General features: G+C 40.5%; 1 protein-coding gene and 1 pseudogene across 1 annotated transcript in view; one reads left to right on the plus strand and one right to left on the minus strand.

Moving 5' to 3' along the window:
* Window positions 1-793, plus strand: part of LOC127968351 (uncharacterized) — a 4,276-nt gene extending 3,483 nt beyond the window's left edge. The window contains exon 2 of the mRNA XM_052569519.1: window positions 479-793. The gene's annotated coding sequence lies outside the window, so the exon portion shown is untranslated. The remainder of the gene's footprint in view (window positions 1-478) is intronic.
* A 10,434-nt stretch (window positions 794-11,227) lies between these two features.
* LOC127980916 (complement C3-like) lies at window positions 11,228-59,222 on the minus strand (annotated as a pseudogene).
* Window positions 59,223-72,089: the final 12,867 nt, after the last annotated feature.

The raw sequence follows: 72,089 nt of genomic DNA on the forward strand, positions 1-72,089 counted from the left end.
AATTTTACAGTCTCTGCACTGGCTACCAATTAAGTTCTGTATCAGTTACAAATTATCATTGTTTACCTATAAGTCCCTAAATGGTTTAGCTCCTGCGTAACTAACTAGCCTTCTACCACGTTACAACCCATCACGCTCCCTAAGGTCACAAAACGCTGGACTTTTGGTAGTTCCTAGGATAGCAAAGTCCACTAAAGGAGGTAGAGCTTTCTCACAATTGCCTCCCAAACTCTGGAATAGCCTTCCTGATAATGTTCGGGGTTCAGACATACTCTCTCTGTTTAAATCTAGATTAAAAACGCATCTCTTTCGCCAAGCATACGAATAATGTATCTTTTAAATTGTGAGTGTAGTTGCATCTGATCAAATGTGCATTTTTATTAATTAGCTTGGGTTAAACTAATCTTACTTTGTTGGATCAGCAGCTATGCTAATGATTTCTCTATTTTGTTTCTGTTTTGCCACGGGATGTAAATAGGATTTACACAAGCTCCAGTCTGGATCCAGAACACCTGAGAAGAGATGATGCTGACCCTCACAGGACCTCAGATAATGCTAACCCTGAATCAACAAACAGAACTAGCAATAATTGCTACATGTGTGACTGCATCATATAATAATAATTAATTAATAATATTAATAATGTTCATCGTCTAGCTGACTACGTCTTGAATTAATTTTTTCTAAAAATCCTGTCAAACGTGCACAAACTGACAGTCACCACCATAAGTTACTATTAAATATTGTAGAAACATAATTTTCTGTAAAGTTGCTTTGTAACGATTTGTATTGTAAAAAGCACTGTACAAATAAACTTGAAATGAATTGAATTGAATAGTCAAATGTGTGGATTACATATAAATGAATATTTTTATGAGATTCATCAATAAACTTTGTTTGGTTCTTCTAGTTTGTCTTACTTTACACGTTTACCGTTAGTTTTCTAGTAACCTCATTTTCAATGAAATGAATTGACCTATCATGCATGGAGCTCTCTGGCTTCCATTCAGTTTAAAGTGGCAGGTGGATATTAGGTGTGGCGATTAAATGCTAATATCAGACATTCGATCCTTGCAGGGTGTCTAGGTGTTTCACCTACTCAGGAAAGAGGGGAAGGAGAAGGATAGGTCAAAGAAGAACAAAACTAAACAAAGCTGCTGTGGGTTTTCCTAGCATTGGCTTCCAACTACAATTGGGCTAGTATGTCATGTTCAGTTAGTGTGTCATGTACCTTAACTTCGTGTCACGTGTTCTACCTATTGTGAGAATGGCTGCACATTTCTTCATAGTGGGTATATGTAACTTTGTTATGCTAAAAGTTGGACATTCTACCTGTGAGAAGAATACTTTAGTTGAATGTGTTATCAGTAGATGTGGTTACCTCTGGGTGTAGGTAATGTTGGTGTTGATGGTGTAGTGCATTCATGGTCAGATCTGTTTCAGTCTGTGTTGTCTCCCCCCCTCGTCTAGTGCGTCACTGAAGACTGGCTCTCTGCATCCTAGGCTTGGATGAGGGCGTGTCCATGGTCTAATGAGGGGTCAGTCCAGCAAGGCAGAAAGTTCTTTAGCAGACAGTCGGAGGCAGTTTGGCATGGATGGGTGAAGCTGGGTTGCAAAACTTCTTGTGATGCCTTCTGGCTGTAGCAGACTTTCTGAACTTCTGTGCTCTGGTGGTTGCTGTTGCACATACAGGGAATGTGGTTCTTGGAGTTGGAGTTCATTTGACAGTTTTTCAGTGAGCGCTGGGTTACTGAGGTGAGGTTCTTTAGTACATCAGATTTATCATCAACGTTGGCCGTGAAAGACTTGTTCGTTCCGGGTGGTTGTTAGACCAAGATGGTGGCGCGAACACATCGCGAGGCTCAGCGTCTCTCCAGTTTTTGCAATTTTGCAGTTTTACTCCTGCTCATCTCGGGTCTGTTCGTACTGAACAGCTTTGCTTTAACATCATACACCTGACAGGAGCTTTTGGATATCGGTAAGGACTTTACCAGCAGTTTTATCACCAATTTTCGACTCATCCCTGAGATCGCTAGAACACCCGAGGCTTCGCACTCTACCCGGCCGGGCGGAAGTGCTCGCAGGCGGCGTCGAGATCGTCAACAAAGGCGGGGGAAGTGCGGAGGTCTAAGAGCTAAGCTAAAGCTAACACCGCTCCGGCTCTCTTTACCCAGCATTTTCCTCGCTAATGTGCGGTCACTGGTGAACAAAATGGATGAGTTACGACTCTGCATCACCCACAGTAAGAGACTTCTGGACTGCAATGTCACCTCCTCTGTACTGGATCACATCAACTCCACCATTGACAGTGTAACAACAGAAAAACAGATAACAACATACCCTAATCAGAAGTCATGGATGAAGAAGGAGGTGCGACTTCTGCTGAAAGCCCGCAACACCGCCTTCAGGTCAGACGACGCTCAGGCCTACAGTAAATCCAGGGCTAACCTGAAAATGGGCATCAAAAAGGCGAAGTACTGCTACAAGTTGCAGGTAGAAGAACACTTTTCCAACTCTGACCCCCGACGCATGTGGCAGGGCATCCAGATCATCAGTGACTACAAGTCAAGCAACTCCACACCAAAAGTCACGGACGCCTCCTTCCTTAACAAGCTAAATGACTTTTATGCTCGCTTCAACAGCGACAGCAAGGAGACGGCCACCAAAATCTCTGCCTCTTCAGACCACCACCTCTCAAACTCACGTCCACAGATGTCCACACTGCACTGAGCCGGATCAACGCACGCAAGGCTGCTGGCCCTGATGGCATTCTTGGACGTGTCCCTCGTCCAAGCAACTGTGCCTACATGTTTTAAGTCCACATCCATTGTGCCAGTACCAAAACACTCCTCCCCAACGTGCCTCAATGACTATCGCCCCGTAGCACTCACACCCATCATTATGAAGTGCTTCGAGCGACTGGTCCTAGCACACCTCAAAGACTGCCTCCCACCCACACTGGACCCACACCAATTTGCCTACTGCAGAAATAGGAGCACATAGGATGCAGTATGCACAGTGCTGCACTCTGCACTCACACACCTTGACCATAACAACATGTATGTTAAGATGTTGTTTGTTGACTTCAGTTCAGCATTTAACACCATCATTCCCTCAAAGCGGACCACAAAACTTGGAGACCTGGACATTAACACCTCCATCACACTTAACACTGGCGTACCACAGGGCTGTGTGCTGAGCCCATTCCTCTACTCCCTTTACACCCACGACTGCAAGCCTGTCCATGGATCCAACTCCATCATTAAGTTTGCAGATGACACCACGGTGATTGGCCTCATCAGTGACAACGATGAGTCTGCCTACAGGGAAGAGGTACAGCACCTGGCCACATGGTGCGCTGACAATAACCTGCTCCTTAACACCAATAAGACCAAGGAGCTCATTGTGGACTTCAGGAAGAAGAAAGGAAGCACGCATGACCCCATCCATATTATCGGGATGGTTGTTGAACGTGTCTCCAGCCTCAAGTTCCTTGGAACCACCATCTCGGAGGAACTGTCCTGGGCCACAAACACCTCCAGCCTGGTCAAGAAGGCTCACCAGCACATTTTCTTCCTCAGGACACTGAAGAAGAACCAGCTGTCTTCAACCATCCTGGTGAACTTTTACTGGTGTTCGATTGAGAGCATCCTGACCAGTTGCATCACAGTCTGGTATGGGAACTGCTCAGTGGCTGACCGCAAGGCACTGCAGAGGGTGGTGAAAACTTCCCAACGAATCACAGGGACACCACTTCCTGCTCTTGAGGACATCCAGAGGAAACGCTGTCTATGTCGAGCTCGCAGCATTCTCAAGGACTCCTCTCACCCTGACCACGAACTGTTTAACCTCCTCCCCTCCGGGAGGCGTTTCAGGAGCCTCCGGACAAGGAACACAAGATTCAGGAACAGCTTTTTCCCTAAAGCTGTCTCCTAGCTGAACTCTGCCCTCTGACACCCCTCAACACCCCCCACACCACACATAGACTCCTCCCCCTCTTCAATGCGATGTATTTATTTACTCACAACAAGCAAAAAGTAACTTGTTATTACTTGCACTACTGCCTGTTCATCCTGTATAATCCATTTGCACATTGAAATATTTTTTTCTATGCACTTTACTGTCCATTGCAATACTGTAAATTATGTTCATAGTTCTGGCTATAATGTACATACACTTTTACATAGTCCATCTGTATAGTATGTTCATAGTACACCTATCTGTATATCGTGCTTATAGTATTTAATATCTGTAAATTATGTCCATAATACTTACAGTATTGTTCAAAATAATAGCAGTACAATGTGACTTACCAGAATAATCAAGGTTTTTAGTATATTTTTTATTGCTACGTGGCAAACAAGTTACCAGTAGGTTCAGTAGATTGTCAGAAAACAAACAAGACCCAGCATTCATGATATGCACGCTCTTAAGGCTGTGCAATTGGGCAATTAGTTGAAAGGGGTGTGTTCAAAAAAATAGCAGTGTCTACCTTTGACTGTACAAACTCAAAACTATTTTGTACAAACATTTTTTTTTTCTGGGATTTAGCAATCCTGTGAATCACTAAACTAATATTTAGTTGTATGACCACAGTTTTTTAAAACTGCTTGACATCTGTGTGGCATGGAGTCAACCAACTTGTGGCACCTCTCAGCTGTTATTCCACTCCATGATTCTTTAACAACATTCCACAATTCATTCACATTTCTTGGTTTTGCTTCAGAAACAGCATTTTTGATATCACCCCACAAGTTCTCAATTGGATTAAGGTCTGGAGATTGGGCTGGCCACTCCATAACATTAATTTTGTTGGTTTGGAACCAAGACTTTGCCCGTTTACTAGTGTGTTTTGGGTCATTGTCTTGTTGAAACAACCATTTCAAGGGCATGTCCTCTTCAGCATAGGGCAACATGACCTCTTCAAGTATTTTAACATATGCAAACTGATCCATGATCCCTGGTATGCGATAAATAGACCCAACACCATAGTAGGAGAAACATGCCCATATCATGATGCTTGCATCTCCATGCTTCACTGTCTTCACTGTGGCTTGAATTCAGAGTTTGGGGGTCGTCTCACAAACTGCCTGTGGCCCTTGGACCCAAAAAGAACAATTTTACTCTCATCAGTCCACAAAATGTTCCTCCATTTCTCTTTAGGCCAGTCAGGCAAATTGTAACCTCTTCTGCACATGCCTTTTTTTTAACAGAGGGACTTTGCGGGGGATTCTTGAAAATAGATTAGCTTCACACAGACGTCTTCTAACTGTCACAGTACTTACAGGTAACTCCAGACTGTCTTTGATCATCCTGGAGGTGATCATTGGCTGAGCCTTTGCCATTCTGGTTATTCTTCTATCCATTTTGATGGTTGTCTTCCGTTTTCTTCCACGTCTCTCTGGTTTTGCTCTCCATTTTAAGGCATTGGAGATCATTTTAGCTGAACAGCCTATCATTTTTGCACCTCTTTATAGGTTTTCCCCTCTCTAATCAACTTTTTAATCAAAGTACGCTGTTCTTCTGAACAATGTCTTGAACGACCCATTTTCCTCAGCTTTCAAATGAATGTTCAACAAGTGTTGGCTTCATCCTTAAATAGGGGCCACCTGATTTACACCTGTTTCTTCACAAAATTGATGACCTCAGTGATTGAATGCCACACTGCAATTTTTTTGGACACACCCCTTTCAACTAATTCAACTAATTGCCCAATTGCACAGCCTTAAGAGCGTGCATATCATGAATGCTGGGTCTCATTTGTTTTCTGAGAATCTACTGAACCTACTGGTAACTTGTTTGCCACGTAGCAATAAAAAAATATACGAAAAACCTTGATTATTCTGGTTAGTCACATTGTACTGCTATTATTTTGAACAATACTGTATATATATATATATATATATATATATATATATATATATATATATATATATGTGCTGTCAAAATTAGCGCGTTAATGCATTCGATTAATTTGAAATATTTAACGCGTAAAAAAAAAAATAACGCAATTAACGCGGTTGCAGTTTTTTTTATTTCCGGTTGTGGCCTATGTGTGTTCAACGTGCAAAGAAATATGGATAAGACCAAGGAAGGACTTTTAGACAGAAAGTTTCAGTATAAAACTCTGCCGGATTACTCTTCAGTCTGCCACAAGAAACATTACTCTTCATTCAGTCTGCCACAAGAAACAGCAACATTAAAATCATGAACTCAAATGTCATTGTTTAAAAACAAAAAAACAAAAACAATGACTGTTGTAACAGTGCGTAAATCAGACCTTTCTATAACGCTAACGTTAATAAGCTTAAACGAAAATAACGAAATAATTGTGTAGCGGAGTATTTTTTGTACACAGTGCCGTGAACTGTCAATCACCCCTGTACGCGTGCATCACTGTCCTCCTCGCAGCTGCAGCAACTTGCGTTCTCTCTCTTCATCAAGCTTTAAAACAAAAAGGGGACAAAAAGATCATATTGTCTTTGTGCATAGGCTATAGATTAATTAGATAAATGAATATCTAAATTTGTGTCTTGCCGTCTACGGTATTTTTTTAGAACTTTTTTTTTTTTAGAAAAAAGATGCTGCAGCCAATGAGCAGCCAGCAGGGGCTGGCTGCAGGACGACTCCACCTCCGCAGACAGTTTTTAATGTTTATCAGACAATAAATACTCAAGATTTTGCTTTAGTATAATTTTCGGGACAATTAGGGCCAGATTCGGGAGTCGGTACAACAGTTTAGATTTCGGGACTGTCCCGAATTTTTCGGGACATCTGGTCACCCTTCCTGAAAGAGCTGCATTAGCCTACTTCATTAGCTTGAGTCTGACCTGCAGTGATAGGATTCAAATTTGGGGAGGTGTCAGTCAGCGAATCATCTGATTCTGGTCTTGTTCTTGCAGTATTCAGAGTCTGAAGCCAAGAAAACATATTAAGTGTTGTTGTTAACTGTATTTGATTTTTAACCGAACCGAGTGTGGTGTACACTCACAACGAGTTTCACACGCCTTCTCCGGCCACGTTGAGTTGTTGACACTTAACAGTGGGAAAAGCGACACATGCGCTATTCACTTGTGTAACTTAAGGGTGAATGGGTAATGTAGTTTCTGCTCTGGGTGGGATGAATTAGGAAGCTTGCATTGTGAAGGGCGCTCTGAAAATCGGCAGTGCAGGTAAAAGATTAAAACCTCTATTAAAACAGATGTCCAAATGAGCGTACCAGTACGCTAAAAGCACGTTCTGGGCGCACGGAGAGGTGGCGGTACGCTCAAGAGCTATATTTGGAAGTGGCGGTACTGAGTACCAGTGGGTACCGGCCCACTTAAAGCACTGGCAATGACTATACTTTGGAATTTTTTTGCAGTCCACTTAGAATTCAACTTGGAAATCATTTTTGTTTTTTATTGGCATTGATTGTTTTGGAATTCAAATGGCACTTACATGCCTGTGTTTTTATTTCTGTAATAAATATGGCTTTCAAGCCAACAGTTAATTTGGAGGATATTGATGGTTTATTGCAGGTATGTTGTTTACATGAGAAAATCTGTGTTACAAGTTAAACAAAAATTCCAATAAACAATCATATTTTGAATTTAAATAGTTTCTTTGTCTTGAGTTTACATTAATTATTTACATTTTACATTTACATATCCAAAAAGTTTCAGTCTTTGAATTGCGATTAATCGCGATTAATTTTAAAAAATTGTGTGATTAATTAGTTAATTTTTTTAATCGATTGACAGCACTAATATATATATATATATATATATATATATATATATATATATATATATATATATATATATATATATACACACACATACATATACATACATACATACATACATACACACACACACACACTAGCCATAAATACATGTGTATCCCCTTATAATAGATCGTTTCAGGCGGAGTGAGGTACTGCATTTTGGCGACTGACCAATATTAAAACAGAGTTATGCATTTTAGAACAGACATTAGATGAACATGGCAATAAAAACAAATGAGACGACTTTTGGTCAAGTCTTCAAACCACATGTAGACCTAGTCTTAGCTGAATTTACTACAAAGATTCCATCAGAACAGTGTGCATGAACAAAACAATGTTTTGTTAATGTAAGGTAGCATTAGGGAACAAACAATGCAGAACCATCAAATAAAAATGTACACAAATATGCCAGGTGGACAGTAAATGCAATATGAAAACATTCGAGTACTGTATGCTTCCACAAACGCTCACATCATGTTCATTAATAACTCCTAAAGATATCCAGAGCAGCAGACAGACCCACAACCTCAGTCACAACAGGGTCATCTGTTCTGCACTCAAGGCAACAAGATGAAGTTGCCATCCATTCACCTATGCATGTCTTACACCCCACCAGGCTCCTGCAGCATGCCGAAAACATGGGGTTTTCCATTGTACCTGGAAAATCATTTGAAATATCACAGGACATTATACATGCAATACCGTAATCGAATTACTCCTCCAATTTGTTTCAATCACGTCCTTGTCTCACTATGGCAAGCCATTGTAACATTTAATCCTTAAAACCTATTAGTCTCTATATTCATGCTACTAGTACTTTTTTTTTAAGATACTAGTATCTTTTCCATTAAGTACTAATACTTATTCATTAGATACTAGTGCTCATTTAGGTACTAGTACGTATTTGTTAGATACTAGTGCTTATTCTTTATACTAGTAACTTTTTTAAAAGATAATATACTGCAAAAACTGTGTTGTTTCCAGTCAAAATTCTAAAAATTCTTACATCAAGAAGAATTTACTAGAAAAGTAAAATGACATAAGAAATTCTGTTTTGTTTTCAGATAAAGTAATTTAAGTAATTTTTGCTTAAAACAAATCTGAATTCAAATGGAAAACAAAATTATTTTTCTTAGCCCATTGGCAGATAATTTTGCTTGTTTTAGGCAAATATTACTTAAATTACTTTATCTGAAAACAAAACAGAATTTCTTATGTAATTTTTCTTCTCTAGTAAATGCTTCTTGATGTTTAGATATTTGGACTGGAAAAAAAAACAAAAATATTTTTTGCAGTGTAGTAGCTATTCATTAGATTCTAGTGCCTATTATATCAGTTCTAGTACACATTATATACTAGTACTTATTAGTTTCTAGTACTTATTCATTAGATACCAGTATTTATTTAAATAGTGTCTACAGGGTTCTCAAGTCTCACGCATTGGCCATGAGACATGCGTAACTCAACCAGTTCACACGCCACATTGTGTATTTCTCACGCTAAAAAGGTAATGCCAACCAAGTTGCACTGCAAGCTTGCTTGATATAGAGAGAGAGAGAGATATAGATATATCGTTGTATAAGAGGCGCAGGCACACAAAGTGACGTACTAGGCGAAGTAGATGCGAACACACAGAAGTTGATGGAAAATTCTCGGCCACCGTACGTTCGTTACTAGGTAGCCAACAACATCGTGCGAACACACGTCGTGAATGATGGAGAAGGTAAGTTGGAAGAAAGCTCAGCTAACATTTTTAGGCTAGAACACTTAATATATAACCCATCGTATACATTATTGATATTTGTTTAATTTTTGTATATTTGTAATTTTGAAATATAACATTAAAGAGTATATTTGATGTGATTAATTGCTCGGTCATTTATCAGATTTACCATTGTTAATTATGAACAATGGGTAAAATTGGGGGGCAGGGTCCATTTGTGCCCCTCCCCTAACTGCATGTGATCTCACTCCAAGCTTTTGATAAAACTTGAGAACCTTGAACTAGTAACTATTCTTTTGTTACTATTAACAAACTTTTTTTGCCATTGACTTTTATGGGAATCTGTCATTCAGATATCAACTATTCAGTTTTGACTAGTTTGTATTCCAGTTGTGACTAGTACATATATTAGATACTAGTAGTTATTCATTAGGTACTTATTTTTTAGTTACTAATACCCATTACTAGATACTAGTATTTATTGAATAAATACTAACATCTAAAAAAGTACTAAGTCATTAGATACTAGTACTTATACATTAGATACTAGTATCTATTACTAGAGAGCTCTTATTCAGTTGTTACTAGTAAGAGAGCTCTTATTCAGTTGTTACTAGTAAGAACACAATTGCAGAGTTCTTTAATTCAATTAGAGCTCTGCAATTATACATATTTCACATTTTTTGCTAGTAAAAATTCAATTAAAGAGCTCTGTAACTCCATTCTTACTAATAATAATTTAATTAGAGAGCTCTCATTTGAATTCTTACTAGTAACAATTCAATTGTAGAGCTCCATAATTAAAAATGAATGTAAGTCAATGGAGACATATGACTAGTAAAAATTAATTTGTAGAGCTCTCTAATTGGAATTATTACCAGGAATGGTTGAATTAGAGAGCTATCTAATTGCTACTAGTAAGAATTGATTTGTAGAGCTCTCAAATGTTATTCTTACTAGTAAAAATGCAATTATGACGAGTAACGCTGTGTACAATTTAAGCTAAATAGCTTGCCATACAGAACGGCTACTGGAGAGTTAAAAATCTTACTAGTAAAATAAAAAAAGTCTTTCTAGTAACATTTGGATTAAATACTAGTAACATTCTGAATAAAACAATATCTAATAGGTACCATCTATTGGATAAATACTAGTACCTATTATCTAAAAAAGTACTAGTCACAATTGGAATACATACTATACAGAACTGAATAGTTGAAATTTGAATATCAGATGCCCATAGTCAATGGAAAAAAAAATTTGTTACTACTAACTATTCTTTTAAGTGCTAGTATCTAATGAATAAGTACTAATAATCTATTAAGATTAATAATAATCTAAAACTTTGTAATTTTAAGTTTTCAGTCGATATATAATTTCTGATGATTTCTAAAATGTGATAGAGAAAAAGGCAACAAAGTCATCTTTTTTTTTTTTTAAACAAAGGTCAAAACTTGAATTACGACAATACACAAAACAGGATTTGGACAGTTCTGACAGTTCCAGATATTAAATACGCTTAATATCCAGTTGTAAGCAGTTCACACTACACGATCGGTCACATGAGTGAACTGTGATTCCCCTCTGAAAACTGGGCTAAAATAGTGTAGTGTGAGCACATTAGTTTCGCTTCAAGGTGTCGGCCAGAACATGTCAAAAGTAACTCTTTGAGAGTGAACTTATCAAAAATGTTAACTTTTTTTGTAAAAATATGAAACCTTCAGAAATACTCAAAGTCAAACTTTACCTTTGCAAACCAAACAGGCGAAAGTCTCCTTCAATTCACAGTTCTGTACTGCCGTCAGGTCCCTTGATGTGGCTGCAATCTCTTTGATGTGTCTGGTCACATCTTCTAGGCCTCGAGAGGCTTCCAGCAGCTCCTCTAACTGATCCCTAACATCAAACAGGACAGAAGATTCCTCATTCCTGCGACTAGAAAAAACAAAGGCAGTAAATAGTGTAGCCACACTGGGTTGTACATAATAATTAACTCAAATGATATATAGGGAATTTGAATAATTAATCAGGAATATGACTAATATATATCTCATATGACAGTTACATAAATATTATTGATTATGAAAAATAGCTCAATTGCATTTATCAATAACTCATTACAGGGCACGGTAATTTACTCATTAATATGTCAATATTCCATTCTTCATATCAAATAATTATTGTGATATCTCTTACTGTAAATTACTGCAAATCAAACAGTGGTTTGTCCAGCAAACGGCCGTAAGATTAACTTATCAATTTTCAATAAAGTTATCACTTCTTACAATTCAAGGAAAAATATTATCTGGCCATGAAAACATTAGCCTATCATTGTGATAAATTTAGTCTCAAAGTAAAGCTTGTAGCTAAAAATCTGACACTTCATTGACTCGTAATGTGAGTGGTTTGAAGGCAATCATGAATATATGGGTTTTTAATAATTGAACTAATAATACATCAAACTACAAATCACACAGTAAATATGTAAATATGCGTACGACAATACAGACTCTGAGGGAGAGAGAGAGAGAGAGAGAGAGAGAGAGAGAAAGAGAGAGCGATAGCGTGGTTGTAGTATGATATGAGTTAGGCAAACTCACAGTCAGTACACTTGAAAGACACCAACGATTCAAATCATAGGCAAACTTTAAGCAGCATTTAAATCTCAGCAGTGATATTCTAGCAAGTTCGTAATTCAAGATTAATACATTTTACATTAATTCGCTTTAGACAAATGGCATGAATCTCTCGAATTTTGCCTCCAATAAAATGACCCTTTAACAGAGGGTTACAAATTAGTGCAATAAACATACCATTTTGTTTTTGCAAATGACTAGACAACACACTGATAATGTAACATATACAGTATTTTCATTACCAGTAGTCCTCTCTGATTCCAACACCTGACTTCCATGTGCATCAGCAAGGACATAAATCTCGTTGTTTCCCATGGCCAACTTCACCTTATCCAGGATTGAAGGGACGGTTGCTTCAGACTACAGAAATCTCACCACAACAACTTTGGTAGAGAAGAGTTTTCCATCTCTTGGATCAGAGATGTGAATTGATCTGAAATTAACAGTCATGTAAAGCATTACTGTACTGAAGACTACAGTATACAATTTGAATTAGAGCCATTTGTGTTATGTAAAAGCTATTTGCCTCTCTTGCAAATGCACAGTAATTAAATGTAATGTGGTACCTTTGGAATGATCTCGGTGTGCTCGCACGTGGTGGCAGGTTTGAAGAGGGCACACTAGTTGGTTGAAGAAATCCAAATGAATGCCGGTGGTCTGCAACGGTTGGCGCTCGACCAAGATGGCTTTGAGCACTTCCGCCAAGATGGCTTTGAGCGCCTCCACGGTGAACCTCATAATGTTCCCGCTCATTTAAGTCAATGTACTCGATGGCGCCGCGTATGGCTGCTTCAGTGCTTGGCTCTCCAGTGTTTTTCCTGTTTTTGTTCGTTTTTCCTGTTTTTTGTTTAACAAACACGATCAGTTTCATCAGGGATGAACCGCTGAACATTCGGCAGAACACACCACAAGATCTTTTACCGGATTTAAATTATTCAGACGTTTTACTGAACGTTGTTATCGGAGGAGTGGCGGCGTTGATCAAACGCTTCAGGACGCGCAGACGGGGGAAGCGAGCGGGAGCGCTCGTCAGACTCAGGAATCGCGGATTTTGAACGTCGTTGCCTAGCATCCATCTGGCAAATCTCTGCTCTCTACCCAACAAAACAGACAAACTCCTTCTGCTCTCTCGGACAAATAAGGATTTCTGCTGCTCTGTGTTCCACGGAAACCTGGCTGAATGACGCCATACCGGACAGCGCGTTCCATCTGCCGGGCTTTCAGCTGTTTAGAGCGGATCGCGAATCAGAATCAACGGGGAAATCACGCGGCGGCGGGACATGCTTTTACATCAATGAGCGGTGGTCTAGAGATGTAACTGTGTTAAAGAAGATGTGCTGTCCTGATCTAGAAATGCAGTTTGTCAACTGCAAGCCATTCTATTCGCCGCGGGAGTTTCACTCGTTCATTCTGGTTAGTGTTTACATCCATCCGCAAGCGCACGTGAGCTCAGCTTTACAGAAACTCGCTGATCAGATCACAGAGACAGAACAACAACACCCGGACTCTGTTTTAATCATTCTTGGGGACTTTAATAAAGCCAATCTCTCCCGTGAACTGCCAAAATACAGACAGCATGTTACATGTCCCACCAGAGACAGTAATATATTGGATGACTGCTACACCACAATAAAGGATGCATATCACTCTGTTCCACGAGCAGCTTTGGGACGGTCTGATCACTGTCTGATTCATCTTATACCATCCTACAAGCAGAAACTTAAATCTGCTAAACCTGTAGTAAGGACTGTGAAGAGATGGACCAGCGAAACAGAGCAGGATTTACAATCTTGTTTTGACCTCACTGATTGGAGTGTTTTTGAAGCTGCTACCACCGATCTGGACGAACTCACAGAGACTGTAACATCCTATATTAGTTTCTGTGAGGATGTATGCATTCCTACCAGGACTTATTTAACATTCAACAATGATAAGCCATGGTTTACAGTAAAACTCAGACATCTTCGTCAGGCCAAAGAGGATGCCTACAGAAATGGGGACAGGGTCTTGTACAATCAGGCCAGGAACACACTGAACAAACAGATCAGAGCGGCTAAAAAGACCTACGCTAAAAAGTTGGAGACCAGTTTTCTTCCAACGACTCAACTTCAGTTTGGAGAGGACTGAGGGCCAACACAAACTACAAGACACCATCCCCTTGCACTGAGGCTAATCAACGGCTTGCTAACGACCTGAATGAGTTTTATTGTAGATTTGAAACCCCCAACACCCCTTCTGACCATCTCCCTACACAACCATTAACACCTCCTGCAATCCCCCGTTCCGCACCTCCTGCTCTTCAAATCTGTGAAGATGATGTGCGCCAGGTCTTCAAGAAGAACAAAAGAAGAAAAGCACCAGGCCCAGATGGCGTTACACCAACCTGTCTGAAAATCTGTGCTGACCAGCTGGCCCCCATCTTTTCACAGATCTTCAACAAATCCCTGGAGTTGTGTGAAGTACCTTCCTGCTTCAAACGCTCCACCATAATACCCATTCCAAAGAAACCCAAGATAACAGGACTTAACGACTATAGGCCTGTGGCTCCAACGTCTGTCGTCATGAAGTCGTTTGAAAAACTGGTTCTGGGTTATCTGAAGGACATCACTGGACCCTTACTGGACCCCCTGCAGTTTGCTTACCGAGCAAACAGGTCCGTGGATGATGCAATCAACATAGGATTGCACTTCATCCTGCAACATCTGGACAAAACAGGGACTTATGTGAGGATCCTGTTTGTGGACTTTAGTTCGGCTTTCAACACCATCACCAGCTTTCTGACAGATAGGCAACAATTAGTAAGACTGGGGAAATTCACATCAAACAGCTGCTCCACCAACACTGGCGCCCCTCAGGGATGTGTTCTCTCCCCTCTGCTCTTCTCCCTGTACACCAACGACTGCACCTCTAAAGATCCCTCTGTCAAGCTCCTGAAGTTTGCCGATGACACTACAGTCATCGGCCTCATCCAGGACGGTGATGAGTCTGCTTACAGACAAGAGGTTGAGCAGCTGGCTGTCTGGTGCAGTCTTAACAACCTGGAGCTGAACACGCTCAAAACAGTGGAGATGATCGTGGACTTCAGGAGAAACCCCCCTGCACTTTCCCCACTCACCATCATGAAGAGCACTGTGACTGCAGTGGAGTCATTCAGGTTCCTGGGCACCACTATCTCTCAGGACCTGAAGTGGGACAATCACTTTGACTCCATTGTGAAAAAGGCCCAACAAAGGTTGTACTTCCTTCGCCAGCTGAGGAAGTTTAACTTGCCACAGGAGCTGTTGAAACAGTTCTACTCGGCCGTCATTGAGTCTGTACTGTGTACTTCTATAACTGTCTGGTTTGGTTCAGCAACAAAATCAGACATCAGAAGACTACAGAGAACTGTTCGGACTGCTGAAAGGATTATTGGTGCTCCCCTGCCCACCCTTCAAGAACTTTATGTTGACTCAATAACCACAACTGTATTTAGCAATAACACTCTTTACTGCTCAAACACATTCAACTCCATTAGCTCCGTATACAAGACTGAACTGCACTACAAAAAACCCGCGCTAACCCCCAAAATGGTGCTCTTCACACATGCGCAGAATATAAAACATAACTTAACAATCTCCCCTTTTTTTTTCTTTTATGCAAAACTAGTTAACAGAGATTTAGTTTGAATGACTAAACATTGACAAAACATAAGAAAATCATTGTTAGATGATTTTAGTCTTTAAGTTGGCAAACGCCTGTGCTCAGAGCTTTCAAAAGGCCAAGTGCTGATGCTCCTTTTTTTGTTAAGCAGTTAGCTAGCTGCTCTTTGGTGGCTGACCACAAGATCTGCTGAACAGTTCCAGAGTGTATGAGCTCCTTCATACTGCTGATTTCTAGGCGCAGTCTCTTTTCGGTGACAGATTTTGTAGATTTGAGAGCATCGAGAAGGGAATGATTGTCTGTTATACACACAATGGGTAAGTTTTTGCATGAGCAGTCACCAGTGGTAATCTCTGAGTAGAGTGTAGCAAGGAAAACAGCACTGTCAATCCCATCTGCAAGTGCCAAAGTCTCTCCTGCTAAGGTACTCCGTACAACCCTCCTGATGCGTTTTGACTGCCAGGATATAGGTGAGAATTTTCCATTTTCTCCCATAAGAATGATGAAATGTCCACCCTGTGTCCCGCCATCTGAAAGGTTTCCCATCGAGGAATCACTGTACACCACTAACTTAATAGAACTGTCTTTCCCTAGGTACTGGAACCTCAAGGTGACCTCTTCTGATTTTAGTTTTCTGATGAGTTTATTTGCACAATGCAGGGTCTGAACAGTAGCATGTTTTGTGTTAGATGCCAAAATGGATATGTCACACATTATGTCCGGTCTGCTTTGCCTGGCAACCCACAATATTTGTCCAATCTTTGATTTCAGCATGTCCATCTCAATGTCTGTCAGTGAAGCTTCACGTTGTGTTGCTCTGGTAGAGTCCAATGGAATGGGTTGCAGATTTTTTATGTACGTTCCTTGTTGTACATGTATTTCATTCTCCAGAGAGTGTACTTCTATTCCAATATAGTTGAAACTGTCATGCTCTTCCCGTCCAACTTGAAAGGCATCTTTCAACTGAGGAATGATATCTGTGGAGAATGCATCTGTACCACCCCAAATAAAGTCATCCACGTGAGATGCAAGAATTCCCATCACTTTGCAGGAATCATCCAGCCAGTAAAATACAGCTGGATCTACCTTTGACACTGTAGCACCCAGTTGTTGCATTGTGTCTTTCACCCTATTATACCAGAATAAAGAAGCATCTGTTAAGCCATAAACACATTTTTTTAACTTCCATATAATTTCTTTGCTCTGCGCTTCTTTTGGTGGCCGAATGTAAATGTCCCTGGTTAACTCTTTACCTTGTAAAAAGGCTGCTTTAATGTCCATGGAGTTTAGATGCCATTTTTTCTGACATATGACTGCCATGATCATTTTTAGAGACTCTGAACTACAAGTAGGTGAGTCTTTGGGAAGGTCTTGAGTGTTTGTTTCTTCAAAGCCTCTCGCAACAAGTCTAGCTTTAGGCAGAACTCCAGCAGTTGTTTCTTTTAGTGTGCACACCCATCTCGTGGAGATGCACTTCTGCCCTTCATCTTTCACTTCTTCAAAGACGTCATTTCTCTTCCAGGTGTTGAGTTCTGTATTTTTTGCAGCAATGAAGAGATCATCATGTACTATCATTATATCATCCTCATTGTAGTCAGTGCTCAGCTTAGAATGTTCAAATGGAATCACCTGAACACTGTCCATCTGTCCAAGATCAACTGATCCTGTTGTCCCAGCAATTTCCTCAGGCTCACTGTACTGCAAATTATACCAGTTCTTGTGCTTTCCAGTAGCCTTTCCTGCTCGGCTGAGGATTTTCCCAGTGTGGGTTTGTCCACTTTGATTGTCGATGTATTTCACCGTTTGGCCAATTTTTAGTCTTAGGCCTTCACAGCTCATGGATGAGTGTGTTTGTGTTATCTGGGATTGATCCAGATTATCTCCTCCTGGCAGCATTGATGTATGAGGTTCACTGTTATCTTCAGCATTAGTAGGTCCATCATTTTCTGGTGTCACTTCCTCATTTTCACTTTCAGTGTCACTGAGATCTGCTGCTGGCGTTACTGTAGGATTTTCATATGTTTTCATTTGTTCTCTTTCTGTCTTCTCCAGTTTTGTTTGCGGATCATCCACCTTTCTTAGTCTAGACTGATGCACCCTAACATAGGTTCCGCCGTGCCTGACAAATACCACCACACCATCTTGGCCTATTACCACACCTGGACCTTTCCACTCATTACAATCTACTCGCTTATAATACACTTTGTCCCCCGTTTCATATTTGTCATGAATGGGCCGCAGTTGCTTACGAAGCGCTCTTCTGATTCTCTCTGAGCATTCAGCTTCTGTGAATGCTTTTCTCATTGCATGTAGTGTTGTGATTTGTTTAGCTATCCAAGTACTCTTACTTGTTTCCATAGCAGGGGGCTTATCAGTGAGGACTGAAGGTAGATTTGGGTTCTGCCCAAACACCAACTGGTAGGGACTATAACCATGGACATTGTGCAGAGAGTTTTTTGCCATTAATGCCCAATCTAGAGCTGTCTTCCAGTCACAGTTGTTGTCCCTCTTCACTTTCAGCAAAATTTCAGTGAGGGTCTGATTGTGCCTTTCTAATAGGCCATTGCTCCATGGACTGTATGCTGCAGTTGTTTTAACTTCAATGTTAAACTTTTCAGCCATGTCCTTCATTTCATCATTGTTAAATTCACCTCCGTTATCACTAAACAGTCTGCATGGAGGACCATGAACACTTATCCAGCAGTGAATAAAGTGCTTCACTATCTCTTTTGGATTCTTTGTGGTTACAATACTCCCTGTACTGAAGCGTGTGAAGTGGTCAATAGCGTGCAAATACCATACTCCTGGCTCAAGCTCATGTAAGTCCACAGCCACAGTCTCATTATAGGCTGATGCCATAGGCAAACCCACTACAGGCTTATGTTTTGGCTTTCTGTATCTGATACATGTATCACAGTTTTTAACAATGTTCTTGAGGATTGTGTTGCTTTCATCATCATGATTACCTGAGCAGGCCAATAATTTTTGCAGTCTATCAGCTGAAGCATGTCCAAATTGTCTGTGTAGTTTCAACAGTACTCTCTCCTTTTCTTTTGTTGTCATGTTTTCTGTCACAGCAAGAATTTCATTTTCATTTTGTGTTTTGCTCTCACTTGTCTCCTTTTCACCCAGATGACTGTCATCTCTTAAGTTCACACAATAATGTCCTGAAGATGTCAGTTCAAGCTTAACAGGTTGTTTAAACATGGTTGCTTTGTCATTTGCAATGTCAAGAACTGCACTTGCTCTTTTCAATGAAGCCTTGCTTAAGAGCATTGGTATATCTGCAGGAACAACTTCTGTCTCTATTTTGCACTTGGTATGTCCTATTTTAACTGGAATGGTGACTTTCCTTGTGGAGTGAATAACTTTGCCATCACCAAATCTGAAAGGTCTTGAACTTTGTTTGTCATCTATTTTCAGTAACTCACTCTGTGGCAGCCCACTTGTATAATCATCAAGCCATTTTTCTCCACACACTGTTCTTGTACAAGCTGTGTCAATCACAGCTGATCCTAAAGCCTCCACCATGAAGATTTCTGTGTTAGACAAGGATTCATTTGAAAACAAAGTGATGTTGCATTCTTCAACATTATCTTTAAGTCCTTCATCTTTTGTCAATCTTACATGTTCTTTTTTGTTTGGACAGTCCTTTGCCCAGTGATAAGTGCTTTGGCAAATTGCACATTTTGTTCTTCTCCCATATTTATCAATGGGGTTTGTGCCTTGAGCCACGGTTTGGGGTTGTTGTGTGGTGTTTGACTTATTTCCCCGTTTACCTGAGTATCTCGTGTAATAGGCAGTGTCACTATCTGCGCTCTGCAGTGCACTGTCGCCCTCTAGTGGTGAAGCAACGTTATCTCCAAAAATTCTTTTCAAGGCTGATTTCATATCAACGAAAGAAACGCTGGGGCAAGCTGTAAGCGCTAACTGTTTATCTTTAACGGTAAGTCCGGCAGTATCTAGTAGCTTGAAGGCTAGTACGGCATCTGGGAGCTCCATTTTGAACTTACGTAGCCTGTTGTATCGATGTTCGAACTCGACGATGTATTCCACCATAGAAACGCCGCTTTCTCTTGTGATCCGGTCGAACTCCGTGTACGCCTCATATTGTCGATCTTTTTCTTCTTTTAAAAACACAGAGTCCAATTTCGTTATAAGTGTTTGCATTCCAGTGTCTGCATTTAAATCCTCAGCGGAAATTTCCAGTGCACTCTCCCTTGCTCTGCCCGTTAGTGACAGGGTAACTGCCAAAGCTTGTTTCTTTTTGTCCAAGTCGGTGACACGTCTCCAAATTTCAACCTCATTTTTCCAACTTTCGTACGCCGTCTTCTCGTCAAACGGCGGGGGATTTTTGTAATTTCCAGCAGCAGCCATCCTCTGCTACCAATGTTGACTCAATAACCACAACTGTATTTAGCAATAACACTCTTTACTGCTCAAACACATTCAACTCCATTAGCTCCGTATACAAGACTGAACTGCACTACAAAAAACCCGCGCTAACCCCCAAAATGGTGCTCTTCGCACATGCGCAGAATATAAAACATAACTTAACACTTTATACATCAAGAGTGAGGAAAAGGGCTCATAAAATCACTCTGGATATCTCACATCCAAGTCACCCCATTTTTGAACTTTTGCCATCTGGCCGGCGTCTCAGAGCCGCAAATACCAGAACAGCAAAGCACAAAAACAGTTTCTTCCCCCAGGCAATCTACCTCATGAACAGTTACATGTTCCCCACTTATGCTTATGCAAACAAAAGTGCAATATCCTTATATTTATTTGTTACCCCTCCATCCTAGTACATCCCTGCATCTTATTCAATCCTATTCCATTATCATTTATAGCACAATTGTTTATACACGTATTTATTTGCCTAATTTTTTTTTTTTTTTGTCTGTGTGTTGTTGTCTCTGTGTACTGGAAGCTTATGTCACTAAAACGAATTCCTTTTATGCGCAAACATACTTGGCAATAAAGCTCTTTCTGATTCTGATTCTGAAACTGCTGAAGTGACCATCTTCCAAAGGGAAAATAACTACGTTGGTAGCATCGGTCAAATAAATACTGCCCACATCGATCTGAAATAAAGAGGTTTGAAGCATAAAGGCCCATTTACTGTCATCAAACCAACCAAACCCTGTACACGGCCATGCAATATCACTAAATATACTCTACAAGAAAACCAAACATTTTTCAATTAGCAAGAATCAAGCTAATATATTCATTTGTCGACCGATGTAGTAGCTAACCTTAAGCAGCCATTTGTTAAAATTGAGCAATTTAACAAGGCTAATTGACCAATCAACAGTTTATGGACATACCTGAAAAATCTGAGATATTCTCTCTGCTCGCATGTCGGCCAGTTTTAGAGAGACCCATCTGTTGCCCCTGAAAACAATATAAGTGTTTATTTTTTCAATGACCCAGGTGCGGAAGATTAATCAATTTTCTTTTCAGGGAAAGTAAAACAGGCTAACCTCTATCGCCGCCTGTCTGTGGTTTCCGGTAATGCATCTCTGTTCAGAATATACTACCGCAGGGGTTTTCAAAGTGAAAGACCATGAGCCTCCCTTCAGAGAACATCAGGTCAATGGGGCCTCCCCGTTTGAATAAAAGACATGATATTAATATAATAAAAAATTATAATAACAAGAACAACATCAAGAACACTGTGTAAAAAATAAATAGTTGCAACCATAAAGGGTTGGAAAAGTGTATTTTGAATACAAGTCTCTCTCGTTTTAATAAAAATCAATAATATGGTTGATAGTTAATTTGTATGTAGGTCAGTGCATACAAAAAAAAGAAGAAAAAAAAAGTAACTTATATCCATCACAAAACCTTCACAAAACTGAACGGAGAACATGTTAATGTTATTCTCTACTTTAATGGGAGCAGTGAGTCTGCGTCTTCGCTGCACACAGACGGAGGATGCGGGGCTTTAGTGATGAACAAGCGCAGGTCGCCCTCCACCTGCAACTTCAAGACCTGATTAACCATTAGGGCTGGTCACTTGCCCAGGGGCACAGGACATCTAAGGGTCCCCTGGGCACCGTCAAATACTATCTTAGATCACGTTATAAACGCAGTCCTCATTTTCCTAATTATATGCAGAAGTGATATGCCATATGAATCCGAAATCACACAAACCTGTGCTGTGTGATGTGAGAAGCCAGAATCGCGACACACCCCTTCCAACTTCCAGAGCTCTTCCCGTCCATCCAATGAGAGATTTTTTGACCCAAACAGGTGTTACTTTATGTAAATTTATTTATACATTTTAAATGGTTTCTAAACAAATGTCCTTGGTAACTTTGGCCCAAAGTAATCTTTGATAAACAGCTGTGCATGTTGCATCTGCTTATTTATTATAGTCAAAATAATCCAGCAATTATGTTTTGGATATCAATAATGAGGCATAGCTACAGGTCATAAATAAAAAATGACATTACAAAAATTGAATCATTCGTAAGAATTTAAGTTAATAAAAACATCAAAAAACAAAGAATACATGTATTATTTATTTTTTTATGAAGAGTAGGCTATTAATGGAACAGTCATTTTTGACTGGGAACAAAAAATTGTTTAACATGACATTGAACACAACAGGGTTAAACGATGACAAGGGTCTTCCCCTCTCCTACAAAAACAGAGTGCCTTTTGTGAACATGTTTACATTTAGGCTATTTCAATAGATTTTTTCAGTCAGTAAACAAATACCATGCATATAGACTATTAATTGTAGATGCAAACAAATACAGTGTGGGCAAACTCTTAATTTGAAAAATAATGAATGCATTTCCTGCCAATCAGATTTAGCACCACCCACAGGGGAAAATCGAAATATCAAGTGGTATTTCTGATTTCCGTGCAAGAACGGGTAAACCAAAAATCAAGTCATAATTTCGTTTATAACGGAAAAAGGAGTTGTTTTCTCATTTTTTAGTTTTTCTAAAAAACTAAAAAAAACGAAAATGAGCTGTTTTCTCGTTTTTCCGTTTTTAAATGTGAAAGCAAAAACAAATGAACGAACGATACCCGGACCAGTGGTCATCTGATTGAGAACTGCAAGTAAACACAATTGTTCTTGGTCCATGGTCCGTGTATCTTTTGGTCATTCGATTTTCTATTTAAAAATGAATAAAGATAAATGAGAAACAGTTTGATTTTCGTTTTTTCGTATTGTTTAAGAAACGGAAAATGAAAATTTAGCTGGATTTTTCGTATTTTTGTTTGTGGGCAAAAAATGAGATTATGCTTTAATATTTGTTTGAATGTGTGGGCGGCGCTGAAACGCCCCTTTCATCCCTTCTGTACTGCACCGACAAGTGGCAACCGCGAGCTCAGTTCATTTTCACCAGGAGAGAAGCGGCAGACAGCAGAGTTTATTAATCCTGCCAATTCTTTGGTAGTGGTGCTTGCAAGATAAAATAATAATAATAATAAATTAATTAATTAATAATAAAAAATATATATATATTATATTTTTCCGGCTGCTGCATGTTATTGACAAAGCAGACTTGACAACTTTATTCATAAAACACCATTTGAATTTTACTTTAGCCTGTGATCTACAACGACATGGAATAAAATATAGGCCTACTACTAATTTTTTGCCTACTTATTCTAGGCCATTCATTAAAAAAAATAAATATAGACCGTCCATGGTCCGTGTATCTTTTGGTCATTCGATTTTCTATTTAAAAATAAATAAAGATAAATGAGAAACAGTTTGATTTTCGTTTTTTCGTTTTGTTTAAGAAACGGAAAACAAAAATTTAGCTGGATTTTTCGTATTTTTGTTTGTGGGTAAAAAATCAGATTATGCTTTAATATTTGTTTGAATGTGTGGGCGGCGCTGAAACGCCCCTTTCATCCCTTCTGTACTGCACTGACAAGCGGCAACCGCGAGCTCAGTTCATTTTCACCAGGAGAGAAGCGGCAGACGTCAGAGTTTATTAATCCTGCCAATTCTTTGCTAGTGGTGCTTGCAAGATAAAATAATAATAATAATAATAATTAATTAAATTAATAATAAAATAAAAAAAATTATATTATATTTTTCCGGCTGCTGCAGTTATTGACAAAGCAGACTTGACAACTTTATTTATAAAACACCATTTGCATTTTACTTTAGCCTGTGATCTACAACGACATGGAATAAAATATAGGCCTACTACAAATTTTTTGCCTACTTATTTTATTCTAGGCCATTCATAAAAAAAAAATTAAATGGGAAAAATCCAACCCCACATTTATAATAAAATTTATATTAATATAAGTTAAGTTTTCCCTATAATTAGTCTACTTTAAATGTTTTAATTATAGGCTATAGGCTACTTAGAATTATGAACTGAATTCACGAATTCTGTAGATGACTGTATGAATATAGTGACGGTGTGACATCGTTACAGATAATGAGTTCAGACGGGAAACACTGCACCTCTCGTTGGTTTCATTTGAATTACATAGGCCTAAATATAAAATTATTATTATTATTATTCTATTTAAATGGTTTATTTTAAAAGTAGACGTGTCCAGCAAGACATGGTTCGTCTGATGCATAAGCCTGGTTCATTTCTGACGTTTCAGAAAGAAGTTAATGTAGACCGAGATGACATAAAGCAAATCCTGTTGAGTTTTCATGTTATTTAGGGTGTCTTACGACCCAAACTGATGGAGCTGAAGCTCTTCCCTTTTGTTATCGGGATGGAAGCTGTGGATCGGGATCCGCCGATCGGAGAAGTGCAGCAGACTACACTCTACAAGATAAAGTTTCAGTTGCTGTTGTTTGTATAGCAAATGAAAACATGTTAAGCTGTGAGGTTTTTCTTAAATAGGCATAGAATAAAATTAGTAGGCAAAAAATCTGCACATATTTGTCATTGTAGATCTTACAGTAAAATTAAAATGTCATTGAATAAATTAATTTCTGTTTGGTCAAAAAAAAAAAAAAAATATATATATATATATATATATATAAAAAGCTTGCAAGCACCACTAGCAAAGAATTGGCAGGATTAATAAACTCTGCCGTCTGCCGCTTCTCTCCTGGTGAAAATGAACTGAGCTCGCGGTTGCCGCTTGTCAGTGCAGTACAGAAGGGATGAAAGGGGCGTTTCAGCGCCGCCCACACATTCAAACAAATATTAAAGCATAATCTGATTTTTTACCCACAAACAAAAATATGAAAAATCCAGCTAAATTTTCGTTTTACGTTTCTTAAACAAAACGAAAAAATGAAAATCAAATCGTTTCTCATTTATCTTTATTTATTTTTAAATAGAAAATCGAATGACCAAAAGATACACGGACCGTCCATGTACGTTTTGATCATTTTATTTCTTATTTGCAATGATATAACAAGAAATGGAAAAATGGCTCGTTTATTCGTTTATCCGTTTAGTTTAACAAATGGAAAATTAGATTTTGGCTGGATTTCTCATTTTCTTTTGAGGTTTACAAATCTGTTTATGGCTTTAATATTTAATTCGCACTTGTGGGCGGGGCTGAAATGCTGCTTTCATCTGATTGGTAGAAACGCTCCGCCTTCAGCTGGGTCTTTTTATTCTTTCAGGCAGAATAAGAGTCTTATAAAAGTGATGTCTGAAATCACCACTCACTGTTAATTATCATCATATTTGAATCAGATGTTGCTGGACACATAATTTGTACTGCTGTGACGTGCAAGTGACCTCTTTAAATTATTTATAGGTTATAATAGTATTGTAAGAATATTGTCCCACTGATGAATATGTTGTGTTCTTGTATTACTGATTCACCAGAAGAGGGCACTATGGGTTACTAGTTGGTACCTATAAAAGCTTAAGAAGAACAACTCAATGTGAGCAACCATGTGGCATGCAGGCTGTGTTTGTTGTTGGCCTTTAATGTGAATAAATCTTTGACTATATAACTTCTAGAATCTGACTCTTCATGCTCACCTGGATTTGAAACAATACAAAATTGGGGATGAGAATTTTACCATTATGAATGAAAAATGGCTGCAGTTGCTTCATTTCCTACGCCATTTCTGCATCTGGAGATGAATGGCCACGAAAGAAAGCTCTACTTCTTCATTGTTTGGGCACAGAAGGTCAGAGATTATTTTATACTTTGCCAAATCAAGGAAAGATGATGAAGGAAGCTATTGAGGTTTTACAAGCATACTTTGTTCCTCGACGGAATGTAATTGCCGAATGACATGCATTTAAAAAACAAGCTCAAGTATCTGGTGAAAGAGTCCTACAATATGTAACTATAGTGACATAAATACCAATCATTTTGTCACTTGAGGTGTTGTAGGATAGTTTCTGACGCATGAGATCCAAAAAAAAAACATTGTCCTCCAAAGTCAGCTTTATCTGATTTATTCATCACAGCTTGTACTGGTCATTTTAACTCACAGTTTTGCTGCACAATGCACTTATGATAACACTGAATGCTGCCACATAATCACCTCCAAACAGTCAAAAAATGTTGTGCTTCCCTCTGATTACACACCTTGCCTCTCTTACTCTTTACCTACCTATATATTCATCCAGGCCCACACTCCACCCAGTGGTAAAAAACTGAATTACAATAAACCTTAATGGCTCTTACAGTAACCTCACTACGAGATTTAGCAGCCACATGTGACTTTGGATCAAATCTTGATTAAATGTTACGTGATCAATTAGTAGAAAATGTGGCCAGCCATCGTATTGGAGAAAAACTGTTGTTGGACACCGATTTGACTCCTAGAAATTCATCACTATTGCAACGCAAATTGAAGCTGCTGGGGAACAAGCTAAAACTATATCAGATCGGAAGTTGGTGTCTGTGCAAGCATTACAAGATAAGTCTATGGCAGTCGTTGGTCAAAATAAAATGAAATACTCTGCATCTACAAAGCCTTCGGTTTCCTTTAAGACTTCCTCTAAAGCTTCTAAGATGTCTTCATCAGTATGGATGTTATTGTTGTGGATCAATCAAACATCTTGCGAATGATTCTAGATACCCTGCTGTTTCAGGAAAATGCCAAAATTGTCAAAAGATTGGACATTAGGGCATTAATAGACAGCAGTAGATCACTGACAAGCTACGCAATATCGCGTTCAATTTATCTGGGATTACGAACGCGATATTGTGTAGCTTGTCAGTGATCTACGGCTCTGTCTATTTATGCCTTAATTAAATGCTGCTCCACTTAAAAGCAGGTGATGGCGATTTAGCGGTAATCAAGGAACCAGATTTACTGACTAGATGTGCATGATCATATCGTTAGATATATCTCCCAGCCCTATCAGACATTTTTCAAGAGTATGTCTTTCGCAACAAACTCACTCAGTGCATGAAATTGAATTGCCTGAACTTCAAATTAGTACATGCAAAATGTGCTGATAAGATTAAGTGTACTGCTACAATCACTTCTGTCTGCTTCTGTGGAGTTGATGGTGGATTCTGTGTCCTCTGTTTCAATTTTGCCAAAATCTGTGTACAAGACATACTTTAAGAAATATGCCTTGATGCCTCCTTCTGTTAAATTGGTGATTTATTCCTGTGATCCAATACCAGTTCTTGGATGCTTACCTGTTACTGTTACCAAGAGTGATGTAAACTGTGAGACCGGCACTGCTCATCTTGGAATGGATTTAATAAATGGTCTGCATCTTCGCTTTGGAGGATAAAATCTGCTAAATCTCCAGCACACGATCTTGATGATATCATTGTCTGGGGTCAGGCACAAAGTCAACATGATTGCATGCTAACAACAGAGAGCAGGACTTCAAATGAATACTCCGAAATGCCAATTCAGTAAGACAAAGTATATGCTTTTTGGGTCATACAGTGTCTGCACAAGGTGTTCATCCAAACGATGGTCTTAATGCAATGCTTCATGCACCAGTTCCTACAGATGCACATGAGCTTCGTTCTTTCTTGGATTAATCTAATGGTACAGCAAGTTTATTACATATTTTGCCACTGTAGTAGAGCCATTGCGTGCTTGTATTAGGAAAGGAGTTGACTTCAGTTGGTCAGAAGAAGCTAGAGAACGAGTCAGTCTGTTGTTCGTTATCTGGCTCGGCTCATCTTCAGTTCTCTCTTCACAGCAGTTCAGTCAGTGTACTGTCTGAGTAAATGAATTACTCCGGGATATTGGTTTATTTTGACTTGCTTATTGGAGATGTGGTTATTGTCTTTACCAGACAGGTTTTGATAGGTGGATACTATAATAAAACAGGCTGTATGGTTTGTGTCAAGCTATTCTTTAATCTGGCAGTTTGATGAATAGAAAAAGATAAAATGTAGTAGAAATAAACACGTTAAAGAATCCGTAGAAGCGTAGGACTCTTATGTTATAATGTTCGGTTGACCAATCAGCGGAGAGGGGCATTTCATTCCCGCCCACGTGTAGAGATCAAATATTCAAGTTGTTTATTTGTTTTCTGTCCCTGAACATAAAAATGAAAAAATGAAGCTGATTTCTAGATTTTTCATTTTGTTTAGACGAATGGTTTAATTTTTCATATTTCAATATTAAAAATAAAAAATAATTATACAAAGGTACAGTACACAGACCATGAAAGCGATTCGATCAATCAGATTAAAGCAGCGTTTCAGCTTCGCCCACAAGAGAGTGAAATATTGAAGCCATAAACTGATTTGTAAACGTCAAACGAAAAAATTTGAATTCCAGCCAAAATAACTTTTTTCGTTTGTTAAACTAAACGGAAAAATCAATAAACAAGCCATTTTCTATTTCTCGTTATTACATTCTAAATAAGAAATTAAATTATCAAAAAGTACACGGACCCAAATTGTAGTCAATCACGTTTTACTGATACATCTGGCTTTAAATTTAGTGCTGTCAGCTTTTGATGACATTGTGAAACTGCATGATTTGTAAATTATGATTGGTGGGCCACATATAATAGCCTACATTTTAATATACAAGCTGTGACACTTTGGACACTCCTGCCAGTTGCTATTTACAGTTTACCTTTATAGTTATATGTACTAATTACTCTAAGTGACAACAGCAGCATTTTAGATATGTGCTATTTACACTAAGTGAAAATTGTCACGTTATATTGACGTTATGTAAAAGCAGCAGATCTCTGCAATAAGTGTAAATAAATAGTAGCTAATTAGATGCTTTTTATACTTATAAATAGTGGCAAATACTATTTGCACCTCAGTATTGTTGTACATTAACAGGATGCAATACTAGTATTGATTTTAATAACAATGATTTTATTTATTGAAATAATTAAATAGATGCAGCTTTATTGGGACAACTAAGCCCTCTATAGCCCTCCCCTTATTAATACATTACTATTAAACATTCGTTAAGCAATTGATTTCCAAGAGAAGTGAGTTTGGCAAAAGACAGGCTCGAACCCAAACAATCGTAAAATACTTTCTATGCATCACTCTCTAATCTCCGCCACTGAATAACACTATCCATTGGGATGAAATTAACATGAAACGAGTGTTTATTCTCAAGATTTTTTCTCGAAATTCAATGAGTTTATTCGCAACATTTTATTTAGACTTTTTTGTCGAAATGTAATTTTTATTTTCTCAATTTAATTGTTTCTCATTTAATGAGTTTAAACGCAACATTTTAAATTTAATTTTTTTCTCGAAATTTAAAGTTTACATATAACAACTTGAATCTCAAGATGTTTTTTTTTGTTATTATTATTGCGTGTCCCTAATCCTCTTCCATACATTCATAACAAACCAGCAAAATATTTTCATCCATTCATAAAAAGTAAAGAAAATTAAAACATAATACATAAATTAAAACATAAAAAATAAATTATAGTAAATAAAATGAAATAAAACACCATTTAAACTATAAATGAAGATTATTTGATAAGTTGTGAATGGCTTTATTTACAAATGGTGAATATTTTTTTTTTTATAATTGTAATACCTTCTGCACAGTAGCACAAATCTCCTTTACACAGTCTGTATATCGCAGCATCTGTTCTTTCAGGGTGGTAGAACTTTATACAACGTGCATCTGAAACACACATGCATGCATTTTATGTGTACAGCTCACCTGGTGAGTAATATTCATATATTGTGACTGCAGCAGGCTGTAGCAGACCCACATTATACAGCTGGTGCAATCTGAAGGAAATTACTTCTTTCTCTTTTTGAGAAACCTAATAATACAGAAACCAATACAAAATTACATTTTCCATTTCATATTTTACACTGGAAACTGTCTATGTTAATATTTGCACAAGCCACAGATAATAATAAATAGTATTTATATATAGGTATATACTACATATATAGCCTACTTTATATTGTGCTCATATTATGTGAAATATGACTATATTGTCCACAATGTACGTAAAGGTGAACATGCAGTGACATGAAACTTTGTGGATGTGCAGATACTGGATATTAATGAAGCACTCTGTCAACCAATCAGAATGAAGAACTCAACAATATTTCATAGAAATATAAAACAATAGCACATGTTTCCTGATTAAAAGAAAACAAGATTGAATCTGTTTATGAAATCATCAGACAACAACCAGCTGTCACTTGTATTCATGATCATGATGCTAACACACTGCCAATGTGAGAAAACCTCATTCGGGCAAAAAAAAAAAAAAAAAAAATTCTCATATATCTAAATGAGCACATAATGATGAATTACAAATAAAATGGTTTCTTGACATAATAATAGACTTATTAGGATTGTTTTTCAAATACATGAGATTCATAGTGAGCTTGCAACTTGCAATGGCTTCTCGTTTTGGTAAAGAAAAAAAAACAGCACATAATGAAGTGTTATGGAGGTTTAATTTAGCTCTGGATGTATGTAAAGTGCCACAGAAAGAGCATGAACTCAATCTTACCTTCAGCATCTCTCTCCATTTTAACAGTCAGATCAAAGAAAGTACAGTCAGATTTCTTCTCGGCAGGTCTGGCGTAGTACAGCGTCAGAACCTGAAAACAGCAGCTTGTCTCAGATTAGATGTTAACATGCTTTAATCTTGCTGTTGACTGTATAAACCTTCATGAACACTCACTGAGAGAGTGGCTGTTCCAGTTCCTTTAGCAGTTACATTGAACTCCTTGTTTATCTCCACCTGTTGAGTGAATGCAGACGTACTCGAGTCATCAGATTAATCAAGTCCATGATGTAACCGAGATACTTGAAGATTTCACTAACCAAACGCTATTGACGTAGAGAAAACTAATTACGACTCTCATAATTCTTAATTTAATATCACACCACAAAAACTTTCAACTGACAGTGAATCTAGTTGATGAGTTACTCCTCACCTTATCTAATCGTGTGAAATGTGCATTCTCTCTTTTGACAATCCATCTGACAGGTCTGTGTCTTCCTGCCATGGACAGCTCCACTTCCATATTGAAGTTTTGTGGGTCCTTCACCTGCGTGCGATACTCTGCCACGGCCTGGAACACCATGATGGTCGCCTAGAAAAGACAGAAAAGCATTCAATTCCTGTCCTGCACTTGTTCTGCTGTCTATCAGTCAAATGGTGAGGTGTTATTGTACCTGTGTGGTGCCAGATCCTCCATAGTGAGCCTGCTGTCTGTTCAGCCAGTGCACTGCTTCTCCTGCTTCTCTGTCCTTCACAAGCGCCAGCACAGCGTAAGCCGTGGCCTCTAGTGAGTGATGAAGCTGTCCCGGGACAGTCCAGGACCGACCGGCTGTGTCAAACACAACACAGCAATAGAAACAGGATCAAACATTACACCACTAAACATCTCTGATTCTTCCATTATTTATTCTTGGGTCAGAGTGAGTACTGCTGAACGTTGTACCTTCATGTTGTGAGGAGTGTTTCATCAAGATGTCTTTATTGAGTTTGTTCTCATTGGCCATGGCATACGACATCATCGCTACAGCGTAAGGGTTGGTCAGTAGTGGAAGTCAACCTTCCAAGAAAGAAACAGCCTTCCTGATACTTTGCAGCAGACCCTATAAATGTGTGAAAGGTAAAAATAAGCTCTTCGATCTGCATCCTTCAAAATTCACCATAATCAACTGTTAAAGGAACAGTTGACTCAAAAATTACAATTCTGTCATCATTTGCTCACTCTCAAGTCGTTCCAAAGGAAGATATTTAGAAGAAAGCTGGTAACCAAACAGTTGCTGATCCCATTTGACTCCCATAGTATGGAAAATATATTATGGAAGTCAGTAGAGACAAAAACCTGTTTCATTACCTTCATTCCTTTTTTTTACATGTTTGGAACAACATGAGAATGAGTAGATGACAGACTTCATGTCTGAATGGACTATCATGTTAACTCCGGAAGCTTCATCTGTGTTGTCCACTAATCTGTATAATGACTGGATCACTCACTGCGCTGCTGTTAGGCGATAAAGATATCGTAAGTGTTTGAGCGGCCATGTTACTATTCTCCACCGACAGAGAGCATTGGACAGCCAAAACTATGAGCTAAAATCACCTGATGTTGCAATGTTTTTAGGATGTCTATGTGAATTAATTGTTACTTCAGATGTAATCTGTAATGTTAATGGTCTTTTCAGATAGGATAAGCGATATATTGGAGTTGGCTTACTTTACGAATAAAAACAATATTAGAGAAATCTTTCAGATAAAGATTTCAGAATGAGCTCTTTCTTACTGTAATACATATATGGAAGATCTCATCTGGAATATGAATCTGGTGGAGAGGTGGCAATATTTTTCATGATTTCATGAGCAATTCTCTAATATAGCTCAGTGGTGTTGTCACATGTACAAATCTCAATTCTTTAGAAAACTTTGTCATGAGGGCCCATAAATGATCCAGTCAGAGAGCATGTGGCCAATGAAGCACCAAACCTGCACGTGGTGAAACTAATTCACTTACAGCAACTGATCCAGCACAGATCTCTCTGGCCTCTTGCATAGCAATAACAACAAAAGCTGTCAGAGAGGCATCAGCGTCTTTGCTTTGTATGTCACCCTGGAATAAAGCACAAATAAACAGAATATCACAAAAACAGTCAGTGTGTGTGTGTGTGTGTGTGAGAGAGAGAGAGAGAGAGAGAGAGAGAGAGAGAGAGTGTGTGTGTGTGTGTGTGTGTGTGTGTGTGTGTGTGTGAGAGAGAGAGAGAGAGAGAGTGTGTGTGTGTGTGTGTGTGTGTGAGAGAGAGAGAGAGAGAGAGACAGAGAGAGTTTAGGATTCGTACAAAATCAAACTCAAGCAGATTAAAGGAACATGCACTTTACAACTGTGGTAAATTACATGGTTATATACTTCCTCACATTAAATCAGATGATATTGTGCTTTAAAGCATGTAATATTGCATAATTTAAATTATAAAATAATAAAAAAAGACATTTACAACACTGCATTTGTATTTTTTGGTCAAATTAGATGCTGCACAATTGTTTTTTTTTTTTTTTTTTATATATATATCACTGAGAGCGTTACGTGCGTTTTGAGATTGTTTACAGTCTATCAGATAAAACTATTCCTTCACACAGAGACACACAGAGCTTGTAGATTTGCCTGTAAGCGACAGCAAAGATACATATACACAGACAGCTCACTCATGTTATAAATGGGAGAAACTGCAACACAACATCTTCAGATTACATGCAGTGACCAAACTCAGTGTACGGAAAATGTGACTGAAGCTAAAAAGTGGACTATCCAGTAAGATGAATTATTATGAAACCACAGTGAAATAAATCACTGGCTCAGGTTCATTCCATCTTTCTTTTGTGAACACAGATGGATACGTTTAACAACATTCAGCTTACCACCATCTCTCCCTGAATGACAGCTGAATCCTCTTTAAAGGGGGGGTGAAATGCTATTTCATGCACACTGAGTTTTTTACACCGTTAAAGAGTTGGATTCCCATGCTGAATATGGACAAAGTTTCAAAAATGAAGTTGTACGTTTGAAGGAGTATTTCTGTTCCAAAAATACTCCTTCCGGTTTGTCACAAGTTTCGGAAAGTTTTTTTCGAGTGAGCCTCTGTGTGACGTTAGATGGAGCGGAATTTCCTTATATGGGTCCTGAGGCACTTCTGCCGGAATTATTATGAAACCAATGCATTCGCAATTTCAAGAACCCTATTCAAAATCATTTTCAAGTACTTTTCAAACCCTGAAAATACTATATTAAAATTCAAGCATTTTCAAGGATTTCTAGCACTCATGCGAACCATGTGTTACACATTCAGTAATCATTTGTTCATTAATGTAGAATAAAGTGCAGTGTGCTGGTCTGGTATATAATGTAAATAAGTCTTATTCCATATAGTCAGCATATTGTTATATTTAGTTTATTTGTGCTTTAGATAATGTAATGCTTTACTACTAGGAGTGGTAACCACAGTGAAATAAATCACTGGCTCACTTTCATTCCATCTTTCTTCCATCTTTCTCTCCCTGAATGACAGCTGAACCCTCTTTAAAGGAGCCGTCTTGTGTTTGTTTGTGAAGAATCAGCCACTTGAGGGCGCTGCAGAGCATATCTTCCTCTATAAAAGCAGAGTCATAGGCCATGCTGAAGACTTTGACCACATATGCTGTCAACCTTTAACAGACAAGCAGAAGAACAGAAATTAATTACATTTAAAACAGATTATTATTATTATTATTATTATTACTATATAAAAAATTACATTTACGTAATGTAAAATGTAATACAGGGGAAAATAGGCATGAAACATAAAAACAAATAATATCATCAAAATGACTTTACCATGTGCTGCTCGGTCTGTTTGTCCATGCAGCGTAGGATCCATCTGATTTAACGGTAACCCAGCTGCCGCTGATAACCTTTATACAAAAAGGATTTAAAAAAAACGAGAATATTTATGTGTTCATTATCTGCACATTTTTTTCTGCTTTTGGTCTGAACTTTTCAAGGGTGCATCTTTGAGAGTACTTTACAATTTAATTACAATTTACAGCTTCTTCATTAATATGTTTTATTTTCTTTATAATTATTTATTCTTTATTTATTTATACAGTGCTTTATACAATACAGAATGTCTTAAAGCAGCTTAACAGGAATAAACAGGAAAAATAATATTATTTGATTCAATAATGCAAACAGAGATCAATAATATTGTCATTGTTCAGCTGAGGTCAGTTTAGAGTTGATTTGGTTCCGTTCAATATCAATAATCAGTAATATTGCTGAATATTTAGTAATCAGGATTTATATATCTATTGTGTCCTGCTGACCTGTGTTGATATAGTTAACAGCTTCATTGCGGCGCTCGATGCCAACCGTCTCCCACTGACTGGTGCTGTTCAGATAATGAGTGGCAATGACAGGTAGAGTCATATACATCATGTTCTGCTCTCCATTACCACTGGGCTGGACAATAAACCGCCCCATGAAGTCTCCACTGATGGCCTGCTCGACTATCTGAGCGATCTCTTTAGATGGAGGAATGTAAGAGGAAACACAGGTTGAGAAATTCAGTTTATTATATCTGTATGTAACACTCTCAACACTACACATGACTCGTACCTTAATAACTTAAAGCATAGAAAGAAATTGGAAATGTTAATCTGGATCATGGTTTCACAGATCACAGTGCATCTTGGGTTTATTTATTTGACTTGTAATGTGATTTGAAACTTAAACAACATAAGTGAATAAAAAAATAGAAACTTGAAAGAAACAAGAGCATCATCAGTGCATTTTAACCAGTTGTTTCAAAGTAAAGATAAAGTTCCGTTAATGAACTCTAGATGGTGCAGGTGTTGTTATATTTTATTCAAAATGTGATATATGGTTGTTAGAATAATAATAATCAATAGAATCAGAATGAGCTTTATTGCCAGGTATGTTTACACATACGAGGAATTTGTTTTCATGACAGAAGCTCCGCAGTACAACAGAATGACAGCGACAGAACATAAAACACATAATAAAAGAATAAAAAATACAAATAAGTAGATAGTGAATGACAATATACAAATGACAATTGTAGGCAGGTATATTACAAAATGCAGTTATGTATGTACATGTAAATTATGTGCAAAATTTAAGTGTATGTGTGTTAGATAAATAAAGTGTATGTGTATATAAATATAAAGTGTAGTGTGTTCGCCGTTATTATCAGCTGTTCATAAGATGGATTGCCTGAGGGAAGAAACTGGTCCTGTGTCTGGTCGTTCTAGTGCTCAGTGCTCTGTAGCGTCGACCAGATGGCAACAGTTCAAAGAGGGAGTGTGCTGGATGTGAGGGGTCCAGAGTGATTTTGACAGCCCTTTTTCTCACTCTGGATAAGTACAGTTCTTGAATAGAAGGGAGGGTTGTACCGATGATTCGCTCAGCAGTCCGGACTACCCTCTGTAGTCTTCTGAGGTCAGATTTAGAAGCTGAGCTGAACCAGACAGTTACTGAAGTGCAGAGGATGGATTCAATGATGGTGGAGTAGAACTGTTTCAGCAGCTCCTGTGGCAGGTTAAACTTCCTCAGCTGGCGAAGGAAGTACAACCTCTGCTGGGCCTTTTTTACGATGGAGTCAATGTGAATGTCCCACTTCAGGTCCTGAGAGATAGTGGTGCCCAGGAACCTGAATGACTCCACTGCAGTCACAGGGCTGTTCATGATGGTGAGTGGCGGGAGTGCAGGGGGGTTTCTCCTGAAGTCCATGATCATCTCCACTGTTTTGAGGGTGTTAAGCTCCAGGTTGTTGAGACTGCACCAGACAGCCAGCTCTTTTACCTCCTGTCTGTAAGCAGACTCGTCACCGTCCTGAATGAGGCCGATGAGTGTGGTGTCGTCTGCAAACTTCAGGAGCTTGACAGAGGAGTGCTTAGATGTGCAATCATTAGTGTACAGGGAGAAGAGCAGTGGGGAGAGAACACAGCCCTGGGGAGCTCCGGTGCTGATTGTACGGGTGCTGGATGTGTATTTTCCGAACCTCACTAGCTGCTGCCTGTCTGTCAGGAAGCTGTTGATCCACTGGCAGATGGAGGTGGGCACGGAGACTAATCAATATGGTGATTATTCAATATTGGATGTCTCCGTACAGCAAACAAAGTTAAAGATGATTTGGGCTGCTGCTCAGCATTAAAATACTCGGCAGGTGCTTGCTGTAGCAGTTGCGGCGCACTTTAGAAAGCATCTGAAATCAACAACTAATATAAATGCATGCTAGTAATGGGAAACAAAGCTTTGCAAAATGATTCACTGTTTCAAAGCATTCAAAATGCAACTCACTTCTAATGCCTACTGGTCAAAACTGTGTAAATGTAACAAAAGCTCATGTCGAAACATGCATAAAACAGCTTTTACAAACCCAAAAGTGTTTTATTGAAAATATAATCTATCAAATGCAAATAAGTCATTATCTAATACCATTAAATATCAAGTGTCTGTATAATATGTATTCTTTAATCAATTTTCAGTGGCTTGTTTTATTTGTTCTATGGATGGCTCAGCTAAGCAGGCCAATAACAATAAATAATACTACTTAATCATACAAATGCTTCATTAAAACATCTACAAATGTATAAAACTGAGCTAAGACCAGTTAAAAAACATAGATGCTGGTTCGCTGCTGGGGGGACAATCTCTGCACTCATCAGACTTTGCTACAGCCTGGAATTGAACTGCTGGTTTTGTCTGGTCAAAGGAGAACTGCCTTTAACTCTCATTTTGCATTATTGACACACTGTTTTCTAGGGGTGACCCCGAATAGTCAACGAATCGATGCTTTGATTAGAGGAGTCTGATTCAACTACTAATCTAACAGCTGAATATTCGCAGGGTGTTATTGATTATGCCATTCTGACTATATGAGCTCAAATGTCTGATTTCACATAAAACTATATTCGGTTTTATATACAGCCTATTATGATAAAGCTGTAAGAATCTGAAAAGAAAGAAGCTTCAAATTAATATTTTAAAATGCGTGAATAAATCCAACCAGATTTATAGATTTATGTTTCACTTTCTATGATCCATGACCGACAGACGATCTTGGCAGCAGGGATTTAAAACTTTACCAAGGCTCAAACTGACACAGACAGAGACTGGATTTTTTCGAACAGGTAGGGTACAAGTGATTTCAAATATTCAGCCGGTGTATATATATCGTGGATATATTATTTACCTGATATACGATGCGTTTGGTGTTGAGTCAAGCGCTTCATTGTAGTACTACAGTGATATCTCTTCAGTGCACAGTGTGAGCAGGTCAAGCTACAATGCAGAATATTAATAACTATGACTAAAACTATTATATACATACTATTATAATGAGAAGACCATTGCACTAAAACACTGTGAATTTTTTTAGTTTAGCTGCCATGTTTTTGCACATTGTTTCATGAAGAACGCCTCCACAAAAGGAGTTCGCATTCAGAGCCACGCAGATATGTTCATGTGCATTCAGGGCCTTTTTGCAAATAGCCTTTGAGTCTTAATATTAACGTAATGTTGTATAAATAACGAAGCGTGTCCTGAAAAGTCCTGAGACTGCGCTGTTTTATGGTAAGACTATCTACGTTATTTGCATTTAAACTCAGATGGAGTCAAACGATTAAGACTTTTTATTTTTACACCCAGCAGACTCGAGTAGAAGCCATAAGGATGACGTGACTACCTGGGGTATGTCTCAAATCGATGCTTGGGACCAGAGTTCTTGGATGAGCAAGCATGATGAGGTTTCAACCACCAACGTGGGTCAAACACCATATCCGCTCAGCGTCGTCGGAAGAAGTAGAAATGGAAGAAGTGCCGGCGCCTCAGCCGGTTGATGAACCATTCGATGATCTGCCTCTGACTCATAGGCCCATTAATTCGATAGAATCATTTGGTCAAGAGTTTCGCGACGCACAGGTTGACATAACAACAAATACGTCGTACTCCATGATGTACTAGATGATATTAACAACAAATTAATTGCGTTGCGCAGTGAGTCTCGTGACAGACAAATCGAAACCCATAGCAGATTAGACACGTTGCACGGCGAGCTCCGTGCCTATCACCTCAAGACACGCAGTCGATTCGATGCGCAGGATCGCTTTATTCAGGATCTGGCCAATGCAATATTCCATCGCGTTGATGCTATGAGATCAACGATTGATCAGCAGTTTGATGAAATGATCGTATGGTGAGCTAATACCAACAGGAATTGGTGCTCATTTTGCATCAACTCATTCTCACCATCATAGATGAGACCATGGAGTCAAATTGAATATAGATTAATTCCGAGTAATTCTTATATTTCATCTATACTTTGTTTACATATGATCTGATATTTCAAGTAATTCTTATATCGCACATTTTTTATACTATATGAAATGTATAATAGTTCATGTATGCTTTTTTTATACTATATGAAATCTGTAATAGTTCATGTATGCTTGTTTTAACTATGATTTTGTAATAATACGTGTTTTGGTCTGAAATCTAAAAATGGACGGGTCAGACGACGCAGACTTATGTCAATCAGACCAATCCTCCACAGAACTGACGCCGGACGAGATCGAAATGCTAAGTATAATGCCAGACTCTTTAGAACAGTATTTGTTTAATCTATAATCCCCTGCTATTTTGGATCTTTTTGAATTAGCCGTAAATCCAAATATGAATTTGTTTGATCCTCTGCTAAGCCTAGACAATGATCCCGTTGTACAACACGGCAGTGTTTTAAACACCCCCATCGGCAGCGTGTACCGAAGCTGATCCTGACAACACAGAGCACCCTGCCGTTAATGATACTTTGCAACCGTCCGCATCAGGTAATGTCGACCCTACTACACAGACTCGGTTAAGCCGTACAGACGTTGACAGGTTGATTCGCGAGGGTGGGGACGTTAACGGATATCATGTTTTACCACGACCTTGTTTCAATAGCGTGGCATTGAGTAGGACTACGAATCTGAGAGAGATTAACTCTACAGATTTGGCCTCTTACCACATCCGCTTACACGACATGCTTACTGGAATTGTGAATTTCGCTAGGGAATTTGACCAAAATTCTCCGGTTATCAATATTAGATTGATGGCTCCCAGTTTACAGACGCCCGTTAGTGGGGTTTTAACCCACGTTGATAATTACGATGTGGTTGGGTTTATGGATCAAATTGAAAAAGTTTAACAGAGCAATGACCGGTTACTATCTGACCAAACCGTAGAATTTGAAGCTTCCGTAGCCATGAACAGACAAGGCGGGGGTCGTCGGAAACTCACGGACTTGGCTGTTGATGAGGAAAAAGACGAGTTTATTTTGCCCAACCAATATTTCAAATAATTTGTGCTTCTCCATCTGTCTCGCCCGTTTTCTTAACCCCCAACACCCCGAGAGTGAGTTAGAAAAACTGGCTATCATCATCCTAAACAGCCTCGGCTTCTCAATCCAATACCGAATCGGTCTCGGCCGACATAGCCTCGTTTGAATGAGCGCTAGGCATTAAAATCGTCGTATTTCACAGATCTAACACCATGGTCTTAGAAACCTACAAAAATTCAGAAGAACCCCATCCAAAAACGGTCTTCCTGTATCTCCACGACGACCACTACTACATGATAACGAGTTTGAAGGCATTCTTCGGTTCAACATTTGTGTGTCCATTTTGCTACAAATTTTACACCAGCCGCAGAGACCATCGATGTAAGCACATCTGCAACATCTGTTTCGATACGAAATGTTACAGGTTCAATGCAAGAATCATACGTTAACAACGTTGTGTTATTGTGTGAAGGATGCATGAAGTACAGGACGTCATTCTTACACTGCATCCAACTCGACCCTTTTGGGTTCACGACGATCGCCAGCTGCGCAATGAGGGTCTTCAAAACACATTATCTCGCCAGAAACACGCTCGCTCTGGCGCATAACAAAGAGTACATCCATCAGAATAAGTCCTACTCAAGTGGTTCGAGCCAATGGCTCGGGTATATAAAAAAAAACTCGAAACGTGGACGTTCATCACGGTATCGATCGGTAAGTACTTTTTAGACAGCTACTACGAGCAGGACGGCGTCAGGCACGGCTTAGAATATGGGGGGTGCATCTTCCATGGGCACTGCTGTTGCTTTGAACCCAATCAGATGCATCCCCTGTCCAGAGTTCCCTAAGGGGTTCTCAGGAATCAGTTTGACGATAAGGTTGAAATTTTCCGGAACGCCTACGGTTTGTAAATCGAGGTTCTGTGGGAATGTGAATGGAATCAGATGAAAAAGACATCCCTTCGTGATAGATTTTATGGCCGATTATTCCACCCCAGAGAGATTTAATCCACGCGATGCGGTTTACGGAGGCCGGAACCAACGCCTATAAACTATACCACGAAGTGAGGGGCGATGAGAAAATAAGATATCTGGATTTCACCAGTCTGTACCCTTTCTGTCAGGCCAGGAAAAGCTACCCGATAGAACACCCCGAAATCATTTTCGCAGATTTCGAACCGATTTATAATTATTACGGACTCAAAGCCACCATGTACCCTGCAACTTACTGCACCCCGTCCTCCCTTTCAGATCCCAAGGAAAACTCACGTTTCCACTATGTAGAACCTGTGCTCAAGACCAAAACCAGACCTCGAGCTGTACCCACATGGACCAGGAAAGATCGCTCTCGGGCTGCTGGGTCAGTATCGAGCTTTTAAAAGCCATCAAGAAGGGCTATGTGATAGCCAAGATAGACAAGGGTTGGCATTTTCCACAATGGTCAGACACGTTGTTGTCGGGCTACCCTTCGAACGTCGTCACAGATGCAGAGAAAGAGGCTTACATTTGTGACGATTTTGAAAAATAGGGTATTCAACGCGTATTTTAGCACTCTGTGAAGTGGCTCTAAACATCCTCTATGGCATCATTCCGGTCCACAGGCAACAGTACCAAAAACTGAAAAAGAGAAAAGCAAATATTAAATTTGTAGCCAATTAAAAAATTGGCATAGCGGCCAAGAAACGAGTCTTCAACCAGAAGGCAGGGTTCCTGTTACTGCTCCTAAGCGTCGCCGTACCGTTTCTCATGAGCTTGATAGTGAATCATTAGGATGGAGTGTGCCGAAAAGATGTAGTCCCTCACCATCAACTGGATAAGCTAAAGAGTGAAAATGCTTGTGAGAACATTCAACAGACTGTGGAGAGCGATTTGGACGCCGCCATAAGAAATATTTTACGCCGCACCGATTTGAATCCTTACGAAAAAGTCCAATTTTACAGCCATATCCTGAGCAGGTTTTTGACCATCATTAAACAAGGGGATCGTGAGAGCAGTGTTTTAACGCTTTTGTTACTCGATCTTGGTCCCGGTCATAAAGACAAATTGCCGACTGCCTGGAGGTCCGAGGGTTTAGGAGTGACAATGTTGTCGGGAGCCCAATTGTTTTCAAAGCATGATTGCAACTCTATGCACCGTCTGACCGTTTTAGCCGAGACCCAGTTGTTGTGGAGGCTCGATGGACTGCAGGCGTCAGTCGGAGTATGTAGGGTTGCGTTATCGTCGGGAGGGTCGAGAATGCTGCCAAAAGAGATACCGCAGCTGCATAGGTGGTCTTCAGCCATGGTTTATAAATGGTGCTTGGGAGAGTTGGGTCGTCGTATTTTATGAACGCTGTGGAAAAGGGGTGGGGGCGTTGGAGCACTTCAGCTTTGATTTATATACAACACTTGGCAATGTCCAACCGCCGTGCTTTATGATGGCTGTAGTGAATGGGCGGGGACGACAGAGCGTATGTGCTGCTCCGCGCACATCTCTCGGGGTGGAACAGCTGCACTTTAATTTTGTTGTGTCCGTCATGCATGTTACACCATTTGAACATTTTGTTGATGAAAACTCTATTCAGTTGATCCAGATCGCACCACTTGAACAAAAATTGCATTTCATACTGATTGTGATGCTCGTTAGGCAGGATGTTTCCCAACAGAGTGTTGTTGAGCTTTGTCTTGTCTTTACAGCAGATTATGTAAACAGAATCATTCGGCCTCTTTTGAGTATGGTCACCCACCAAATGGTACTGGACATTCGGAGTCGCCCCGTCACACTCCCCCACGTACAAAGGCTCCTCGCCGCCATCATTCAGATCATTCCAGACACGTTTGTAAAATAGAGACCAGTCTTTTTCAGGAAATATCAGGCACTCGTCTTCCCCAGCCTGAAACTCACCGAGGCCGTCAGTGGTGTAGAGCTTAACAACTCGAGTTGGTTTGTGAAAATTGTATCCGAATACAAGGTTACTATGCATCATAAATTCACCTTTAGTCCATTTCGAAATTTCATGGCGAAAACTTGTCAAACGGATGTGTCCGAAAGGTTTTCTCGGCACTATAGTCAGACTATCCGCCATCCTGTTGCTCAGCACAGCATCTGGTGATTGAGGGGAGGATGAACCATCCATGCTCATGTGCTCATGTTTCCCTTTCTGGTAGTGCATGTAGAACACACTGATCCCATTTATATACTGCTCAGGAACGTAATGGGAGTGGGTGTCAGACAGTTCTCTCTGCATGCAGCCAACTGCACACGCATATACATAACCACACAAACACACACACACACACATAACCATATAACTGGGACAAAGTTCAAACAACCTAACTTGGACAAAGTTCAAACAACCGGCAAAAAACATCTGTCAAAACCACATGATTGATGCGTGGGGAGGGTTTCATATAGCACAAAACTACCCGTCAAAAACTATGATTTAGGACTAACTAGGTCAATAGGGTAAAAACTTCTGTCAAAACCACATGATCGATGCGTTGGGAGGGTTCATATACCGTAAAACTACCCGTCAAAAACTATGATTTAAAACTAACTAGGTCAATAGGGTAAAAGATTCTGTCAAAACAACATGATCGATGCTTGGGAAGGGGTCAATAGGTTAACCCATGAACTCATTCGGAAAGTTCAACCCATTCATCATAAGGTCACCGAAAGTTCAACCTGTCAAAGGTCAAAGTCATAAATCATCTTGACACAAAGTGTATGGTAGGTACTACTGCACTCGAAGGGGGTCTCGCCTTGTAGAACCATTACTGTCATGCACACATGGAAATATGCATGTCTGCTGATGTAGCAGATTATATTTGTAACCAGGGGTAAAAATAAATAAAAAAAAATTGTCATTTCTTTAAATATTATATTTTGTATTATAAGTTAAAATTTTGACATGTTGAGAGTATTTTTGTTGAAAGTTAATGTAATTTTCTTACCTTGTCAGTGACGAATGATGGACCGGGTAAAACGGGAAGAGAAACGGGAAGAGGTGTGAAAGTTAGCAAGTCAGTAGTGTAGATAGTTTGAAGTGCATAATTGTACGTGCAAGTTAGGGCCTTTCCGAATGAAAGCCAGAAACTAATTTATATCATTCAGGTGATGTAACATGGACTTTCAACTAGAAGTCTATATGTATATCATCGAGTGGACAACTCAGGCCTGTGTCTGCTGGATCGCTCTGTCGTTGGCTAAATCAGAGGATGACAAAGGCAGAGTGTTTATGGAGGCTGCACATCCGTGGTTCAAAGAAGATTGAAAGCCAGATAGCGCTCTGAGCTACCAGGAGATATTCAGAGTTCCTCCAGCCACGAGGGATTCAATGCGTCATCACATCATGGGTCAACGTTATCGGGGGGTTTCCTGAGTTGGATTGAACGCATCATTTCGCGCCATCTTGCTCTCATCATCGAACGGTAAACATGGAGAGATGTAAAGCCGACTGAGGTACCATTTTGGCCCCTTTTCATTTATGGGCCCCAACGAATACAAGCTTGCAACGGGGCTAAAGACTTTTTTTTATAGAGATTGGCTTTTATTTTTATTTATTCATTTATTTTTTTCATCTTGTGAGTGTTAATACCTTTCAGTATATTGATTGTGTTTTTTGCGCTATATACAACAGACAATACAGATCATTGATTTAAAAAATTGTCTTGAATGGTTTGTTTAAACCTACTGATGCTTGAACATCTTTTGAGTTACTGTGAAATATGTAGAGTATAGCACATTTAACTAAGTTTATTAAGAAATAGTTTCCCTGCCTATATAATAGGTAGGGAAACCTCAGGGGTCAACGAGAAAAGAGAGTAACACAGTAAGTGAATCGAACTCAGGGAGCTGGGGTTTTTTTTGTAATAAAGGAGTAAAACAGCACTACATATTCTTAGACTCATTTTCATGCACCAAACACGTATATATTATGATGCTAAACTCTCTGAGAATTGTGATGACAGAACTGCAATTATAACAAACCAGCGCCAACATTAAATACTGTGAGAAAATCCTCATACAGGGACTATAAAAGCTGCCATGGACATTATTACTGTAGATATACTGTAGACTTCATCTCTCTCGAAATAAAACATGCATACAACGTTAAAGAAATAATCACTACACATTCATAAAAGCATCTTTTTCCTTACCAGTAATTGAGATGTACGTGTCAGCAGGTGTGTCTGGAAAAAGATCAACAGGTGTGAAAGATTTAAAAACTAAAGGTTTTTCCCCTGATCCATTTAGGAAGAGAAACAGAAGAACATGAAGATGTAGAAAGAGTCACGTGCTGATCACATTTTGGTGAGAAAAGAGTAGCAGTTCATTGTGATATCTGGATTGAGTAAGGCTAATGATATTCATAGAATTTTTTTCAGAATTGGCTAGAAGTGTCTGCAACGTTGTATAATGGCAGTGTAACATAGTGAAGTTATTGTGTGTTTCACAGTAAATCTCACCGTTCTTAACAGGATTGAGCTCCACATTTCCTCTGTGTACTGAAGTCAGCACACCCTCAGACTGAAAGAGAGAGAGCAAGTGTGTATTAACTGTCCGTGATGTTCTAGTTTATCTATTCAAAACATGATCTGTTTATCATATTAACAAATAACCAAATCAAATGAAACAAAAGTGACAATCACTGATTCCCTTCAGACGTACCACCACCTTCAGCATCTTTCTCACTCCATCAGAGTAGATGGCACCATTTGCAGAAGCTTTCACCTCAATCATGTGATTTCCCAGCGTCATGGGAATAATCACATATGAAACGGATGTACTGGAGCCTCTCTCAACAGATACTGTTGTTCTGTATTTGCCTTTCTTACTGGCTGCAAACATCTTCTGTCTCCATCAACTCCACATGCACCTGGATAAAACAGGAGAGTGAGCTCAAACCACCTAAATATCAAGAGCAAACATCACCCAAAATAAATAAATCCATTTCTGTTTCAGCACAGGGCAGTATCCTACACATTTCTTCAGTTTGAGTCAAGAGCAGCTCAAGGATCTAAATGATTTAGATCTAGTAGGAATGTTTACTACAATCCACATGGCTATAATATACTGTACTTTTTTTTCATTTTTATATATATATATTAAATCTGATCTACCTTCTTCAGATTCATTGGGGTGTAGTTGTGAATTATGGCCCTGATTTCCAGTTGTTCGCCGCGCACAGCTGAGTAAGGCATCTTCAGGTCAATGAAAAGGTGTTTAAAAATGACCATCTCGACAGGTTCTGCCACACAGATGCCTTTGAGGAGGATCACAAGACACACAGAAGAATTTAAATCAGCAGCTCCTGGATCAGAGCATGTATTGTGGGTTTGCAGCTTCTCCTTACCAAGTGTTGGTTACAGACTGACAGCCAAGATCTGCCAGGTAGTGATAGAGTCTTTCAGGAAGATCTCCTTTGTGACTGATGCTGTTTCACTCGAATATCCGGAAGAGACAGATAGAAAATCACAGACAAGCTTCATCTCACCAACAAAGACTGATCTGATTCAGTTCAGCACAATACTGCTGTCTAAAGAAAAAACTTATACTTACTTGTAGTTTCCTCTGCTATCGGGTAGATCAATCTCCTCCCAAAGCAAACTCTCAAGGAACTGCTTATGTGACACAATATCTTCAGACTCTTTATAATAGTAGTCATCATCTTCATCATCTATTTTTAGTTTTAACACAAACAAATCATTCATCTCTGTGATTTGAAACCTTTATTACTGTTATTGTATTCCCAGTTCCTTCTTAGTCCCATTGGTTGTCATTGTTGTTTTTCTAATTTTGTTTTTTGCCCTTTTTTTATGTCTTTGTTTCTTAATTCTTGCATGTATGTAACGCTGGGGTGAAGCCACATAAGTGCTGAAGTAACACTGGTCAGCCCTGAATCTAACCTGTCAGAGCATCATTTATGTAATAGTTTGGAAATAAGGAGAACATTGCATTATTTAATTATTCGCTGAGCAACATTATCGCTCCAGTTTTGTGACTTTTCTTGCCGAGTGAATATCTGTCATGTCAGACACAAATAGCAGAGACATCATAGCTGGATCATTACTAGCAAATTCTGATAATCACCAACATGATGGTAACTTGATTTCCTAACAACAGCAGAGATGAAGCATTTAAAAGGTTTGAATCATAATTGCTGTTTCTCACCTGATCGCCGTCTTCTCTTTGAAAGGAAGGGACACTCCAGCACTACAAAAAGATTGCATACAACACTCTGATGTATAAAGGGGGAATTCGCTACATATTAACTAGGTGCAGTGCTGTTTCAGTGCTGATACCAAGTTAGACACTGGAGACATTTAAAGCCAAATACAATATCATTAACTATTTAAACATCTCAAATGTGCAAATCTGCTTTATAGGATTTTTTTTTTTTTTGTAATTCATGATGTTTATGGACAGTACGTGCCCCTCTGGATTATCTTTAGTGGTAACACTTTAAGATAATGGTAACATTAGTAATCATGTACTAAGACTTGAATTAAATCTTATAACATGAGCTCAAGATTGGTGAATACATGAGCGAATCATGAACCAAGCAAGAACTTTCCTTTAACAATACTTACATAGTAGTCAGAGATGAGCTCTTGCCCACTCTCTCCTATGTATTCAACGAGGCATCTCAGAGTCACATCTCTCTTCTTCACCCCAGAGGTACTTGGATCCTATAGTTGGTAAGTGAATAATGAAAAATTAAATCTTGCAGGCGATATAACTACAAATATACAATGCCATTATCAGTGTGGGTATGTACTGCTACCTATTCAACAGAGCTTATATTTACTTATATATATATATATATATATATATATATATATATATATATATACAGTACAGACCAAAAGTTTGCATACACCTTCTCATTCAAAGTTTTCTTTATTTTCACAACTATGAAAACGGTCTCAGGTTACGTATGTAACCATAGTTCCCTGAGTAGGGAACGAGACACTGCGTCCTCTAGGGGGCGCTTTGGGGAACACCTCGTCGTGACCCGTGTCTGAAGCATACAATGAAAAAACACCAACTTGTTGGCCGTCGACAGCCTCCGACGTCACTATCGGCGCGACTATAAATCAGCACCGGGAGAGCACGTCATTATCTTCTTCGTCTGAAGCTTGCGTCCGAAGCATGGCAGAGAGCTAGAGGACGCAGTGTCTCGTTCCCTACTCAGGGAACTATGGTTACATACGTAACCTGAGACCGTTCCCTTTCGAGGGAACTTCGAACTGCGTCCTCTAGGGGGCGCTTTGGGGAACAGTATACCCACGCCGCCATGCTGAGGGGAATGCAGGCCAGAATCATGGCGAGCACTAAGTACCAACTCTACCATTACTATGGGAGTTGCCCCTGGGACGTTTAGACGGCTGTCTGTGACAGTACCCCTTATGGCCAAAAGGCCTAAGCTACATACCCAACTTAATTGTTAGGGCCTCGGCCCTGGGTAGAGCTGAAGGCTTGGAATCAGGAAAGATTCCTTTAAAGGGATACGGCTAAGAACCTAGCATTTGTACCAAGTCCTGCCTGTCACACAGGGGCTACCGCTAGCTTACGCATAAGCTTGCTGAAAGAGCTGTCTCAACAGTTCTCTAGTAGCAACACCCTGTTTAGATAGGTATCCGAGGATACATAGGTGGAGTGGCGCCCAAGATGAACGGGGCTTTTACCAACTCAAGAAAGGGCACGAAGCAACCGCGCGAAGCCCTCACCATATAGGATTTTAGAAAGAACGCAGAATACTAGCGTGCAAACTTACCACAGTGTGGATTTCAGAAAATGTGCAAAGACTACACGTGCACACTTACCATAGCATGGATTTTCAAATACTGTTCTAAGGAGGGGCTCTCGTGGCACTCTGATAGAGCAGCTCATAGATGGAATGTTGCATCTTAAAACAGTATGATTGAGAGTCATCAACTCGATCTATGGAAACAATACTGGAGCGCTCTGGGAAAAAAACAGAGAACTCCGTCTCGTACGAGAGGAGAACTCCGAGCTCAGAGTAGCGCACTCATAGGTGACCCATTTTTTGGAAAAAGGGGAGCGCTGCTAAATTACCACGAGAATCAATAGCCCCTCATGTTGAGAAAAGCGATGCTTGAGGTGTATAAACAAATACACACTGGCTGAATGGAGCCCAAGGAACCAAAGTCTAATCATCTCAAGAAAGGGAACGAAGCGTTACCCCTCATCGTACAAGATTTCAGAAAGTTTGCAGAGTCTTGCATGCAAACTTACCACTTGTGGATTTTTAGAAAGTGTGTTCACATACACACTGACCACCATGTGGTTTTGAGAAAGTACACAAAGCTTAGCGTGTGTACTTAAAGGTTCCTAAGCATCGTAGAGGAGCTGAATCTCACGGGAGAGGCAAGCTCAATTTTACAAACCTCGGGTGAGGGGAGCATCACCTGAGGCAGCATATACAAGAAGACTTCTGTAACTGCCACCTCCACTTCCCGGTAGATACGACAGCACCCCTAAGCGGCCAGGAGACCCCTCGGGGTGACCTGGCCAGACATCCATGAAATTCCCTGCAGTGCTGTGCCAGGCCTGATGATCAAGGAGGCTCCCTCAGAAACCTGTGATCTCAGCCGAATGGCTGCTGCTGACGAATGTTTAGTAAACACTGTAACTGAGCACTGCAAAGGAAACTCAGACAGAGTTTATTAGTAGACACGTAACCACCAGCAATTAAATACACATAAGTATATACAGAGAGGGTTACATGTACTCACTCACCCTCCTACGCCGGAGCCCCGCTCAAGGGGTACCTCCTTTTAACCTGGACCATCAGTTTCAGGTTGGTTGCAATGGACATAGAACCATAAAAAAATATTATAGGTCCAGCATAGGAGACTGTTATGCGAGAGGTTTCCACCTAACCTCGATCAGGTGGAGAGCTGGTGGTTACAGGGGAATTAGGAAGGGGAGTATAAAAGCAGAAGTTAACCGTTCGAAGTCGATTAACGCATATACGCGTTTGTCTTTTCTTTTAGTAGATACCTCGGTATCATTCTGATTTGGACGAGAATGCTGCCTCGTCTAGATCATACCTCTTAGGTTCTGCTTACCTCCTCGTGACCCACGATTCCTCTAACCCCTGCCCGCAGGTGGGGGAGGAGCGTGAGTTGCGACACTAGCCTTCTGTGCCCATCTTTGATCCTCAGATCGAGACAGGCCAGGACCCCTATGTTGTTTGGGCTCAGACCTGGACCTTCGTGGGACGAAGGATCTGAAAGCAGCAGAGCGCGCCTTCGTCTCCCTGAACTTTTCAAATCGCCGCCTCAACGGAAATACCGAAAAGTTCAGAAGGCGAAACCTGAGCATCGGGCAGAAAGCATTTTCTTTCCTCCCGATGTCTGTTCATCCACAGATGTCTCTCCACTGCCACCATGGCCGCCATAGTCCTGCCCCATGGCGGAGGCGGCCTGCTTGGTAGCATGGAGAGAGATCCATGGTGTGGCGCAGCTCAGCTACCAGATCGGAAAAAGGCCCCAGCCTCTATCCAGGTCTCTTAGCAGATCAGTCTGATATGCTTGAAGCACCAGCATTGTGTGTAATAAAGCCTCAGCCTGACCTGCTACTGCGTATGCCTTGCCATTTAAGCGAGATGATTTTCTGAAGGGGCTTAGATGGCAAGGAGGGAGAATAAGAGAGGAGGTTTCCCCTGCAGAAAGAAAACATTTTTCACATATAAAAATTTATAAATTATTTATAAAATTTTTAGCTCTTTCTACAGGGGCATTCCCTCCTAGCCGCTTTCACGCATCACCTCGATGTCGGCAGATTACTTTAATGCCGAAACCGATGGATGCAAAAAGAAAACGGCATCTTTCATTTCTTTTTAATCTCTGTATGGAGATCATGCACAAATGAAAGGCTCACCTGAGCTGGAGGGTTATGGTCAAAAGGTAATTTTCGCTCGATAACCTCCAACAGCTCTACATACGCAGGGCAGGAGAATTGAGAAGGCTCAGCCTCAGCTTCTTCACCATCCTCAAATATCTCCTGCTTTTCCTGGGTAAAAACCCAGCAGAGCACTAACCTCAGTATGAGAAAGTGTTAAAGATATAACATCATCCTCCCAAGGCTCTCTCTTGTCCGCCGCCCCTTTTTTTTTTTTTTTTTTTTTTTTACGATCTCGAAAGGGAAAGTCCCTCTTTAAACCATTCAGACAGATCCATATGTATTCTCACGAGCTCATTTTCTTTCCTGCCTCAGCGTGGACAGATCCTGAACCGCGGGAAGCAGATGGCTTGCCTTTTTTTTTTTTTTTTTTAGAAGAGAGATGAACGAGAGCGGAGCTTTTTCCATTGAAAAAACGCTCATAGTGCACGCAGATTGCCTCCTCAAAGACATCGTGTGCGTGCTCTTCACCCAAACAAATGACGCAAAGATCGCGTGTGTCATCGGGTGTCAAATAACGCCGACACGGATGCACACATCGTCTAAACGCTTGCTAGTTGTCGCCATGATAAACAGAGAAAGATCGCCCTTACCGGTTCTTTCAGATGCACGCTTCAAACAAAACAGTCAGTTGAAGATGAAGAAGATAATGACGTGCTCTCCCGGTGCTGATTTATAGTCGCGCCGATAGTGACGTCGGAGGCTGTCGACGGCCAACAAGTTGGTGTTTTTTCATTGTATGCTTCAGACACGGGTCACGACGAGGTGTTCCCCAAAGCGCCCCCTAGAGGACGCAGTTCAAAGTTCCCTCGAAAGGGAACTGTAGAGTCACACTGAAGGCATCAAAACTATGAATTAACACATGTGGAATTACATATGGAATTATATACATAACAAAAAAGTGTGAAACAACTGAAAATATGTCATATTGTAGGTTCTTCAAAGTAGCCACCTTTTGCTTTGATTACTGCTTTGCACACTCTTGTCATTCTCTTGATTCTCTTCAAGAGGAAGTCACCTGAAATGGTCTTCCAACAGTCTTGAAAGAGTTCCCTGTGTATATATATATATATATATATATATATATATATATATATATATATATATATATATATATATATATATATATATATATATATATATATATATATATATACTATTACAACTGACGAGGTTAACGAATTGTGGAAGTGTTGATTATATAATACTTTTTTCAATCTTTTCACATCATATGAAAGGCTACAGTGATGAGCATTGAGTAAACAGAGTCTGTTTATCGTGTGCAGGCAGTGATATAATGCTCGTCATTATTGCAACACGTTTTCTCTAACAGCAAACACATGAATAGACCACATGAATACAGTAAGAGCTTTGTTGTGCAGCATAACAGCGTCATTTATTGTAAAGGCAGTTTAAGCAAGTGTTCAGATATACACGCGATTATATATATATATATATATATACAGTATATATTATATATATACAGTCGATTAATGCATATATGCGTTTTGAGTCATTTTCTCTGGATAACCCAGAAAAGAATTTAAATTACACTCTCAGTTTTAATCGTACAGATAAGAGCAATACATTAATCGAATCTGTAAAGGGTCTACTTTTTTTTGGATACAGACATAATAACAAAACACCTTAGTGCACTTATAAATTAAAGATAACAGACAAGGTTCGCTGTCTACAGCCTTTGTGTGCTCTGATCTTCATTTACAAACACGTCATTAAAATGAACTGTAACTCCGTGAATACTCAACGAAGAGACATGAGAGAGATATCTATAGAAAGCCTGAAATGTCTACATTTAAACTAAATATGTGCTACCGAAAACAAATATTCTGAGATAAAGTAATCCAAATGAAAAAAAATGCGATGCCTATTTTTCATGTCTGCGTTCATTATATCTTATGTGACCACTCCCCCGCGTTTAACGCGCAATTCAGATTCAAACTGAAGCGCGCGGCTTGAATACACCCACACAGAAGAAAAAGCAGCGAGACTGTTCTTCAAGATTTTATTTTATTTTACTGTTTGCTTTGCGATGAGAGGAATAAGACATAAATCACTCCAAAAAGATGCGATGTGGTTGAGGATTTGAGAAATGGATTTCCTCAGAAAAAAGAATGAAGCACTTTATTCAGCAGAGATCATAAACATGAGTAAGTCTCTTTTTATTTATTTGTACTAGTTTTCACATAACGTGTAAACATTTTACTAGTTAGACTTTTTCCAAATACTTTTTCCAAACTATAATTCCTGACTAAATGTATAATCAAGTGAAACATTATGAAGTTTCAATAACAATATACAATACTATACCATTCAAAAGCTTGATGTAAATAATATAAATGTGACAAATAGAGATAACTCTAACTGTCACAGCCACACCTTCTACACTCCTGGAATCGGACACTTACGCCACACCCACTCGTCCCCAATCACCAGAATTCTGAACACCTGTGCATCAGGTGGATGCCATCACACACTGGCCTCAACCTGGTTCCATTAAAGAACTCCAACGCTTCCTGGGCTTTGCCAACTTTTATAGAAGATTCATCATATTCTACGATCGCTGGCGCCGATACAGGATGGCTGCCTCCGTGACGAGCTCCGCATATGTTTTTGTGTTTTTGTTAGTTTGTCCTGTCTTTAGTTATATTCCTGCCATCAGTTTCACCAGGGAAGAACTGCTGAACATTCGGCAGAACGCACCACAAGATGTTTTTCCGGATTTCAATTATTCAGATGTTTTAGTGAACGTTGTTATCGGAGGAGCGGCGGCGCTGATCAAGCGCTTCAGGACGCGCAGACGGGGGAAGCGAGCGGGAGCGCTCGTCAGACTCAGGAAGCACGGAATTCGAACGCCGTTGCCTAGCATCCATCTGCCAAATCTCCGCTCTCTACCCAACAAAACGGACGAACTCCTTCTGCTTTCTCGGACTAATAAGGATTTCACACACTCTGCTACTCTGTGTTTCACGGAAACCTGGCTGAATGACACCATACCGGACAGCGCGCTCCATCTGCCGGGCTTTCAGCTGTTTAGAGCGGATCGTGAATCAGAATCCACTGGGAAATCGCGCGGCGGGACATGCTTTTACATCAATGAACGGTGGTGTACAGATGTAACTGTGTTAAAGAAGACGTGCTGCTCAAATCTCGAAACACTCTTCATTAACTGCAAGCCGTTCTATTCGCCGCGGGAGTTTCACTCGTTCATTCTGGTCAGTGTTTACATCCATCCTCAAGCGCATGTGAGCTCAGCTTTACAGAAACTCGCTGATCAGATCACAGAGACAGAACAACAACACCCTGACTCTGTTTTAATCATTCTCGGGGACTTTAATAAAGCCAATCTGTCCCGTGAACTGCCAAAATACAGACAGCATGTTACTTGTCCCACAAGAGACAGTAATATATTGGATCACTGTTACACCACAATAAAGGATGCATTTCACTCTGTTCCACGAGCAGCTTTGGGACGTTCTGATCACCTTCTGGTTCATCTTATACCGTCCTACAGGCAGAAACTAAAATCAGCTAAACCTGTATCAAGGACTGTAAAAAGATGGACTAATGAAGCAGAGCAGGATTTACAATCTTGTTTTGACCTCACTGATTGGAGTGCCCAAACTAAATCAGCTCTCCGTGCCCACCTCCGTCTGTCAGTGGATCAACAGCTTCCTGACAGACAGGCAGCAGCTAGTGAGGCTGGGAAAATACACATCCAGCACCCGTACAATCAGCACCGGAGCTCCCCAGGGCTGCGTTCTCTCCCCACTGCTCTTCTCCCTGTACACCAACGATTGCACATCTAAGGACCCCTCTGTCAAGCTCCTGAAGTTTGCAGATGACACCACACTCATCGGCCTCATTCAGGACGGTGACGAGTCTGCTTACAGACAGGAGGTAAAAGAGCTGGCTGTCTGGTGCAGTCTCAACAACCTGGAGCTTAACACGCTCAAAACAGTGGAGATGATCATGGACTTCAGGAGAAACCCCCCTGCACTCCCCCCACTCACCATCATGAACAGCCCTGTGACTGCAGTGGAGTCATTCAGGTTCCTGGGAACCACCATCTCTCAGGACCTGAAGTGGGACATTCACATTGACTCCATCGTAAAAAAGGCCCAGCAGAGGTTGTACTTTCTCCGCCAGCTGAGGAAGTTTAACCTGCTACAGGAGCTGCTGAAACAGTTCTACTCCACCATCATTGAATCCATCCTCTGCACTTCAGTAACTGTCTGGTTCAGCTCAGCTTCTAAATCTGACCTCAGAAGACTACAGAGAGTAGTCCGGACTGCTGAGCGAATCATTGGTTCAACTCTCCCATCTATTCAAGAACTGTACTTATCCAGAGTGAGAAAAAGGGCTGTCAAAATCACTCTGGACCCCTCACATCCAGCACACTCCCTCTTTGAACTGTTGCCATCTGGTCGACGCTACAGAGCACTGAGCACTAGAACGACCAGACACAGGCCCAGTTTCTTCCCTCAGGCAATCCATCTTATGTACAGCTGACAATAATGGCGAACACACTACACTTTATATTTATATACACACACACTTTATTTATCTAACACACATACTTAGTATACACTTAAATTTTGCACACAATATATATGTACATACATAACTTCACTTTGTAATATACCTGCCTACAATTGTCATTTGTATATTGTCATTCACTGTCTACATATTTGTATTTTTTATTCTTTTATTATGTGTTTTATGTTCTGTCGCTGTCATTCTGTTGTACTGCGGAGCTTCTGTCACGAAAACAAATTCCTCGTATGTGTAAACATACCTGGCAATAAAGCTCATTCTGATTCTGATTCTGATTCAAAAATTACAGTTTACTCAGCTCACCTCTAACTTCTCTCCTCCGGAACTGGCCCAAGTCTCTGTCCTGGAACCCCGTGGCCACTGAAGCTTTCCACCAACTTAAACAAGCCTACAAGACCACTCCGATCCTAGTTCACCCTGATCCCAACCGACAGTTCATCATGGAAGTGGACGCCTCATCAACCGGTGTCGGAGCAGTACTTTCCCAGCGGCAGGGGGATCCTCCACGACTCCATCCATGTGCCTTCTTCTCGAAGAAGCTATCCCCAGCAGAGCAGAATTATGACATTGGTAACCGTGAACTAGTGGCCATCAAGCTGGCTCTGGAAGAGTGGCGTCATTGGCTGGAGGGAGCCCAGTTCCCTTTCGAGGTAGTAACAGACCACCGGAACCTGGAATACCTCCGTGAAGCTAAGAGACTGAATCATCGCCAAGATAGATGGGCCTTTTTCTTCACGAGATTCGACTTTAAAGTCACTTATCGCCCTGGCTCCCAGAACAATAGAGCTGATGCCCTCTCCCGTCTTCATCAGGCAGATCCAGAACCAGAATCTCCTGAACCAATCATCCCTCCAGCCATGATTGTAAGTCCCATTCAATGGAATATTGTTCGTCTGATTAAACAAGAAAACCTTCAACACCCTGCTCCGCCGGGAGGTCCAGAAGGGAAACTCTTCATCCCTCCTCAACATCGGATTACCCTCCTGGACTTAGCTCATACCTCTCCGGGATCTGGACATCCAGGCAGGTGGCGGACCCTCTTGCTCCTACAACAGCGTTACTGGTGGCCATCGATGGCTCTGGATACTGCCCGTTACCTCAAAGGATGCTCCGTCTGCGCCATAGCAGACACCCCTAGGAGACTACCGGAAGGTAAACTGGTGCCTCTGTCCATTCCTGAATGTCCATGGACCCATATTGGCATAAATTTCATGACTGACCTCCCTCCTTCTCAAGGAAACACCTGTGTGCTGGTAGTGGTCGACAGGTTTTCGAAGTTATGCAAACTCATCCCTCTCAAAGGACTTCCCACTGCGTTTGAAGCGGCAGAGGCACTATTCCACAATGTTTTCTGTCACTTTGGCATTCCAGAGGACATCGTCTCCAACAGGGGTCCCCAATTCATCTCCAGAGTCTGGTCAACTTTCTTCCGTCTTCTAGGGGTGTCCGTAAGCCTCTCTTCAGGATACCATCCACAGACCAACGGCCAGACGGAGCGTAAGATACAAGAGATTGGGAGGTTCCTGAGGGTATACTGCCACCGTAACCAGGACTGTTGGAACCAGTACCTACCCTGGGTGGGATATGCTCAGAACTCCCTCCAGCAATCTACCACCGGGCTCACCCCTTCCAATGTGTCCTCGGATACCAGCCTCCACTCTTCCCATGGTCAGGTGAGCCCTCGGAGGTCCCAGCGGTAGATCACTGGTTCCGACAGAGCGAGAGGGTCTGGGACTCGGCTCACGTGCATCTCCAGCGGGCAGTTCGGAGGCATAAGGAGCAAGTGGACGCTCGTCGAAGACCTACGCTGCAATACCAACCTGGGCAGCAAGTCTGGCTCTCGACAAGGGACATCCGCCTCCGGCTGCCCTGCTGTAAGTTGAGTCCCCGATACATCTGACCATTTAGGATTGAACGGCAACTGAACGAAGTGACCTATAGACTCCAGCTACCTGCACAGTACCGTATCTCACCTTCATTCTATGTTTCACTCCTCAAACCCTTCACTGAACCTTTGTCTCCTCCATCCACAGAGCCTGGTGATGATGCCGTACCTCCTCCTCCAGCCATCGAAGAAGACAACGACATCTTCCGGGTGAGAGCTATTCTCGACTCTCGACGACGGGGTCCTCAACTTGAGTACCTTGTAGACTGGCAGAACTACGGCCCGGAGGAGTGTTGCTGGGTTAATCGTAACGACATCCTGGACCCCAGTCTTCTCACTGACTTTCACCGAGACCATCCAGACCGCCCCGCTCCCCGTGACCGAGGTAGACCCCGTCGTCGCACAAGATCCCAGCCGTCAGGAGCCGCCTGTGGAGGAGGGGGTACTGTCACAGCCACACCTTCTACACTCCCGGAATCGGACACTTACGCCACACCCACTCGTCCCCAATCACCAGAATTCTGAACACCTGTGCATCATCACCAGTGCCACATATAAAGCCATCCGTCACCATCACCCAGTGTCTGGTCTTGCACCGATCTCCTCACCCTTACCGAACCGCCTATCGTCTAACCTACCTGATCCTCCGGACCCCCGTCTTCATCATCTGTGTTCCTGTGCCCATCGTCTTCATCAGAGTCTTCATCTGTGTCACCATCACCTAAGGAAAGTTGTATTATCACTGTGTCATCTTCGTGTCAAGATTCACCTGTGTCTGAAACCTCTGTGTCACATTAAATACTATTTCACTGAATCATCTGTGTCCTCGTCTGTGTCTGACACTAACAAATGTAAAAACAATGCAGTTCTTCCAATTTATTCCCCCTAAAAGAACCTGAAAAATATTCTCAGCTCTTTTCAACATTAATAATAATAATAATAATGATGATGATGATAATAAATGTTTTTTATTTTTTGGTAGAAAATAAGATTGTTAAAAGGATTTCTGAAGGATTGTGTGACTGGAGTAAGGATGTCAAAAAATTTGTTTGAAAGTAAGCTTTGATTGTCCCTAAAAAACTGTTTAACTGCTCCCCCAAGTGGATATTAAATTATGTTGTGGGATAATTAAATATATATTCTTAATATTCTACAAACATAAAATTATATAGATTTATTTTATTCTCACATTCTTTCTTGTAAGTCCTCCCTCAGTGGCACAGCTGACTGAGAGGCTCATTATGCGGCTCATTATGCAGGCCTTTGTCTTCTCAGGTGTAAATCACAATGATATTCATGATAGTTGACGCCTACTCGCATATGACTTTTACCAACAAAAAGTGTCATAGAAAATTTAAATCAATATATTGTTTTCTGTGAATGAGTAAACAAGATGATTTTCACATCATTCAGAAAGAAAAATTCTAGACTACAAGCTCCAGTTCTAAACAATCCCGGGAACCAATGTTATGTATGTGTTTTATGGCCTTATTCAAGCAATTTAAAATTTTTAGTTTTTCACTAACCATGCATAACATTTTTTTTCTCAAAAATACAATCATGTACATACATGAATTTCACATATTATTATAGCCCAGTTTGTGCTGTTTACAGTGATATTAGACTTTACCCATTTAGATATTTATAAGAAAATGGAAGCTTTTGCATAAGTTCTGCCAGGAAGACTCAATTGTTAGCGTCACCTATTACCTTTTCAATTGTCCAATCACGTTCTAATAATAGAAGTATAAAAGAACCTGTGCTTACACTTGTCTGAGTTTGCAGATGCTGAACGCTTCACTCACCACCACCCACCCCTCCACCACCAAGATCGGCTCCTCCTTCATCAATAACAAGCATCTTCTATGCATCTCCCTTACCACCACAGGATGTTCTTCCCCTCCAACCATCCCACCACCACCAGGATGGTCCCTCCTAAAACATCACAGGGGTCGGCTGCGCCCCTGCCTTCATCTTCAGGCAGGAAATACTGAATCCGTACCCTCGGACAGCTATTTACGGATGGGGCCTTACTCCAAATACAAACATACAGCTTGCTGGGTCATAAATAAATGTATGAATTATTACAATATCTTCTCCGAGTCTTTCTGGTAGAACTGAAAGAAAGCACAAATATCAGGGCATGACAAAACTTCTCCAGGCCCCAAAAATACCCTTAGACTCCAGAGGGTTAAGAGATACATCAATAACTGTAAAGAAACTGTAAGTTATTTATAGAAGTGTTATTGACATTATGCCAGATCTGCCCTGGTCTGCCATTGTCTGTGATGTTTGTTCACTGTAATATTTACCAGTAAATAAAGGCTATAGCTACTTAATTGAATTAATAAAAACAACCATATCATTATTATTTTCTTTTTAATTCAATTTCTATAAAAAGATTTCCCACAAATTCTGTGTTGTGTATTTTCTGGTAATCAAATGAAGATAATATTAATTTATACTTAATGAAACTTTTTTGTCAAACAAAGCTGCACAACTGACCTTTATACTGTTAAAATTAAAACATGGAAGAAAATTTGTGATATATTACTTTAAAAAATAAAATGTTGATTAGTTTATAATTATTACATTAGTGTTAGTATTATTATTACATTGAAGGTCTCTAAACTCTACTGTACAATAATGATATATTTCCCAAGTTAAACCGCACTTTTATAAACCTATGAGTTTCTCTGTGTGTGTATGACATGATGGTAATTTCTCTCAAATGAAATGGGAAAATTCTGATGAAGTGACTTAACTCTCAGAGCTGCTCTGGAGATGACTGATATGCGTTTATGTCCTTATATGAGACTGAAACACACGATTGTCACGCGAAATGTGGTACCGATTGATTTAATGTGAACCGGTACTCGGTAGTACCGACGTAATTTGGTCGGTACCCTTAAAAGAGTTTGGTACCCAACCCTAGTAAACAGTCACATTTAACTTCTTACCCACATCATGAATGACTGCCTAAAGCCTTGTCTAAAGCCTTGTTTATCTTAGACATCACTCTTGAATGACTTTTTACAGTGTATGCTAAAATGAATGTCAAAGATGAATCTGAATTAAAAACTCTTAATTACGTGTAGTTAAAAAAAAACTTCTTATTGCAAGTGAATACAACTTACTGATCATGAGCCCAACATTTAGCCCAACAAGGCAGGAAAACATTCAGTCTACCTGAAGGAAGACTTATTTCATTGTAAGTTAATGCTGTTAAATGGAGAGTAAAAAAAAAACTTTAGTGTAGGCTATTCTTTAACAAGGAGCTCATTACATGTATATATATAGTGTTCCTGTAGCTCAATTGGTAGAGCATTGTGTTATTAAGCGCAAGGTTGGGGGTTCGATTCCCCGGGAACACATGATAGGTAAAAATTTATAGCCTGGATGCACTGTAAGTCGTTTTGGATAAAAGTGTCTGTGTAACGGTGGAGTGAAGGAAAATCAGGAAACAGATGCAAGTTAACAGTTTTAATGAAGTGAGATGAACAAATAAACACAAAGGAACAATGAGGCTGAGAAGACGACACGTGGTGGTGGTGAGGAGGTGAGGAAACCGGATGATGGCGGAGAGAAGGAGAGTAGTCCGGATGATGACGGTGAGTAGGCAGCAGGAGAGGATGGCACAAGAACTGCGGGGAATAGGGCCGAAGGTAAGTGTCTGTGGCTTAGTGGATGTGCGGAGAGTGGATGAGGTTCTGGGAAAAACGCAGACAACACTAGAGCCAACAAACAGGGTAACCGACATTAAACAACAATCTCACAAACACAAGACACGAGACAAGCTAATATATAGGGGAAGATTAATGAGTGACAGCTGTTGCTGATGACAATTAACGGAGACGCCCACAAGCTAATCAGTGCAGACGCAAAACACACAGATTTCACCACAAAGGGCAAACACCCCGAGAACACGATTTACCCCCCCCCCCCTCTAAGAACTCCCCCCTCTGTCTCGAGCCCAGAATATGATTAACCGAATAAGTCGGTTCCCCATCTACGAGACGCGGCGGCGGGGGAACCGGAGTAGGTAGATTAATCAGAATCAGAATCAGAATGAGCTTTATTGCCAGTTATGTTTGCACATACAAGGAATTTGTTTTCGTGACAGGAAGCTCCGCAGTACAACAGAATAACAGCGACAGAACATAAAATACATAATAAAAGAATAAAAAATACAAATAAGTAGATAGTGAATGACAATATACAAATGACAATTGTAGGCAGGTATGTTACAAAATGCAGTTATGTATGTACATATATATTATGTGCAAAATTTAAGTGTATACTAAGTATGTGTGTTAGATAAATAAAGTGTATGTGTGTATAAATATAAAGTGTAGTGTGTTCGCCGTTATTATCAGCTGTTCATAAGATGGATTGCCTGAGGGAAGAAACTGGTCCTGTGTTTGGTTGTTCTAGTGCTCAGTGCTCTGTAGCGTCGACCAGATGGCAACAGTTCAAAGAGGGAGTGTGCTGGATGTGAGGGGTCCAGAGTGATTTTGACAGCCCTTTTTCTCACTCTGGATAAGTACAGTTCTTGAATAGATGGGAGAGTTGAACCGATGATTCTCTCAGCAGTCCGGACTACCCCATGTAATCTTCTGAGGTCAGATTTAGAAGCTGAGCTGAACCAGACAGTTACTGAAGTGCAGAGGATGGATTCGATGATGGTGGAGTAGAACTGTTTCAGCAGCTCCTGTGGCAGGTTAAACTTCCTCAGCTGGCGGAGGAAGTACAACCTTTGCGGGGCCTTTTTCACAATGGAGTCAATGTGAATGTCCCACTTCAGGTCCTGAGAGATGGTGGTTCCCAGGAACCTGAATGACTCCACTGCAGTCACAGTGCTGTTCATAATGGTGAGTGGGGGGAGTGCAGGGGGGTTTATCCTGAAGTCCATGATCATCTCCACTGTTTTGAGGGTGTTAAGCTCCAGGTTGTTGAGACTGCACCAGACAGCCAGCTCTTTTACCTCCTGTCTGTAAGCAGACTCGTCACCGTCCTGAATGAGGCCGATGAGTGTGGTGTCATCTGCAAACTTCAGGAGCTTGACAGAGAGGTCCTTAGATGTGCAATCATTAGTGTACAGGGAGAAGAGCAGTGGGGAGAGAACGCAGCCCTGGGGAGCTCCGGTGCTGATTGTACAGGTGCTGGATGTGTATTTTCCAAGCTTCACTAGCTGCTGCCTGTCTGTCAGGAAGCTGTTGATCCACTGACAGACGGAGGTGGGCACGGAGAGCTGATTTAGTTTGGGCAGGAGGAGGTTTGGGATGATCGTGTTGAAGGCCGAGCTGAAGTCCACAAACAGGATCCTCACATAAGTCCCCGGTCTGTCTAAGTGTTGCAGAACATAATGCAGTCCAATGTTTACTGCAACGTCCACAGACCTGTTTGCTCTGTAGGCAAACTGAAGAGGATCCAGCAAGGGCCCAGTGATGTCCTTCAGGTGGGCCAGCACCAGTTTTTCAAATGACTTCATGACTTCATGACTACAGACGTTAGAGTTTGGACTAATGTGTTGGGGGAGTTGAAAAAATGGCGGCAGCAGATAGCAGCTTGGCAGGTGCTGATACTGATGCTCTTCTTTTTCTAAAGACATCTGAAAAACCGCCCGATCTAAGATATGTCCCTAAAACCTGGATATATTGGCCATTAAAGCCAATCAAAGCCAAGGCGTTAAATGTGCTTATTGCATCGCTCTACTTGACGACGATCATCGCTATGCAAATGTGTGGGAGTTGGACTGCTGCCATTGAACGATGGTAAACCATGCATCGGTCCTATGGAACCCATTGACAAAGCCAAAAGGAATATTCGGAGGACATATCAACATACGTAGCGTAATGTCTAAAACGGAACAGTTGGAACATCTACTGTTGGGATCAAATCTACATTACCTGTGTCTTTCTGAGACTTGGATAACAGCTACAACTCCTGTATCGGCATTTATGATTCCGGGATATAAAGTATACAGACGGGACAGGGGAAAGGGGAAAGGGGGCGGGGTTTTGATTTACGTAAAAGACAGTATTGACAGTCACCAAATAGACATTCCAGATCAAACTATAGAGTGTGTTGGTGTTACAATCAAACTATCGCCTCAAATGTCATTTATTGTACTTTGTGTTTATAGACCACCAAATGCAACAAGTGATTTTTATACTGGTTTAACAAAAATTTTAACAACATATGAACGAAAGGAAATATTGCTCATGGGTGACCTCAACGTAAATTGGCTTGATAAAGGCAAGAGGAAACACCTAAAAGATATTGCAAACTCAATACAAATGACACAATTGATTAAAAAGCCTACTAGAATAACAAAAACGTCTCAAACTTTGATAGATTTAATTTTCACTAATAAACCAGACAGGATAGTTAAAACATACAACCTAATAACTGGACTATCCGATCATAATTTTGTTCTAATAGCCAGGAAATTAAATAAATCAAGAAACATAAACAAAGAACATGCAAATAAACAATGCAAAATTACTCATATTCCTAAAAGAAATCAAGAACACCTTAAAAATGATTTAAATGAAATTGACTGGGCCTCCAAAATTGATAAAGATAGCTGTGTACATACATGCAACAATATTATAACTGCTATAAAGAGTAAAGTTGATAAACATACACAGCTTAAACATAGAAAATCACATAAAAAGAGTCTCCCGTGGTTTAATGAATCCCTTTGGGATACAATGAAACAGAGAGATAAAGCTCTCAAGGTTTCTCTTAAATCTAAATTAACCACTGATTATTACATTTATAAATCTCTTAGAAATAAAGTTACCATGCTGCTTCGAAAAGCAAAAGCAAATTTTTTTCTTAATTTAATCAAAGAGGCCAGTGGTAATTGTAAAAATCTGTGGAGAAGTATGGACAAACTATTGGGAAGGCAAAAATAAATCAGGAGCTTTTACAGCTCAAAATCAATGGAATTGTTCAAAATGAGAGCTCTATTTTGGCTAAACACTACAATGATTATTTCTTGGATTCTGTATTAGACCTGGCGGAGACTTTCCCTGAAGTGAACTGCTGCAGAGATGATCATGGGGATGGTAATGCGTCTTACTTTAGGTTGCAGAATATAGATGAAGACAAAATTTTCAAAATAATGTCAGATTTAAAAAATAGTAAAGCAAAGGATATATTCGGACTTGATACATCACTTTTAAAAGAACACAAAACTATTTTAACTTCTCCACTAACAATAGCTGTGAATCAATCCATAAATGAAAACAATTTTCCTTTGGCGCTAAAAAAAGCAGTAGTCAAGCCGATTTTCAAGTCAGGAGACAAGCTCTGTGTCTCAAACTATAGACCTATTAGCATTCTACCAGCCATCTCAAAAATCTTTGAGAAGGTGGTGGCAGAACAGCTAGTGGAGCATCTTAACCACACTGATGCATTACATCCGTGCCAGTTTGGGTTTAGGAAAAGATACTCCACAGAGTCTGCGTGCTGCTACCTACTAGAAGACATCAAATCCAGTCTTGATGGTGGAGGTGTGGTAGGGGCGGTCTTTCTGGACTTGAAAAAGGCCTTTGATACAGTTAATCATCAGCTTCTTATTAGCAAACTATCTGATTTTTCTCTTGATACAAATACAATAACATGGATTCAATCTTACCTTAATGACAGACAACAATGTGTTGCGGTTGACAATAAAAAATCACCATTAAGACCTTGTAGCATGGGAGTGCCACAAGGTTCCATTTTGGGCCCCCTGCTTTTTACCCTTTACATAAATGACCTACCAACTGTGTGTAAGAGTAAAATTATTATGTATGCTGACGATACGGTGCTATATGCACATGGTAAAACTGCGGAAGAAGTCGCTCACAAACTGACTAAAGAGATGAAGAAAATTTCTTTGTGGCTGAAAAACTCATGCCTCACTCTAAATTTAGATAAGACTGTTTCTATGTTTTTCACAAATCGTTTTAAAATACATATTTACCCTAATATTTTAATTGATGGACAAATTATTTTAAATCAAGAACAGGTAAAATATTTAGGTGTCATATTGGAACCACATTTAGGCTTTAAAAAGCATTTAAAAAAGTTAACAAATACAATAAAATTTAATATGGCACAGTTCAGATACATTCGAAATTCCTTTACAATCGAGGCCTCAGGGGCCTATCTAAATGCCATGATTGTTCCTCATTTTCGATATTGTATGACAAGTTGGTCACAGGCTACTAAAACTGCCCTCAAGCCACTTGAGTCATTATATAAAAGCGCTTTAAAGATTCACGATAAGAAAAGCAGACGATTCCATCACTGTCATATTCTTGTAAAATACCAGTTTCTCAGCTTTGAAAATCTGATAATTCACACCAATCTGTGTTTGATGTATAAGATACTTCATGACAACGCTGCTCCTCCACTAAAAGAATTCATATCTTTGGGCTCTGAAATAACAGCTCGAGCCACAAGATCTACAGTGCGAGGTGAATGCAGGATCCCGAAACGCAGGACAGTATTTGGAAACTCTGCTTTTTCTTGTGTGGTCGCTCGTCAGTGGAATATGTTGCCTATAGAGCTAAAAAAAAGCACAAATTTTTACACCTTCACACGCCAAGCAAAGAAATGGCTTTTATCAAATCAAATTTGTCCCCACATGTGACCAGATATGTGTATGTGTGTAAGTGTGTGTTCTAAGGTCTAAGTATATGAAAGGTGTGAACATGAACTTTTTATTTTATTTATTTTTTTGGCAAGTGTAAATCTTATTACTCATGTATGTTTATATATTGTAGCTTAACATCAGCCTGCCCAGGGACTACAGGTGAAAATTAGCTCTTGAGCTAAAACCTGGTACTATGCATCTCTCCCTTTGAGGTTAATGTTTATTGTACGCTGTCCCTGTTTCTTTAAATAAATAAAATAAAATAAAATAAAAAATAGAGCCACAGGCCTGTAGTCATTTAGTCCTGTAATTTTGGGTTTCTTAGGGATGGGGATGAGTTGTGAAGGGTGTGAATGGTTGTGTGGGGAGGCGTTCAGGGCAGGTGATGGGTGTTCTTTCAAACCTGCAGTAAAACTCGTTCAGATCGTCTGCCAGTCGTTGATTCTCTACAGTGCTGGGGGGTGGTGTCTTGTAATTGGTGATCTTCTTTAGACTTTTCCACACTGATGCGGAGTCGTTGGAAGTGAACTGACTCCTTTTTTTTCAGAATAATTCCAATGTGTATTTAGCCTGTTTATACAAGACATTGTCCCCCTTCACGTAAGCATCTTCTTTGGCCTGACGGAGCTGTCTGAGTTTTGCAGTGAACCACGGTTTGTCATTATTGTAAATTAGTTGAGTCTTTGTAGGAATACACATATCCTCACAGAAACTGATATATGAGGTTATGGTCTCTGTGAGTTCGTCCAGATCGGTGGTAGCAGCTTCAAAAACACTCCAATCAGTGAGGTCAAAACAAGATTGTAAATCCTTCTCTGCTTCATTATTCCATCTACGTGCATAAAACAGGTTTAATTTTGGACACATGAAAGGCGGGGTGTATCCTCTTGTACGCAGGAGGTAGTTTAAGGCAGACTGTCACCGGACTAATGATCTTGGTGATAGTAAACGAGACGATAAATTTGGGAGCTAATTTATTAGAAACGGAACGCAGAGGAATGTTACTAGTAGAAAGCCACTCCTTTTGACCCATGGTTTAAACGGGAGGCTTTGACCGGTGGCGATCGGCCTTTGTCTTAGTGCGCTCCCTCATCCGGAGAAGAGTCTCGCGGGCTCTGGTCCAGGTGCGGTGGCACCTCTGGACAAATGCGTGAGCGGAGGGGACCGCGACTTCAGATTCCAGACTGGGAAAGACTGGTGGCTGGTACCCTACACTACACTGAAACGGAGAGGCCCGTATCTGACACTGGCAACGAATTGTGGGCATACTCCACCATAGAGAGTTGTTGACTCCAGGAAGAAGGATTCTTGGAGACCAAGCATCACAATGTCCTCTCTAAATCTTGGCTGGCTCGCTCAGATTGTCCGTTGCTTTGTGGATGATAACCCGAAGACAAGCTAACTGACGCTCCTAACAATTTGCAAAACTCTTTCCAACATTTGGATATGACCTGAGATCCCCTGTCCGAAACCACGTCTACCGGGAGGCCATGAAGCCGAAAGACGTGATCTAGGACAGTGACCACTGTCTCCGTAATTTGGACAAGGGAATGAAATGTGCCACCTTCGAGAACCGGTCCACTACGGTCAAAACGACCGTCATGCCATTAGAGGGCGGGAGGGCGGTAACAAAATCTAGAGCGATGTGGGACCAGGTTCTTGAAGGGACAGACAGGGGTTGAAGAAGCCCATCAGGAGGTCGGTTAGATGACTTACCACTGGCACAAACTGAGCAAGCCAAAACAAAATCGCGGACGTCGCGAGCCATACATGGCCACCAGAATCGTTGTCTAACTAACCCATTAGTTCTACTTATCCCTGGGTGACAAGCTACATTAGAACAATGACCCCACTGAACAACTTCAGACCTTAACTCCTCCGGCATAAATAAACGGTTGGGTGGACAACCGGACGGAGGCGTTACCCCTTGTAAGGCCGTCTTGACCTTCGACTCAACCTCCCATACGAGTGCTGAGATCACTAATTTTTCAGGTAAAATTTACTCGGGAGTCATCGGATGGGCGGAGGGATCAAAAAGAAGTGATAAAGAGTCGGGTTTGACATTTTTGGAACTCGGGTGGTACGATAAGGTAAACTCAAAACGACCAAAAAAAAGTGCCCACAGGGCCTGCCTGGAATTGAGTCTTTTGGCAGTTCTGATGTACTCTAAATTTTTATGATCGGTCCAAACAATAAAAGGAACCCCTGAACCTTCCAACCAGTGACGCCATTCCTCTTATGCTAATTTGACGGCCAACAACTCTCTATTGCCAATGTCATAATTGCGTTCGCCAGCAGATAGTTGATGAGAGAAAAACGCGCAAGGATGTACCTTATCGTCCGAAGCAGCACGTTGGGACAACACTGCTCCTACCCCCACCACTGACGCGTCGACCTCCACCATGAACTGCCGTGTGGGATCAGGGGCCACAAGGATGGGAGCTGAAACGAAGCGGTTCTTGAGGTTAGCGACCACCTGAACGGAGTACTGGGAGACGTCAAGAAACCGCTGTAGGGCCTTACGGGAATCTGGAGATGGCCAATCTATCACAGCCTTAACTTTGTCAGGGTCCATACGTATTCCCTCGGATGAGATGATATACCCTAGGGAAGGAACAGACTGTGCATGGAATACGCATTTCTCCGCCTTGACAAAAAGCCCATTCTCAAGTAACCTCTGGAGCACTCGTCTGGCGTCTTGAACATGTTCCTGGAGAGATAAAAAAAAAATCAGTATGTCATCCAGGTAAACATATATTACCTGATCTACCATATCTCTCAACATGTCATTCACGAGTGCTTGGAAAACCCCGGGCGAGTTGGAGAGCCCGAACGGCATCACCAAGTATTCAAAGTGCCCTCTAGGGGTATTAAAAGCGGTTTTCCATTCATCCCCCTTCCTGATGCGGACCAAATGATAAGCATTCCGTAAATCCAGTTTTGTGAATATGGATGTTCCCTGCAGCTTCTCGAAAGCTGAAGACATGAGTGGTAAAAGATAGGTATTCTTTATCGTGATGTTGTTCAGCTCTCAGCAATCAATGCAAGGTCGCAGAGAACCATCCTTCTTACCCACAAAAAAGAACCCCGCCCCCGCTGGAGAAGAGGAAGGACGGATGAACCCAGAGGCTAAGGAATCATAAATGTATTTCTCCATGGCCTCCCTCTCAGGAATAGACAGAGTATAACTTGCCCTTAGGCGGAGACTTACCTGACACTAAGTCTATAGCACAATCGTAGGGACGATGCGGAGGGAGAGAAGCAGCACGGGACTTACTGAACACTTCCTTCAGGTCCAGATACTCAATGGGCACGTTTGGCAAAACCATGTTCTCCTTCTGAAAGACAGAAACAGGGAAAACAGGACAAGCAGAAACCAGAGAAGACTCATGAAATCTTTCATTCCACAATGTGACAGTGTTAGAACCCCATTCCACTCTCTGGATTATGCTTGGTTAACCAGGGGTGACCTAAAACAATGGGTGCAACAGGGGAGTCCATGAGGAAACAATATATGGTTTCGTAATGGTTTCCAGATGTGAGCAGTGTGATGGGTTCTGTATGGTGTGTGACGTGAGGCAGTTCCTGGCCGTTGAGTGCGGTGACATAGATGGGGAGAGACACAGGAAGGACAGGAATGTTCAAGTGACTTGCAAGTGAAGAATCAATGAAATTACCTTTGGCTCCAGAGTCCAGAAGGGCGTGACATTCGTGATATTGATTCCTCCAGCACAGTTTCACCGGAAGGAGAGTCGATGATGTAGATGAGGACTTCTCAGCGGAGATCCCACCCGATAGTAGCCTCAAGTTTACAATCGGGCTGGCTCTTTTACCGGGCATGAGTAGGTGTTATGAGCAGAGCCTCCACAGTACAGACACAGTCCTTGGGACCTCCGCCGTTCCCTCTCCGGGACAGCCGAGCTCTACCCACCTGCATGGGCTCGTGGTCACTGAGGAAGAGCATTGACGGAGTTCCGAGAGTTGATGAGCGGCTTCCCTGACGGTCGCAAAACGGTCGAATACTCTCCTCATTTCCTTAGAGAGGGCGTGGAACGAGGCACAACATGGATGTTGGTTCTCCCACACCGCCGTCCCCCATTAGGCAGCCTTGCCGGATAACAACGTAAGTGTGAACGCCACCTTAGAATCCTCTGTGGCGAAGGTGTGGGGCTGTAGGGCGAAATGCATTGAACACTTAGTTAAGAAAGTTCTGCACCCGAATAATTCTCCGGTGCCGGAAGTCGCGGCTCTGGCTGGAAGTGGTCCTGGGGAATCTCCTGGGGGACGGATGGTGCAGGCAGTGCGATGGGCGCAGTGGGAGATGTTAGTTGATGGATCTGCTGGGTGAGCTCGGACACCTGTGCCACCAGCGCTTGGACAGCACGTCCGGTGTTCGCGATGCTCTCCTGCTGCTGATCCATTCGTTTGACGCTGTGGTGCATGAAGTCCGTGAGGATATTGGTGCTCGCTGCTTCCATGTTGGTGTGATCGTTCTGTGACGGTGGAGTGAAGGAAAATCAGGAAACAGATGCGAGTTAACAGTTTTAATGAAGTGAGATGAACAAATAAACACAAAGGAACAATGAGGCTGAGAAGACGACACTCCGTGGTGGTGGTGAGGAGGTGAGGAATCCGGATGATGGCGGAAAGAAGGTGAGTAGTCTGGATGATGACGGTGAGTAGGCAGCAGGAGAGGATGGCACAGGAACTGCAGGGAATTCAATTCAATTCAAGGTTATTTGTATAGCGCTTTTTACAGAACAAATCGTTACAAAGCAACTTTACAGAAAATTATGTTTCTACAATATTTAGTAGTAGCTAGTAATTTGTGCATATTTGACAGGATTTTAGAAAAAAATAAAATAATAATAACAATACAAGACGTAGTCAGCTAGATGATGAACTATCAATATTATTAAGTTATTATATGATGCAGTCACACATTTAGCAATAATTGTTAGTTCTGTTTGTTGATTCAGGGTAAGCATCATCTGAGGTCCTCTGAGGGTCAGCATCATCTCTTCCCAGGTGTTCTGGATCCAGACTGGAGCTTGTGTAAACCCTAGTTACCATAGAACATAGAAACAAAATAGAGACATCATTAGCATAGCTGCTGATCCAACAAAGTAAAATTAGTTTAACCCAAGCTAATGAATAAAAATGCACCTTTGATCAGATGCAACTACACTCACAATTTAAAAGATACATTATTCGAATGCTTGGCAAAAGAGATGTGTTTTTAATCTAGATTTAAACAGAGAGAGTGTGTCTGAACCCCGAACATTATCAGAAAGGCTATTCCAGAGTTTGGGAGCCAAATGTGAGAAAGCTCTACCTCCTTTAGTGGACTTTGCTATCCTAGGAACTACCAAAAGTCCAGCGTTTTGTGACCTTAGGGTGCATGATGGGTTGTAGCGTGGTATAAGGCTAGTTAGGTACGCAGGAGCTAAACCATTTAGGGCCTTATAGGTAAGTAATGATAATTTGTAACTGATACAGAACTTAATAGGTAGCCAGTGCAGAGACTGTAAAATTGGGGTAATATGATCATTTCTTGACCTCGTAAGGACTCTAGCTGCTGCATTTTGGACTACCTGTAGCTTGTTTATTGAAGAAGCAGGACAACCACCTAGAAGTGCATTACAATAGTCCAGTCTAGAGGTCATGAATGCATGAACTAGCTTTTCTGCATCAGAAACAGATAACATGTTTCGTAGCTTGCCAATGTTTTTAAGATGGAGTTTTTGCAACATTGGAAATATGATTTTCAAAAGACAAATTGCTGTCTAATATAACACCTAGATTTCTGACTGTAGAGGAAGTAACAGTATATCCGTCTAGTTGCAGATTGTAATCTACAAGATTCTGTGTAGTGTTTTTTTGGTCCAATAATTAATATCTCTGTCTTATCCAAATTTAGTTGGAGGAAATTATTTGTCATCCAATCTTTTATATTTTTAACACATTCTGTTAGCTTAGATAATTGTGAAGTTTCATCTGGTCTCGTTGAGATATATAGCTGAGTATCATCAGAATAACAGTGGAACTAATTCCGTATTTTCTAATAATATTAC

Source organism: Carassius gibelio, chromosome A4 (assembly GCF_023724105.1).
Source record: "Carassius gibelio isolate Cgi1373 ecotype wild population from Czech Republic chromosome A4, carGib1.2-hapl.c, whole genome shotgun sequence".
NCBI classification, from domain to species: domain Eukaryota; kingdom Metazoa; phylum Chordata; class Actinopteri; order Cypriniformes; family Cyprinidae; genus Carassius; species Carassius gibelio.